The sequence below is a fragment of the Colossoma macropomum genome, unplaced genomic scaffold, assembly GCF_904425465.1.
Source record: "Colossoma macropomum unplaced genomic scaffold, Colossoma_macropomum, whole genome shotgun sequence".
In the NCBI taxonomy this organism is placed as follows: domain Eukaryota; kingdom Metazoa; phylum Chordata; class Actinopteri; order Characiformes; family Serrasalmidae; genus Colossoma; species Colossoma macropomum.
The window spans coordinates 7,129,106-7,182,271 of record NW_023494787.1 but is presented as its reverse complement, the minus strand read 5'-3'; the positions used below and the strand labels follow the sequence as shown (position 1 = coordinate 7,182,271).

At 38.9% G+C, this 53,166-nt stretch overlaps 2 protein-coding genes across 2 annotated transcripts; both read right to left on the bottom strand.

Annotated features, from left to right (window-relative positions):
• Positions 1-24,898: 24,898 nt before the first annotated feature.
• Positions 24,899-27,331, bottom strand: zgc:64022 (uncharacterized protein LOC393336 homolog). The gene is made up of 4 exons (XM_036565618.1): positions 27,182-27,331; positions 26,889-26,942; positions 26,700-26,776; positions 24,899-26,113 (listed from the first exon to the last, which is right to left on the bottom strand). Exons 1-4 carry the CDS (start codon positions 27,294-27,296, stop codon positions 25,703-25,705), a joined length of 657 nt encoding a protein of 218 aa, XP_036421511.1. The 5' UTR covers positions 27,297-27,331; the 3' UTR covers positions 24,899-25,702.
• Positions 27,332-29,326: 1,995 nt separating this feature from the next.
• Positions 29,327-51,767, bottom strand: LOC118805288. The gene is made up of 18 exons (XM_036565990.1): positions 51,708-51,767; positions 48,419-48,596; positions 48,109-48,203; positions 46,806-46,938; positions 44,570-44,684; positions 44,244-44,360; positions 43,333-43,447; positions 42,583-42,729; positions 41,151-41,265; positions 39,575-41,070; positions 38,710-38,758; positions 37,368-37,398; positions 37,032-37,170; positions 35,421-35,593; positions 34,645-34,759; positions 34,399-34,467; positions 31,224-31,367; positions 29,327-29,719 (listed from the first exon to the last, which is right to left on the bottom strand). The coding sequence occupies exons 2-18, from the start codon at positions 48,576-48,578 to the stop codon at positions 29,516-29,518; spliced, it is 3,417 nt and encodes a 1,138-aa protein (XP_036421883.1). The 5' UTR covers positions 48,579-48,596; positions 51,708-51,767; the 3' UTR covers positions 29,327-29,515.
• Between the last annotated feature and the right edge of the window lie 1,399 nt (positions 51,768-53,166).

The following is a 53,166-nucleotide window of genomic DNA, read 5'->3' as shown; positions in this document are numbered from 1 at the left end:
TTAGCTACCATTACTGATGTATAAAAGGTCAAATTAAACTAAAGCGCGATAAACTGAGAGTTAAGAATATTGTGAGAGCGCCCCCTGCTGTTTATCAGAGCGTCACCGCTCCACAGTTTCAGTTTCATTTCCCAAACACTTTAGCCGAGCACGCAAACGTTACTCCTTCTAATAAACAGACACTCGTTCAGCTCTGTCTCCTCATTATTCACCACCATCACTGTAATATTTTATCTGACGAGTTTTCATCAACATTAACACACAAAGGTAATAAGAGGGATGGTGGAGGTCGAGTCTGCAGTGTCTGAGATTTAAAAAACGCTGTTAAAAAAAACAAAGTCAAAGCTCCGTTTTCAGCGTAGACAAATTTTGAAGTATTGCTGTGATTCCCCTTTAAACAAACTCTTTGTTCAGTAGCGTTGTCAGTTTTTTGTTAGCAATATTATCTATTAATTAATTGTTGATAAAACATTGGTCTGCGATTTATTAATCAACAAAATGGCATTGTGTTTGTTATTTTTTTTTAAAAAAAAAATCCATTAAGACAGATCCACCTAGTTTCACTGGATTAATTTTAAAAGGGATCACAAGGCAGGTGGGCAAAACACAGGGGGCTCCATCAGTCATCCAGAACCAGTGAGGCATCTTGGGAACACTGGTAAGAACTACATAAAAACTGGCAAGAACAAAACCAGAGACAACCTAACACAACTAGCAGCGCATGTTGGGGGATAATGACGGGGCAGAGCTGGAATGTTCCAGGATATCCAGGAGAGGGGTCAGCTATCGCATCATAAGATCTACCACTTTATTCTGTCATAAGAAAAGAAGCAGAAATTGGCACTTTATTGTGAGTCAGCTAACAATTTTCATCATTTGCTAATGACACATCACTAATAGGGAGTTCTGGGAAAGCTTTACGCTTGTTGTTGGAACATTGCTGTGAGGATTTGATAGCATTCAGCCACAAGAGCACTAGTGAGATCAGGTATTGCTGTTGCATGAGCCATTCTGGAACTCCAGCTCATCACAAAGGTACTGGAAGGAGCTCCATCACTCCAAAGAACACAGTTCCACTGCTCCAGAGCCCTAGTGCTGGGGGGCCTTTATACCCCTCTAGCCCACACTTGGCATTGGTGATTTCCTGAGCATCCCATTCAATTGGTCAATGCTTTTTTATACAAGTAATACAAGCAGTGAGAGCATCTGTGTCAGCAATGGGTGACCTTGCAGCAGCAGAGCTCTTGGACAAATAAACAAAGAAGATATAAACCTCTATCAAAGGGTATCATGTTACTCATTAGGTCCATTTCTAGTTAGTTAGTGTGGCTTTAATACTGTTTAACAGCTTGCACCCATGACCGTGTGGGTTCTAATGGGGGACGAGGGAGAGAGCTAATCCTCTGTTTACAAGCAAGGCCTTTTTGTGCCTACGTGAGGCCTGAGGCTCGCCACTGCAGAGCAGAAAGAGAGAGACGGAAAGATAAAGGAGGAGAGGAGAGATGGCAGATAAGAGACAGGCTGCTACTGAAATATCTGCTGTTTCCACAGTGCTGCAGTTTCAGAGTATCATTGCACATATTAACTCTATCAAACATAACTACTTGAGAGGTGCTTCAAATCCTGATATTTACACAATTTACAACACATGGTGAGCGTGTGCTGTTGTGAGTTCCCCCGTAAAGCCTGACATAATCATTGAAAAGTCACAGGCATCAGGTCAGGAGTTTTACACATCATATTCTAAGTCGAAATGTATTATCATCTCTCGCACAGACTCAAAAAGAAGGTCCGGCTCGATGTTTAGGTCTCGATTGATCTTAAAATCAACACTATACTGATGAAGATGTGATGACAGTAGTAGATAATTCACTCACATTCTCAGAAGACACGTCTTTCACCAAGTTTTGACTGAGTTCTCCTTGAATCATCAGATTCATCTGCTCGGGGAAGGGGGCCGAAGCACAACCCACCATACAAAATGTTCTTCCACATGTGTGCGGTTACACATTTCCACCAGAGAGGTCTCAAAATCCCCAAAACCTATCTAGTGTAGCTTTAAAAAAATGTAAAGTTATAGTGGTTAATTCTTATAAATCTTATGAATAAATAGTGGCTAATTAATATTAATAATATTAATTTAATAAAGTATTTCCAATGTATTTTTGTGCAACACTAACAGTGTCTTACCCCTGCCATTTTTCTTCATCATCCAGTTACCCCTAAATATGGCCAACAGTTAAGTATCACTCATCAATATATAATATAGTAAATTTAAAATACATACCTTGGCCACTCTAATACTCTCTAGTCGCTCTTCCTTGCTGGTGTACAGTTAGTAGCTTTGGGGGTAACATGGTACAAAGTGAAGCGTTACTGTGATGTAATTCTTTGTGTAGTAAAATGCATTACAGTTTAAACTCTTGTAAACACACTACTGGCATTTTCTTTACTTTTGTTACTTATACATCTCTAACAGAGCAATATTAACTATGTAAAATTAACTTTAAAATGTTTTATATTTTGCTGTTGTTGGAACAAAACCTTCCAAAACGATAACTTTACAGGAGAAGGAAAAAAGCGTTACTTTTAATGTCAGTCAATGGAACCAGAATTTTTTTCCAAGTAATTTTGGGCCTTTTTTTCGGTCCATTCATTGTGAATTTACACACAATGTAACGGCCAACAGGCATTTTCATATTATGTCAAAAATATAATTTGTTATGTGAAAAACGGAAAAAATGGAGATACAAGGTTTTGTTCCGACAGCAGCAATATATAGATCTCTGTCTCTTCTTGTACAGAATTTGTACATGCATGAACTTCCTGGAACAGCTTACTGCATATTGTGAATATGATATACTATAAAATTCACAGGCCATCTGTTGATACTATTTATAATATATTATGTCGTTGCTGTTGGGACAAAACCTCATATCTCCATTTTTTGCTGTAATTTCTTTATGAACAGATCGACAGAAATGGTCAAAAATACTTCTACAAAGAATTTACTTCTATTAAAAGTTAAGAACATTCTTCCTTGTCCTGTAAAGTTACCTTATTGGATGTACGAGGTTTTCGTTCTGAATGGAGAGATTTGGTATTTAGATTTTTATAATATATTCTATATATTGATAATATTGTCTGATTCTGTTTTTATTTTTGCTGTCCCATTTTCACAAGGAGAATTACTGCAATCATAAAAACATTTGTTAATCCATTTTCAAGCTATGTTTTGTAATATTTTACACGTCTAATGTAAAAGAACAGGACCTAGAAATAATGAATCTACCAGCTTGCGTTAGTTTTCTACCATAATAAATTCACTAAAGACCGTAAATTTCATGCCTTGCTTTGTTGATGTGTGATGGCAACCTTAATTTTAATCGGGGTGGATAATTGATGCTGTAGATTGTAGATTTGATACTGAGACTACACTCACTCCCCTCACTCCCCCCCTTTTCTTTCCCTCCTCTCGACCCTGCTGTACATGGCTAAGCTTCACTAACCCTGAGCAAACAGATACGCTGTCATGGCTGAAATAACCCCCCAAAAAGAGACCAACAGCGGAGAGGGCTGCCCTGGATCTGTAACAGTACAGCACAGCCACAGTTCACAGGCCATTTGAGCCTGTAGCTCTTGGCTGCTGGGATAGAAAACAGGCACGTATTGTCTCACAGCAGTCCAAGAACAGCTACTATTGGACACCCAAGATATAAACGATGATAAGCAGGCAGTGTAGTCTCAGATCAGCAGGTTGGTGCTCTAATGAATGTCTGTGGTTTCATTGTACAACAGCTGGTCCAGGGTGGTCCAGTTAAGCGCTAATGGATCATTTAACCCACAAGCGAGGGAAAAAAATCCCTGAGTGTTCCCTATTAATCTGGACTGATGGGTTGAATGCATGAAGGTTGTGGCTTAATTCATCGCAGATGTTTTTCTGAGCACCTGTGTGGTGAAAAGTGTTTCATACTACACAAGAAAAGGCATCCCACCAGGGCCTTGATTCATTCCACGTAAAGCCTTCAGTCAGTGCCAGCCTCCAACCTGCACGTCCACAAGCATTTCTGACCCACTGAGTAAGCAACACTGGTGTAAGGCCTGTAGCGTTCCCAAATCTTAACCTTCGCTGAGGAGATGGTACGGATACCTGTTTGGAAAACCGAACATCCCTCACTTGCTTGAAATAATAGTTTACATACTGTCCCATTCCTAAACTTCACCATTTAGGAGCAACTACCAAACTGATCTCAGACCCTGTAATCTCTACCAAACCCCTTCCAGTTCATTTTCCCATGACCCACCCAGCCTGTGAGGGCACTCTGTCTTTGATTTGGGGGTTTGTATTACAGACTTGGTTCTCTTTTGTCTGCTGTAATACCAGTGTTTCTCAGAAACTGTGTTTGAGGATGAGGATTTGCTCCCTTAATGTTTTTACTGGGTTTCTTTGAAGAGCAGCTGAGCTGACGTGTGGAGTACAGTACATGATGATCACGTGCGAAGAATAAAACAGAGATTTATTTAGAAATCCTCTCAATGTGTTTTGGAACATATGCCTTTGATATAAGATGAGGAGGCTCTGGACTAAAAATAGGGCTACTAACCGGGTCTCTGGGCCCATGCCCTGGTCACTAGGGGGCCCTCAACCAGCATAGATTTATTATAGACTGGCCAGTGCACTAGTACACAACCCACACAACTTATCAAGACTTCTATGAGATCATTTAAGACAACTGGACTTGAGAGTGAGCTTGGACAAGGAGACGGATAAGTTTGGCCAGGTCTTTGGCCGAAAGTTGTGATGAAGTATCTTAGGATATGGCATCATCTAATATCTTGGGTTTACTTACAGCATATATCTGTTTACATACATTATATACAGGGATAAGGCATAGGCTAAAGCCTTTCATTGAAATACAGTATAAATCAGTGTTTATATACTGTATATATTTTAGATTTTGTACAATATATATTAGTTTACATGTCTCAGGTTATAAACAATGTTCATAAGTAGAAGTATGTATATATATATATATATATATATATATATATATATATATATATATATATATATATACAGTATCTGTCAGCTTTTATACAAGTTTATTTACAGTATAAATCAGTTTATATACAATATATATCAGCATACATTATATAAATGCTTATATACAGTTATATTAGGAGTCTGCAGTCTACAGTTTTGGAGACTTTCTCCTTTAAGTCAAATCAAGCGGTTGAAAAGCTGCTGGTAGAAACTTCCCTCAATGCTTTTGAGAATTAGAATTCCCTTCAAGGTGGCAGCAGGGAGTTCCCCGTTTCCCGAGCAAGATATTCACCCAGTTTAACTGTTCTCATTATCCTCTCATGGCTATGTGTCAGATATGTATCTGATCTAGGAGCACATGTGAAAGTGGAACGAATATGATTTCAAAAGACTGGTGTTCACACAGCTCTGATAACATCACATCTCTGTCAAACTTCATCGTGAGACTGACGCTATCTACAAACAAGCCTTCTGCACACCTGCTCTTAGGGCTTTTGGCGTTTTGAGTCCCGTGAAAGAGTGGGAAACGGTTTTCCATTCAGCGCTCAGGAGGAAAGCCAAAAAAGTCACGTTTCACCCTTCAGTGCTCCGAGATTTCTAATGCAACCTAATGTCTGAAACAGTTAAACACTTAAGAGGATTTGAGAAAAAATGCTGCCTTATCCTCTTCTGTGGCTCCTTTACCTCTTCAGAGCTTTACTACTATGGCAGGAATGCCCTTAATCCAGCTGCCAGTGTTGTGATTAAGTTTGCTCTTTATTCCTAAAATAGATAAAGTCAATGTTCATTTAAGCGTCACACCTTTACATTAACGGAGAGAGAGAGAAGGGTCTGAATACATAGATCAACAAATAGGACGGATGGATGAATGTATAGATAGATAGATAGATAGATAGATACATAGGTAGATAGATAGATGGATGAATGTATAGATAGATAGATAGATAGATAGATAGATAGATGGATGAATGTATAGACAGATAGATAGATAGATAGATAGATAGATAGATAGATAGATAGATAGATGGTTGAATAGTTAGATCGATAGATAGATAGATAGATAGATAGATAGATAGATAGATAGATAGACGGATGGACGGATGGATGAATGTATAGATAGATAGATAGATAGATAGATAGATAGACGGATGGACGGATGGATGAATGTATAGATAGATAGATTGATAGACGGATGGACGGATGGATAGATGATAATATATGATATGATTAGCTTTAATGTGCGGTGGCTGTAAGTAGAGTTGGCCTGCTGGACTGCTAGTTTAGGAGCTGTTGTTTTACAGAACCATCAGGCTGAAGTCTAAAATACGCCAGTCTCATTTGGCCTTTGCTGACTGCTGTAAGATAAACAGGCTTTTCTCAAGAAGCTTAGTAATTACCGCTTTAATACAGCTAATCGAGCAAATGGATTATTATTCCGGATCTTGAGAGGAAACAGACTAAATGTACAGTATAATGGACGTCATAGGTCATGTCATCCATGGTAATAGGAGTAATTACGCTGACAGTTTTCTGCTTTCCAACATTTCACAACCCCAAAAGCTCCGACTCGTATCCGTTCTGTTGGATTGTTTCTGTGTTCTGTGTTATTCCAGTAGCTGTGTGTTTATGTGGCTAAAAGTCTGAAAAATGAACTGTATATTAACTCTACAAACAACAGTGTTACACAGAATATTTTGAAAAGCTAATGTGGTACAGGTTTCTAATTAGCCGTTTACATCTTTACTGAGATCCAGCTCCAGCAGTAGAGCAGCCTGAAGGATCACCCACATCAGTAAACATTCTGACTACTTTACATCTTTTTTTAGATTATAGCTTACCTTGGGTACCTCACTCACTGGCCACTTTATTAGAAACAACAACCTTGTACTTCCAATAACTGGCCATTTTATTAGAAATGCCTCCTTTGTGAAGGACTAGAAGATGGAGAACACAAACTGTGCATCAACAGATGAGATGCAGTCTCTATCTGTACACCAACAAGGTGGAGCTACAGGCGAGGGGTTTCCAATAAAGTGGCCAGTCAGTGCACAAATAGTGTACAAAAGGTGTAAAATTGTGCATAAAATTTGCAGTTGCATAGCAACAGATCAGCTACAGTCAGTTGCTGTATATCTAATCTAAACCTGAATGGTATGTGTTTCTGATTAAGGCCTCGTAATTTCTGAAAAAAAGATAAATAACTGGAAATGGTCTAATAACGATGGTGGGGTATTTTGTGGTCATGAGAGCTGAGTGAAGTGTTGCAGCACTGATGTCCTCACTAACTGGACAGTATACAGTGTCTGACAGCATGATTTAAACCTCTGTCCGGCCCACCGCAGTGCTGAGACTGGCCTTTTGTTTGTGTCTCCCACATTATGAGTTTTTATGGAGTGAGCAGTGAGAGGTCGCTGCCTGGCAAATTAAAGCCGGCCGGCTGGAGGACGCTTCACACGTGAGTCTAATTTGTGCGAGAGTGTGCGTGTGGTGATAAGCAGTGCAGGTGCGCTAGTGCTTGTGTCCAGGTGCAGCAGTGAGGCGGGCCGGTGCGGGGGGCCGAGCGGCCGAGTGACGGAGGAATTCAGTACAGCAGGACCGGAGTGACCAGAGGAATGATAGGAATGTGTGGACTGAAACTCGTCACACACACACACACACACACACACACACACACACACACACACACATTTTCCTCTCATATGCCCTCACACACAGACTCACTCACCTTCACTGTCTCTTTCTCACTCTCTCACTCTCACTCACTCTCTTTTATTTTGTTGGGCTGTCTTTCATTCTACCTCTTTCTGCCTCTTTCTCCTCTCTCTGTTTCTCCCACTCTCTTTTCATTCTATCTTGTTCTTGTTCTCTCTCTGTTTCCCTGATTCTCCCTCCTTATTTCTTTTTCTCTCTTTCCCATTTTTCTTTTTTCTGTTTCTTCTCTGTCTCTCTTTCTGTTTTTCTTTTGTTATCTCTTTCTCCTTCTCTCTCTCTCTTTCTATCTCTCTCTTTGTCTTGCTCTCTCTCGCTCTCTATCTCTCTCTCCCTCTGTCTCTCTCTGTCTTGCTCTCTCTCGCTCTCTGTCTATCTTTCTCTCTCCCTCTGTCTCTCTCTCTGTCTTGCTCTCTCTCTCTCTGTCTGTCTCTCTCTGTCTTGCTCTCTCTTTCTCTCTGTCTTGCTTTCTCTCTCTCTCTCTTTCTTTCTCTCTCTCTCTCTCTCTCTCTCTCTCTCTCGCTCTCTCTCTCTGTCTCGCTCTCTCTCTCTCTCTCGCTCTCTCTCTCTCTCTCTGGCTCTCTATGTGTGTCTTGCTCTCTCTCCCCCTCTCTTTCAGTTAAATGACGTGTGGTTTGTGGTGTATTTGAGTGAATCACTCTCGGAGGGTCATTAACGTTAGTGATGTGTTAATGTTTACTCCGCTGGCTCTGCGGGGGTCTCTGTGGAGGTTTTTAGGAGGTTTGTGGTGGACTTTTCTGTGCCGTTTGAAGTTAGTAACATGTACAGCTCACTCTTTCTTTGCTTTCCAGGGTTGGTCATTAATCTTGAGAGTCAAAGTTGCAGCCAAAGCCTGACCCCCTGCATGAGGACAAAGTCTAGAGTGTCTGCTGATGCAAAAGTTAGCTTTGCCTGCTCACAAAGAACAGGCAGCAAGATTTCAGTTTGTCACATGTTCACAAAAGTCATGCGTTATGACCTCATTCACAAAACAATTGAACAAAACAATATTGCCTTGATGATAGCAGTAATAAAATAATACAATAAAATAATAATAAATATTAAAATAAAAATAACAGACAATAAGATCATAAACGCCTCTCCTGTAGCTCCAGCTTGCTGGTGTACAGTTAGAGACTGCAGCTCATCTGTTGATGTTTGTGCTCTTCGTCCTCTAGGCCATCATCAGCGTAGCAACCCCAGCTGAATGATGGTCGACTCGAGAACTGATGATTCATGAAGCTTCATAGCCTTAGGTTTCATGAATTCACAGTAAGAGCTGGATTAAAACAACAAATGAAAAAGGCTCAGGGGGGTGGGGTGGGGGGGGTCATTAGTTCGCACAATCAAACCTAAGGTGACATTTTACAACCGTTTACAACACACAAGCTCAGCTGTCTATTTGTAAAACGCTATAACAAGAAGTTCACAGTGTCTTAAACGCGGTAAACGTAATACTCAGTGCTACTTAAAGCCATGAAGCACAATATCTCAAACAATTTACAAACTAAACAAAGAAACGGAAAGCAACACAACAGTCTGACCCTTGAATAATTAAAAATTAAGATTTTAAGAAGCTGAAAATTTGTGGGACAGTGGGCTTACATTGCGTGGATCACATAAGCACAATATACACAATCACAGAAATGCCTTGCTAGTTCTCGACAAGCTCTATGAAATGAAATTTTAGTTCGTTATCAAATGACCTTGTTCACCTTCCTGCTAGGTGCTAAGTTTGCGGAGTTTTCAGTGACAACATTTCAGTGAGTCTGTCTCCATTAACCATTTCTTGCACATGAGCAGCAACATGAGCCAGTACACAACAGCACACGCAAAATAAAAGTCAGCATATTCTTACGTGTACACCCAAAGAAAAGCTGAGAAATAAACAAACTCTTTTTTAGGGTCATTTACAATCAGCGGTCAGTCTCTGACCACAGAGCTGCTCTTGTCTGGAAAGTTTTAGGTGGCAGTCAATTCTCAACCTGCAACACTGATGTATGTTAAAACTTCAGCAACACCACTGTGTCTGATACACTTGTACCAGCACCACACACACTACCAGTCACTGCTGAGTATGGACCACCACCCAGTAATATCTGGACAACAGCAGTCCTGTGGTCAGAAACTGACCAGTGATGAATGGGGTAGAGGAGCTGATCAGCTGCGCAGAAATAGGCGGACCACAGTCTGTAACTGTACACCTACGTAGTGGAGCTATAAGGTAACCGTTTCTAATAAAGTGGCCAATGAGTGGAAGTAAAAGGTAGGTGTTTCTGATAAAGTGGCCAGTTAGTGGAAGCGCAACATAGGTGTTTCTGATGAAGTGGCTAGTTAGTGCAAGCACAAGGTAGGTGTTTCTAATAAAGTGGCCAGTGAGTGGAAGTACAAGGGAGGCGTTTCTGATAAAGTGGCCAGTGAATGGAAGCACAATGTAGGTGTTTCTGATAAAGTGGCCAGTGAGTGGAAGCACAAGGTAGGTGTTTCTGATAAAGTGGCCAGTTAGTGGAAGCGCAAGGGAGGTGTTTCTGATAAAGTGGCCAGTGAATGGAAGCACAATGTAGGTGTTTCCGATAAAGTGGCCAGTGAGTGGAAGCACAAGGTAGGTGTTTCTAATAAAGTGGCCAGTGAGTGGAAGTACAAGGGAGGCGTTTCTGATAAAGTGGCCAGTGAATGGAAGCACAATGTAGGTGTTTCTGATAAAGTGGCCAGTGAGTGGAAGCACAAGGTAGGTGTTTCTCATGAAGTGGAAAGAGCGTGTAAACATTAGGGAAGTAATTATATTTAGACTCAGTTTCATGATCAAGAAACTCACACGGACATGCATTCCACAGACTACAATACAAACACACAAATAACGTAAGGCAGGAAATAGAAAGTTCCTGTGAATTTCCCCGGCTGAGTTTTGTTTTTTTTTCTCTCACAGGGATTTTATGAGTTTAGCTGTAAGTGATGTAGTGCAGTGGTAGAAAGTTCCATGCATCATGCCTGAATGCCTGAAGTCTGGAACCCACAGACACCACTGGATGCTGGGTTTCTTCCCTGGTGATGTTCTGCCAGGTCTTCACTACAGAAGTTCCTGCTTGTTCCTGGAGCATGTAACCATCAGTTTTGCCTTCAGAGAGTGAAGTTGCTTAATTGCACTGAGGTCAGGTGATTGACTTGACCATTAAAGAACATCTCACTTTCATGTCTTAAAAAGTCTTGGGTTATTTCACATTATGATCAATGAGTATGCTGTCCACTTGCACTGTGAAGCACTGTCCAATGAGTTTTGAAGCATTTGGCTGAATCTAATGAGATAATATAGCCCTATACACTTTAGAATTCATCCTGCTGCTTTTGTCAGTAGTCGCATCATCAATAAATATAGCCAAACCAGTTAACACTACCTCCACCATGCTTGACAGATGAGCTAGTATGCTTTGAATCACGAGCAGCTCCTTTCCTTCTCCATACTCTTCTCTTCCCATCATTCTGAAACAAGTGGATCTTTGCCCTATCTGTCTATAAGACATAAGATAAGGCGTAAGATAAGTGTTACACACACACACACATTTATGTATATATATATATATATATATATATATATAAACTCTCCCATGCGCTATCTGATGGAGGTCTTTCTTGGCAAACGCTGGTCAAGTTCTGAAGGCCACGGCTGTGTACGTGGTCCAAATGTGATTTTCTGTGTCAGAAAACAAGACTGTGTACTGAAAAACCTGTTATATGGTTCATATTAAACTATTTGATGTGGAAGAGAAGCCCAAAACACTGCAAACATAATGAGTAACAGCAAAATGTTAAGACTACAAAACAAATTTATGGGTTAAAATAAAGTATATTAATATGTGTGAGTTTTTATATGTACTATATATGAAGGGTGCTAGATGATGATTTATTTTGTCATTACAGAAAAATAAAAATGTGTTTTTATTACAATTAATGTGTAATTACTAATAACCAAAACTGCTGTGAATGGTCAGAGTATACAGGGTTTTGGAACAAAACTCTTCATTCGTACTTTAGATGTACTCTATGAATATTATATTAGTAAATATGTATGAGTGTTTAAATTTCTTCGTGTTTGTGTGGTTAGTTTGAGCAGTGCGGGCTGCATTCCTCAGAGTTTAATATTGTGTTTAATTATTAAACTCACACTGCTTGGGGTCTCATACACTCACACACTGATCCAACATCAACACCGTGACCTTAGAATTTTTTTTTTTGCCCTAGTGCTGAATATGACACACCAACCTCCCGCAGGCAAAGCCACCGTCACCGGCATCTCAGGCATTTCAACGTCACTCTGACCTGCAATAGTCATAACACTGTGAATAATTCACACAGAACGTTTATCAGACAGGAATTCGGGTAAGAATGATTCATATACCGTGTTATTCCATATTATACTGTATTACATTATTGTTATACATTATTCATATCATTAGCATGCTGGTTTCTTTCAAGGCATGCAGAGCAAACTGTGATTTATAGTTCTCCTATAGGACTGCAGTGGAACTTCTAAGTACATCCGGCTTCTGCCGCCATAGGAACTGATGTTTATACAGCACCATTCTTCACTTTTTTGATTCTTCTGGTCTAAAATAAGAAGCTAAAGCTCCAAAGTGAGAGGAGTGAATTACAGTAAAGCAGAATAAGAGCTGAGCCAACACAGCAGAATGACGTTAAACCACGAAAAGTGAATTAGGAACTAAAAAAAGAGATTCCCTTCCTCACTGATATACTTGAGAAGAAGTAAAAGAGTTTACAAATGATAATAATACAACAATATTAGAATAAATACAAATAAACATAAATATAATATCTAATTTTATGTATGTCAATGTGTTTGTTCAAACCTCTTCTCAAAAAAGCCCAGTTTTATTTGCATTCATCATCCAATACCTGGTTTATCTAATCAGTACTTCATTAAATTATATCAGGAGTGCTGCTGATGGAACTGAACACATCTATGTGGTGACTGGAGGCATCAAGGAGAAATCTGGAACCAGACTTGGCTCTTCAAACCAACTCACAGGAAAAAAAGAATTGAAAAAAAAGACATTTTTTGGTATTTTTTCATGTATGCTTATTTGTACAACCCCTATTCCAAAAAGGTTGTGATGCTGTGTAAAATTAATAAATGTAAATAAAAACAGAATGCAATGATTTGCAAATCCCATAGACCCATATTTTATTCACAATAGAACATAGAACACATATCAGATGTCGAAAGTCAGACATCTTACCATTTCACGCTGGAAAAGTAAGTGGTACCAATAAAAAACAGCTGGAGGAGCAATTTGCAACTAACTCACATGACTGGGGATAAAAAAGAACATTTTAGAGAGGCAGAGTCTCTCAGAAGCAAAGATGGGCAGAGGGTCACCAATCTGGGAAAACTCTGTGTAAAAATTGTGGAATAATTTCAGAAAAATTTTCCTCAACGTAAAATTGTGAAGGCTTTGGGTATCCCACCATCTACAGTACATAACATCATCAAAAGATTCATAGAATCTGGAGAAATTCCTGTACCTAAGGGACAAGGCCGACAGTTAATATTGGATGCCTGTGATCTTCGGGCCCTCAGGAGGCACTGCATTAAAAACAGGCATGATTCTGTACTGGAAATCACTACATGGCTCAGGAACACTTCCAGAAACCATTGTCTGTGAACACAGTTCATCGTGCAATCCACAAATGCAAGTTAAAGCTGTATCATGCAAAGAAGAAGCCATATGTCAACATGATCCAGAAACGCTGCCGTCTTCTCTGGACCAAAGTGCATATAAAATGGATTGAGGCAAAATAGAAAACTGTTCTGTGGTCAGATGAATCAAAATTTGTAATTCTTTTTGGAAACCACGGACGCCGTGTCCAGCGGACTCAAGAAGAGAGGGACCATCCAGCTTGTTATCAGCGCACAGGTCAAAAGCCTGCATCTCTGATGGTCTGGGTTTGCATTAGTGCCTATGGATTGGTCAGCTTACACATCTGGAAAGGCTCTATCAATGCTGAACAGTAAATAGAGGTTTTAGAACAACATATGCTCCCATCCAGACAGCGTCTCTTTCAGGGAAGGTCTTGCGTATTTCAGACAATGTTAAACCACATACTGCATCCATCACAACAGCATGGCTTCACAGAAGAAGAGTCCGGGTGCTGAACTGGCCTGCCTGCAGTCCCGACCAGGTATTTCCTTTATTTGTTTTGATTTGTCTGCATCATTTAAACACAACAATTGCTTTTTACATTGTGTCAAAATTTCATGATGTATGCACCAATAGAAATGCTCCAAAATTACACTGACCTACATAAAAAGTAAAGGATATTATTGCCTTCTCCTATGAGTTCCCATTTTGGAGATTTTTGGACAGCGATGGTACATGGATGCACACATACATGCAAATGTTTTATGACCTACGCAAGCTGTTTAAAACCATTTACTTAGTAGTAAGACTGTAAACAAACAAACATGTGACTAGTAAGTTAACTAGGCAGATAAAAGTAAAGTCAGCAGTGGTGTGTTGTGTTTACATTTTCTGTTTTTTTAAATGTGGAGGCCACAGTGATTTAGGCTAGCTGATTAATTGGTGGTTGTCTACTTTACTTTAGCAATGCCTCTGAGACATAACACTTCCTAGCTGACCCCCTAAACCTTAACCAGATGTCTTCTAAAATGAAATTCTGGCTACACCACTAGGACCATTTAGGCAATTATGTCACCTTTAAATTTCTCACTTTGTTTCCTCAAACCTTGTTTTCTTTGTTTAAAGAGTTCTTGTTGAAATTCATTAAACTTGTTTTTTATTAAACATGTCTTTAAAAAGATAAGTAGTACAAAAGTAATACAAATAATGGTTACATTGATACAGTATAGTAGACCCTTGGATTAACATGTACACAGTATTATGTACTGAAATACATTTTTAAAGCGACTTTCCCAATAAAAAAGCATATTAGAGCAAAAGCTTTTGTGTGAAACTAAACTAAGAACAAAAGATACTGTTTCTGAGTTTTTTCCCATGTAGAATGTGACATTCACTGTGCTGTGTGTGTAAATTATGTTAAACCAAGACTGGACAGATCACAGAATGCTCTTTCTCACAAAATGGAAAAAAAACTTTATTAAATGCTACCTGTTAATTATTAATAGATCGATAAGTGACACCAGCCACTTCTACTTCCAACCTCTAGTCACTGGTCATGTGACATGGCTGACCTTATGCTTATGTCATGCCTACAAATGATGTTTTAAAACAGAACAATAAAATAAAAAGCCTGGAGACGAGACGGGGGGTGTGGAGTACAACTTAGAAAATATCATTTCAGTGGATTATGGTACAGTTATGTTCCCTGACTAAAGGTACTGAGATGAACTCTTGAGGGAACCACCCCAGTGACAAGAGGGGAACTGACCCAGTGACAATTTCATAGCTTTTTTCCTGAGAGTTTAGAGGTGGACGTCTGGTTCCTATCACCACCACTGTGAACAATTCTGACACTTTACACCAAACCACTCTTGATAGCTGGGAGGTGATGGGGAAGGTTAAAGACGATATTATTGGTTAATATTATTTTGCCCTGCCCACTGGTGCACATTGATGTCATCAGCAATCAGAAGGCATTTTAGAGGCGGGGCCAAAGTCATTACATTTTGATAGAAGATAACAGGAAAAGTGTTTTAAATGACATGATGAATTGTGTGTGTATGACCAGACACACAAACTGACAAGGTAAAGAAAAGCTGATTTTAATTTCAGGCTCACTTTAAGTCTTACTGTGTGTTTCCTCGAGGCTATGTACTCGTGTATGAGTGAGTGAGCGATCGAGAGAGAGAGGACATTCCTCCTTTAAAGCACACATTAAACTGCACGTACACCTCCTCTTCATATCCCTCCTCTCTGAGTGACATTTACTCTCTTACTGATTAAACACAGAAGAGTTCTTACTTTCTGATTAAACAGAGAAAATTGTGCCATTAGTTTTGCTTTCTGCAGATGTTCCACCCTGAAAATAATCTGTGGAATCTACATGAATTTATCTAAAACAGAAGATGTCAGAAGTTACCAAACCAAGAATACACTAGACCAGATGTTTCAGTCTGCTTTTCCTGATCTGTGATTAAGACTTTGAGAGGCCACAGCAGTGGCTGTCCAAGATTTTAGACATGGGTACCACAATGAGGTAAGAGCACACTAACGGGTGACCCCCAAATATTCATAGGACAAAGCTGCATTTGCAGAATTTCTGATTTATATTTTGGCAATAGGCTATAGAATGACACTGTATTAGCTCCATATTTACTCTATACTTTAAATAAATATAATATACTGTGTGCACTGAGTGTATTAAACATACCGGATCAGATTGATGAAATGCACCACCAGATTTACCATGACATTAAGAGCAAACAACATGGTGATCACACATTTGCTAATTCAAAAGCAAGAATTACAAGTGTGTTTTATCGCTTGCATGATGTGAGGCGTGGCTGCGTTCTTCCTTCATTCATAAAACAACACAATCAAAAAATAATGCCTTCTAGCCAAATAACCAACATATATATATATTTTTTTTTGGATTTTTAACCCAATTATCTACCCAATTTAGTCGTCTCCAATTCCACCCACTAGTTAGGACTCCCCCAATCACACGATGCTATCAACGCTAGGAGGGTGAAGGCTAACACAGGCTTCCTCCAGGACCTGTGAAGCCAACCACTGCATCTTTTCGAGCTGCCGCTCACGCAACGTCATTGGACAGCTGAACGCGCTCAGAGGAAAGCGCCAACCGCCAGATCTGTTATGTCAGCTAACAGACGCCTGCGCTGACTAGCATCGCGCTGAGTGATGGAGGGAGAAGGAGGGGCCATCCTACCCACTCAGAGAGAGCAAGGCCAATTGTGCTCTCTCGGACTCCCGGCTACGGACGGCTGCAGCATCACCAGAGATCGAACTCGCGATCTCCTGATGATAGGGCCAACGCTTAGACGGTTGCGCCACTTGGGAGCCCCAAATAACCAACATATTTAAAAGATATTGCATGCAGTTACACAATTCCACCAGAGAGGTCTCCAAATTCCCAAAATTTACACAGTGCAGCTTTAAGTAATGTCCAACACATTTGATTCTGTGGTTTCGTACACTGTATAGTACACTGCTGTCTATAAATATGGAATGAAGTACAGACAAAATTCATGCTCCATGATGCTGTTGTTTTAGCCAAGCAACACACTTTTGGCCACTTTTAGGTAAGAATGTGAGTGTGCTTTGATGCAAGTGTGGGATAATTTAGGCAGTAAGGAACCTCAGGGGTTCTAGATCTTCAGAGAAGACCTATAGATGTAATTTTTCATGTTATAGAATCATTATGCATGTTGTATTTAAAGTCTACAACTATGCAATAGTTGCTCTCTTGAAACATCCAGCATAAAATGATCCAATCAGTATTGTTTTCTCTGAGGTATCTAGGTAGATACAGCCAAGCAAGCTCTCCCATTGGTTCAGACGTCAGGAGCTGGACCAAAGGCCTTACCCATTAGATGAACTACCAACATAATTAGGAAGTGACAGAGGAGTCAACCAGTTACACTTTGATTTACAATGAGTGGTGAGAAAAAACTTCACTCTTGTCCTTCTGGAAGGTCAGGATATGTCATTGACTGAATATGAGCTGCAGTCTAAGCAGGTTTGGGTTAGTTGTTAAGAATGAAAAAAAAAAAACAGTGGCAGCAGCTCTAAGTCAGGAATCTTTACTGAAAGAGTCACTGTACAACTGATAAAAACAAGTTCAAATATATGTTAATGTCTGCTACACGCTCCAGTAAAACAGTGTTATTGCAGTGCTGAGAATGACCCACCACCCAAATGGACCCTCTTTGAGGGTCCATGGGGTTCCTGACCACTGAAGAACAGGGTAAATGGGGGCTAACAAAGTATGCAGAGAAACAGATGGACTACAGTCTGTAATTGTAGAACTACAAAGTGCACCTATATAGTAAATGGAGCTGATAAAATGGACAATGAGCATAGAAACAAGGTCATAATGTTATGCCTGATCGGTGTATTTATACTGACATAATAACATTGCTAAAACTAACAACAAATAAATCTCCTAAAACATCCGACATATGATAAACAGTGAAGACTCATGGCACTTGATGCCAAACACACCACAATGCACTTAAAACAATAATATCACCACCTTAACAATAGTCACATTCAGTAATACCATTTAAATACACTGTGCTCAAAATCATTCACAATTACTATAAACATCAATGAAAAGTACTAACCAGCTCTCCTTCCGATGGTAAAATGGCAGGTTGTACAAGTTCTACCCCTCCAAACTATAACTTTTAACAAATTTAACAAATCCTTTGTTTGAAAATCCACTCCAGGCAGCCACCTTCACCTCACATGTTTACAGAGACACAAAGAGTTTACAAAATGTTCAGTTAGGCATGGCTATCCTGCTCAATACAAATTACTTTTGCAACGCCATATTACTGCCGATCCCTGCTGTACATAGTGAAGCAGCATGCCCACCATAAATACCCTAAAAGTAGGACCCATTACACTAACATATTGTGAGAAACCCCATAGGAGTGCTAGCAGAAACTGGCATTATTAGAGAGGTGTGTTCTTTCTCGTTTTCTAAATTTTTGAGTTTTTTTATGGCCTGAACTGGAAGTCTATAACAGCTTTAACAGTCACTACATTTAGGCATGCCTTTAGCACAATGCTAACTGGTGCGATACAAGCTTCCAATACTTGCTTGCTATGTTAGCCTCGAAGCTCCAGTGCAAAACTAAAGAAGAGTTTAAGCATTGTCTTGGTGATGGACTAAATGTGGGTGAATGTGTAAGAAGAAGTGTAAGGTGAATGTGCCCCTCACAGCAAGAAGGGCCTGGGTTCAATTCCCTGGCCAGGTGACCAGTGTTGCTTCCATGAGTTTGTATGTTCTCCCTGTGGGTCCCTTCCCACAGTCCAAGGACATGCAGTCAAGTGAATAGGAGATGTTAAATTGCCCCTAGGTGTGAATGTGTATGTCTGCCCTGCGATGGATTAGCGACCTGTCCACGGCGTTTCCTGCCTTCTGCCCAATGACTGCTGGGATAGGCTCCAGTGACCAAGGAGGGTAAGTGGCTTGGAAGACGAATGAATGTTATTAGCATTTGACATCTGCATTAGCCTTGTTCCTTTCATTAGTAGGACTAGTTCATGGCATGTGGAAAAGAAAGTCACGTGCAGGGCCGTTTCTAGCTATAAGCAGTATGAGCAGTATGGGGCCTCCTGAGTTTTTATTTTTTTATTCATTTATTTATTTATTTATTTATTGTCAAAAATGCAGTGAGTTTAGAGATTGTCTTGCATCTTTCTTTTTTAAATTTAAGTATGTGTGTCTGAAATCTGACATTACAAAAAATATGATTGGGGCAGGTGGGTTGAGGGGTGACCCCCAAAATAAGATGGCGCTTTGGGCCCCAAATGTTCAGAAACGGCCCTGGGCATGTGTGAAGAGTTCATTTGACCGCGAATGATTACTGTTATTGTGTCATCGTTACGGTTACTCAGGCCCGTCTGCACCCTCCCTCGTCTTTCCGTCTGATCGGCTAACGAGAAAGGAGCAGCGTGAGACAGCTGAGAGTCGAATGGCCGATCGCAAAGTGAGAGAGAGAAATAAGTCTTTCTGTTCTCTCTCTGAGCCACTTCCTCAGCCCTAATTAAATGAGCTCCTTTAATCCAATCTTTGTGTTCCCCTCTACACATGCACTCTCATCTGAGCTTGCAATAATGGCCAACATCATTTGTAATATGTGTTGGTTTTCACGTACACATGCCCTGTGTTCTGTCTGCTGGAAGCTTTCTGGATGCTGGATGTTCTCATGCACACCAGTGACACCAGAGCTGACACCAGTGACCCCTGTCTGCCCATCATCAGCTTTTCAAAACAAATCAGATTGTTTTTCTCGATCGGTTTGCAATAATTGACCACATTAAAGCCTAAGCAGGTTTATACAAGGGAAAACAATATCACGTGTCAATGTTAGTGTCCATATTAAATGCTAGCTTGGGAAAAAAGCCAAAGTCCACTCATTTGTCCTTTTGTTTTGATGTCAGCACTTATTAGCACTCAAAGCTTACAGGTGTAACAATAGTTTAAAGGCGCATTATATGATTCTAGAGAACAATTCTTGATATTAAAACTCGACAATGAAACAAATACGCCACTCCCTTCAGTGCTCCTTCACAAGCTCCGCCTCCCATTGTGCATTGTTGACGTGACCTCTGTGGCCATAAAACTCTTCGTAAACGTTGCACAGACTAATACCATGATATAACAATAGAGCGAACAATGACTTAGCAAGTACTGTGGCTAATGTTAGCTAGGTTGTGGGTTAGCAAACTATCGCTACATTTGCTGCTGTGAAGTTAACCAGCTGCTATCACAAACAACAGCAAACAGGACAAAACAATACCAAACTATTGGTTCCACCTTTCCCGTTCCACCTTAAAAGGGGCAGCAGCTAGACTACATTCTGGCATCTCAGCTTCTTGTTCAAATTTTCCCGTTCCACCTTAAAAGGGGCAGCAGCTAGACTATATTCTGGGGCCTCAGCTTCTTGTTCGAATTTTCCCGTTCCACCTTAAAAGGGGCAGCAGCTAGACAACATTCTGGTGCCTCAGCTTCTTGTTCGAATTTTCCTGTTCCACCTTAAAAGGTGCAGCAGCTAGACTGCATTCTGGCGCCTCAGCTACTTGTTCGAATTTTCCCATTCCACCTTAAGTGGTGCATGCACAATGCTGTGTGGGCAGTCACTGTCTAGGGAGGGTAAATCAAAACATAGAGAGTGTCAATGTTTTACAGGGCGGGACTAACATGCACACGTAGCCGGACCAGGTATGAAAATAAAACAGAGATTCTCTGATTACACACACACAGGGGGGGCATGGCTTCATTCACTTCTCATCACGCCGTTTCTCCACTATGTCTTTACTGAGTAAAATCGTTGTTTGCTGCTATATTAATGTTTAAAATGTTGTTTATAGAACCTTCAACAAAGAAAACTGTCGAATCATTATTTAGGCATAAACTTCTCTCCACGGCAAAGATCTGATGAACATAAAACTGAAGGGTGAAACATTAGAACTTTGCATACGTCAGAACCCTTGTGTAGTGTTGATGTGTTTGTTACTCAGTGGTCTGGTGGACCCACCGCATTATTGTTTTATAAATCGATACAGCCATAACAATTTATGTAAAAAGACCAGATGTTTAAAATATCACGTGTCCAGTATAGGGTTCTCCTTTAGCAGCTGTAGCCAGTCAGCAGCCTGTCCATGCTGTCCACCCTCTCACACACACACACACACACACACACACACACACACACACATATACAAACACATACACACACACACACACACACACACACTGACAGCAGGCCATGTAGGAGGAGAACAGAGGGAAGGACACAGCACCTCCACACTTTTATTCACCCAACACCACATGTGTAATATAAATGTGTGGGGGGTGAACAGAGTGAAGACACTGAAAATGTGGTATTTTATATGATCTTCACAGAAAATTAGTAAAGGCCAAGAAATCAGAGGTTGAAATAATAATAAATCACATATTTTTTCTTTTGGTAAACATTGAATACGGGTCCCACAGACACGAACACCACACAAGGGTTGTGAGGGTACAGTGAATAGGAGGAGTAGAAGTGCTGTTGGCTGAATAGGCAGTTATATGAGATATGTGTAAATGTGTTGTTTTTTGTGACATCACAAAAACAGCTATTTCAAAAAGGACTGTCTGATTTACATATAGGCTATAGGACCATATGGACTTAGGAGTGATCAGTATGTTTAGAAACACACTACACCAAACTGTCTTTTACAGGAAAAATATTTTTTCCATGATATGGGCACGCAGGCTTTACCTTCAGGTTCTACATCATCCTGAATGGAAGTGTCTCAGTGTTCCTGGTTTCTGTGCTATCAGATCTCCATGTTGACAGAGATAAGCAGTGATGGTAAAACAGTTACACTAACAAAATGTTTGCAGGGTTTTATTTTCATAATTGAAAAGTAACAGCAAGAAAATGTTAAATTTCTAAACAAGATGAAATGTCCCCAAACCTTTGACATGCAGTTTTATGTGTGAGATCATGAATGTGTTGGGGTGACCAACTGATTTCTCGGCAAAATGTTCCAGCTGGCCAGGGTTCAAAAATGTCAAAGGTTTAGACACTCAGTGAACTTTTTTTCTGTATGTTGAACATTTCAATTTATTTTTCTTTTAACTGATTACTTCTTTAGGTGCTGCCCAAAATGCCAAGGCTAACTCTTGTTTTTATTGTTCTTATTTTGTAAAACGCTTTAGAAAATGTATTATGTTGTTATGTGTAAATATGTTGATACTGAAGAAGAAAAAAAGCCCATTTTTGTTTTTCCCTGCAGTTAGCCATCCATAAACTGCAGCCGTATGTAAAATCTTCGCCCTTGGTCAAATTTCATGTTTTTGATGTAAGTGTAAATAAGTGAACATATTCTCTGCAGAGAACACACATATTTACATTTTAATGCACAATTACTGTTTATTTACTGAATTTTACACATGGGAGAAAAACATAAAATATGGCCTGTGATGGCACATATTATATTTTATGTTTTTCTTCCCAACATGTTAAACCCAGCAATTAAATAGAAACTGTGCATTAAAATGTGCAGAAGTGTGTTCTCTGCTGAGGGTGTGTTAACTTATTTACACTTACATCAAAACAACAACAAATCAACAACAACATATGATTTGACTGGGGGTGTTAAAACATTGTATATCAAAATTAGTCACAAAATTAGTGCACAGTATTCCCATGAAGCTCCCTGTTCATGAGTCATCTCATTGTCAGGGTCCCAGGGTCCTCCTTAACTTTCCAAATTAAGAAAGGTGAGCGAGAGAGGGACACACAGACAGAGAGAGGCAGTGTGCATCAGGGTCCTTGCTGTTCATGAAATAAAGAGAGAAGACACAACAGTTCTGCTCCGTGAGCCGTGAAGACAAATAATGAGCCTGACATTTCTGTTCTTAATGAGGGCCTCCCTCTCACCATGGAAACAGCTTCTCCACTCCGTTCATTTAAGGGGAAAACTGGGCGAGCGTTGTTTCTGCGGTATGTCCCAGGAACAATGATTTAGTGTGAATACTGAACCGCTGGGTCAGGCCAGCTCCTGCTTAGCTAACACACACATGCAAAAAGTCCAGTGCAGTTAATGGAACAAGATGACAGTTGATTGTAGATCCCAGCAGTGACGTCTGTCATTTTGGCCTCGGCAGAGAGCGTTAAGTCATTATGTCCACGTGGAGTGGACGAAGTGCAGGTAGGAGGAATGTGGACAGTATGTGTTTGTATGTATGTGTCACTGTGGCTGCCTTTGGATGGAGGATCCTGTGATGTCACAATGGATGACGAAGGATGCTTAGTTACGCATAGCAACAAGGGTTTCCGCGGACATCGCCGTGGCGACCGCCTCCGCGCCAAACGCCTACTCAGTTGGGGGTATTGCCCAGAGGATTCTGCTCTCTCTCTCTATCTCTCTCGCTCTGTGTGGGAGGTTAATTCTGAGGTCCGGTTCTATCTCGATGAATCACAATAAGGGCACTTAAGCTCTATGTATACACAAAAAGACATGCCGAGCCAGATTCCTCTAGAACATTCCACATGCTGTGGCACTGCATGTGAGGCTGGACTGCGCAAAAATGTCAAGGGCCTTTCAACAATGTCCAGTAACATCCACATAGATGTGCATACTTGACCACGAGTCCCACTGAGAATGGCACTGTGATTGCAGTCTCAGAAGTGAAAGTGTTCTGCTGTCAGAGGCTGAAAAAACAGCTTGGCCTGCATAGTGTATGTTCTCATTTGAGTTTGATGACTTACCTGGTCTACCTGCAGGACCAGCAAAACAATCAAACTCAAAACATAGCATATGCTAGTCAACCAGCTAAACCAGAGGGCTGACAGGCACAGGACGAGTTTTTGCCTAGTCTAGCTGGATGTCCAGCTTGTCAACCACCTCCACTGTTAAGGACCAGCTTAGACTTTGAAACCAGTTATGAGCAAAAGTTGGTCTTAGACCAGCTTAGCTAGATAACCAGCTTATAGTACACTATTTGGACAAAAATATTAGGATACACCTCCTAACCACTGAATTCAGGTGTTTCATTCAGTCTCATTGTCACAGGTGTATGAAATCAAACTGTAAAGTTTGGTGGAGGAGGGATGATGCTATGGGGTTGTTTTTAGGGGTTGGTCTAGAACCCTTAGTTCCAGTGAAGGGGAAGCTTTGTGGAAACAGTTTGTGGAAACAGTTTTGACCCTTTTCTTTTCCAGCATGACTGAACCCCAGTGTACAAAGCAAGGTCCATAAAGGCATGACTTTGGGATGAACTAGAACGGAGATTGTGAGCCAGGCCCTCTCGTCCAACATCAGTGTCTGACCTCACAAGTGCTCTTCTGGATGAATGGGTGAAAATTCCCACAGACACTCTCCAACATCTTGTAGACGCTTCCCAGAAGAGTGGAAGCAGTTATAGCTGCAAAGGGGAACCAACTCCATATTAATGCCTATGGATTTAGAATGGGATGCCAAAAAATAAAAACATGCAACTTAGCCATTTGTTTAAGCCCAAAATGTCACTCATTGCATGTGTGGTTAATGTAACATATTGATTTTTGCTCATTTTAATGAAGGTCAGTAATTATGGAGATGACTATATAACTTTGAGATCTTATGCATTCATATGGCACATTTGTTTTTTTTAGCATGGCATGTGAGTCAAAACACATGTGCACATGCTTGTGGCGTTAAGCAATGGTGGCGTAGTTTTGCTGCATCAAGAAACAGCAGGACCTGTATGGTCTTTGAGACGTGACTATGCTATCCTTAATAGCCTAAAACCAGATGCTGTAGTGCAATATGAAAATTAACAGTAAGGAAATTGGAAGAAACTGAGAAAAAAAAAAAAAGACAGCAAAGTGGTATCCAGCCTTGCTGTGGCATAATACAGTAAATTAAGTGTACAAACTCTAAGAGGTAGGAATGCATGGAAAGAAAGACTCTCAGGTCAAACCTCATTTCACCTTTTATTATAAAAATCATACATAACCTCTCTGTACTATTAACAATATATACAACAAGGCATCTGACAAACATTTATACCAGACCTTCCCATTAAACATAGCTTAGAGATCTGAACGTCCATTAAAACATTCAAAGGCAGTCATGGATCACCAGGATGTTATTGGTTCAAGGTCCATGTAAATGAATGCCAGACTCGAGCTTCCAACAATGAAGCTGAAGTGACTGTATAAGGCAATACATATTTGACTCTGCTTCTTTTTAGGCATAGCTGGCAGGCGTTTTGTTTTGCATAGACAAAAACAGCATGATTTCCTTGTTTTTTCCGCGTGCTCTGTTAATGCCAGTATTAATGACTCAGAAAAGGTGTAGCTTAGCTTCAAAGACATTAGCATACGAGACTCATCCTTCATACAGATTCAAAACCATTATTGACCTTATGAGCTGTCTCTGAATTTGAACCTTCTTAGAACATTCAAATATGATTGTCCACTTCGTGCTAATCAGTGATGCCCCCACATACAAATCCCTGGTCCAATATGGATTTTCTTAAGGTGCACTCTTAAAAATAAAGGTTCCTGAGTGGTTCTTGGTCTTGGATGTACAGTTCTAGGAAAAGCCTTTCATTAGCTTGATTGTCCTTAAACTTTAAAAAGGTTCTCCATGCTCACACTGAAAGGTCCTATAGGGAACCAAAAGTGGTTCTCCAAATGGAATCACTCCAAAGAACCTATCTGGCACCTTTATTTTTAAGAGTGTGGTATCTGATCACTCTTCTCTTAAGAGAAGTCTCAGTCTATTCAGTCCGTTTCCTCCCAAACACGGCGGACATGCTCCTCACGATGCCTCTGAACCCGGCAGCTCCTTTCTTAGGCGTCCTCGCCTCCCGAATGAGGTCGAGCAGTTCGTGAAACACCACCAACACGCCGTGGTACGTCTCTGCAGCAGAGATTTCGAAGAAGCCACAGTCTGCAGAGAGGGCTAGTAAGCGTCCTTCTTCGCTGGACACGGCCCGTCGGTGCTGCAGGTCCCTCTTGTTTCCTACGATGATGACCGGAGCCGAGAGCTTTGACTTGGCCTGCCGGATGCGCTGGACCTGCCTCCGAACCACGTTAAAACTCGCACGGTCACAGATGCTGTAGACCAGGATGAAGCCATCCGTCCACTCCAGCTGTCGGTCACTGATTTGTCCAGCATCTTCGCTGTTCTGCAATACAGGAGATTGAGACGTGACGGTCAATAACGCGCTCTGGTTTTAAGGGAGTAGTTTGAAAAATGACATTTCCTTGGTCTAAATGTAGTGAATCAGCCAAGACATGTTTAGGAGGTCTGAAGGTCATGTAGTGTGACGAACCCTTTAAAGAATAAGAGAACCATTCCCATAGTGTAAGTGTTACCAATTCACAGGTTCTTCTTAGAACATTTCATTATTATGCTACAATATGAGAAGGTTCTTTAAACTTTAAAACAGCTTTGGACATCTCACTTTAAAAATGGCTCTCTAAAGAACCATCCGTTGAAAGGTTTTTAGGGAACCACAAGTGTTGTTATGCAAAGAACCCTTTTGGCACTTTTACTGTTAAGAGTGAGTCACTGAATAATTCATAGTAGATACTGAATAAAGCATAGTAGATCAAAGTTTGTAAAAATAATAATTCTTAAAAAATGTATTCTTAAAAAGAATAACTGAACAATAAACCTGGACTTGTCTTCATAAGCAGAAAAGTTATGTCAACAGAAGGTCTAAATCATTTACATGTGTACAAATACATGCCGACTGGTCTCTTATCTACCTGTGGGCAAAGCGAGTCCCAGATGTTGAAGCAAATTTCACGGCCGTCAATCTTATCAGAGTGGCTGTAGATGGATTCTGTTGAAGTAAAAACAAACTGCTTAGCAAACAGACACAATAAACCTTCTTGCAATTTCCAAAAGAATTAGAAATAGTGCGAGAAAAGCAAGCAGCGGTGTGCTCCACTCACCTATATCACCATATTCTCCAATGAATCTTCTAGTCAGGAATCGCACTGTGAGTGCTAAAGAAAAGCAAGAAAAAGCAGTTCAGTGAGCTACAAAGTTTTCTGTATTACAATTAAAGAAAAATATAGCCCTAAATGTTTATACTCCATATAAACCTCTCACCTGAGCCAGGTAACCAAGCTTCTTTAGCCTTGTTTACTGGCTCAGGTAGGTGAGAAAACATGGAAGGTTCCTAAGGACTAACTAGAATAAAAATTACTGATCTAGTAAACATCCCAATTTTAAAAAAACCTACCAGATTTCCCCACGTTTTCAGCTCCGAGTAGCAAAATATTGGCCTCCACTTTCTGCTCTCTTCCCTCCATTGCCTTGTTGCCGTGGCGAATTCGTGGAGTCACTTGAACGACCATTTGTAGAGAGTCTGCTTCTGTCTGAGATGAAATCTCCCACTGACTGCAGGCTCAGAGCAACAGAGGCTTTTATAGAGGGAGGGGGTGGGGCTTTACTCACTCTGACCAATGAGGAGGAGGAGCACCTACTATCCTGCTTTACTCATGTTCTCACTGCTCCCGAAGAACCTGGGGGGACATTTCACACAACATTTCACACAACATTTCACAGCACTTCTTGGTTCAGCAGGACAGCTTGAGGCCAAAGTGAGGACAGCCCATTAGAAATGCCCCTTAGATACAGGAAAGTAGGCAAATCTTTGTGAAATACAGTGTAGCTCATATTTTCATGTTTTTCCTCATTTTAATTAGCCAATGGATCAAGGTTGACTGAATACATTTATGTGGTGCCACACGTAAAAAGCTAATTTAATAAACATTTAGCTTAATTTCCACCCATTTAGACGGTGTTAGTGTTCAGCGTAGCGTTACAGCTAAAAAAAAGATTAAGAAGTAATCATTTGATAAATGTATTTAAGAAATAAAGGTTCTATGTAGAACCATGAACCATCGATTATAACAATAAAAGAACCCTATTTAGTTCTATATAGAACCTTTTTCCAAATAGATCAGTACAGAACTATATATGACACATTTTCTAATCCAATCTTCAATCAATCTGAAGAACTTTTTTTCCATGCAAAGAACCATTTAAACATGAAAATAGTTCTATATATAACTTATGGGTCTATATAGAACCATTGCCTTTACTAAAGAACCATCCTTGTTAAGTGTGTATGAGCCAAAATGTATTGATAATATTACTGAATAACAGACTTTAAGGGTTGAGCTTCCAAAAATCAGTCCTACAGTGGAAAGCCCCCTCTAGATTATTGATATACATTCAAATTACATACAAACTACATGTTAAGAACTCTCAGCAGCGTTAGAATCAGGGACATATTTGGTGAGTAGTTAAATGCAAGTTACAGACGAGATAAGCATCTACAGTGGGCTACCCAAATAATGCATTCCCCCTAAGTCTTCATTGTGGTGCAATGAATCAGTTTTCCTCTAAAGCGGTGTTCCTATAGTGGAGCCCCTGCCATCAGAGAAAACTGTCAATAATTAACACTGATATTATAATCACAAATCACCAATAATGACAGAAACTATTTAAACTGCTGGATCTGATGAGAAACTAATGATAAATAAAACATCCAGGATGGAATGAAGTGCCATGCAGGCTGAGACACAGCACGGCAGAAACATCACCCACAGTGAACATAGATGCACTCCGAGAACTACAAGACACTTTTACAGGCTCCTTTTGTAAGAAGACTGTATAAGCACTCAAAGAAGCACTCATTTTTGTAAATCATGCTTACTCATGCATACCTACAACAGGCACTGTGTTTGTGAATGAATTGGAAATGAACACTAATGAGATGTAGCCTTTAGCAACTCGTTAACAGCTCAGCTCATTAGCAATGCAGCTCTGAAGGCATGGCTGAACTAGTTGACCACATCAGACCTCCTCAACGCTGCATTGTGTGGAGATGCTTGGACGACTGCGCCCTCCAGTGGTTGTTTTTACACTCTTAGATGGAAGCTCCACTGATTTTGCTAAATATCTGCTTATTTCAGTGGTTAAGATGTAAGCAGATTTAAGCAAATATAGCCAGTTTGTTTAGAATCTAAAACCATCAGTGAACCTATATGTCTTCTGAGGTTTTATATGTAATGTTGGTGATGGTAAAACAGTAGCAAATGTAAAAAAATGTGTATATATACACATTATTTATTTATATTTATATATATATATATATATATATATATATATATATATATTTATATATATATATATATATATATATATATATATATATATATATATATATATATATATATATATATATATATATACATACACACACACACACACACACACACACACATGCACACACACACACACACACAGACATATAAGAAGCTAAAATACAGTAGTCTGTAATATACAGTAACACTGCAACTTTATTGAAACACTGCGACTTTTAGTAAAACATCACTGATCAAGCGTTCAAAACTACAGAATTAACTGCACTAGTGGTTTGTGAACAAAGCTTCCTTCTTAACGTGAAAAAGAACAACACAAAGCACACTTTTCCCACTTTACGTGATTTATAAATTAATCAGGGAGAAAAATAATCTGTGGTCACAATGTGTAACATGACATTTAGCTAAAGGTCAATGTTCTTGATCTTGTCTCTCCACAAGAATCCACTTGGTTTCTTTGCCTTATATGCGTCTGTCTTACTATCCCTGCCTTCCTCTAGGTTTCCAGTAAAAGGGTCATTCAGTAGTGAGGGATGCAGGCTCTGTCCAAAAACCTTCATCAGCTCCTTAGAGAAAAACTGCTGGAGTCGTTTCACGGGCTGCACCTCCTAGAGACCATGGAGGAGGAAGGGAGAGGAGAGAGGAGAAAAAACAGGTAATGCATAAGCAGCCCACAAGAAACAACCAGCTCTGTGACAGCAGGTGATGAAAAACAGTTGTATGCAAAAGTTTCAACACTCTGGTGAAAAACATCTTGTTAATTTTTTAAAAATATGTTAGCACATCCTCTACAGGACACAGTCTTATAAATGGCATTTTTGAGGCCATAAAACATCTGACCGGGGTGTCCAAACATTTGCATATGACTGTATTAAAAAGGGGCCACTTAATGTCTATAAATGAAGCACCATTTGCACCACCGACCTTTTAAATCTAAACTGAATAAAGTGAAGTTAGCAGTCTGGCACTAGTAAAGATATTTTTACTAGTCAGTATTTCTACATGTACGGAACAAGTAATTTGACCAGGTGTGTTCAAACTTTTGCATATGACAGTATGAACATTACCAAGGAGCAATTTAACCAATCAGACTCCTGCTGAACTTAAAATACCTACACCGAAAAAAAAAGACAAATATCTGCCCAATTTTAACTAAACTAAACCTTCCAGTTCTATTATAACAAATCATATAGCAGCACTAGTGCTGATCTCAGGACCTTTAACCCAGGGGTGGGTGATACACTGTCTACACCAGTATACTCATAAAACAGTGCAGTCCCTGTTGCTTAAAGTGGCTTATTTTATAGTTTTTTTTATTGCTTATCTATTCACTTTATTAATTCCAAATTAAAAGTCATGTGATACCGTGATATATTTGGGAAAATATTATGATACTGAATTTTATCACTGCCCAGCCATACTTCAAACACATATGCTCTAAATATCATCACCAACTGAACCAATCCAACACTTGCTTGTCTTGGGAAAAGATATAATACTCTGAATAAATGACTCGCTGTTTGGAAAGTGCCAGACTGAATCTGGGGAGGTAAATGAAGTAAAAAGCTAACTCTCCCAATTTGTTTACTTCTTTTCAGCTTTCCATTTGGAGCTTAAAACTGCAGAGCAGGTGTTTCGAGTGGCCAGCTTCATCAGTTCAGCACAGTGACTGCGGGAGAAAGCTCAGCAGAAGCAGCTGTAAAATGCCTGTAATTGTTTGTTGTTATTTTGATACAGTAGTCATGTTGATGAATAGAAGTGCACGCTACTGCCAGCGGAGAGAGCTCATCATAGCTTATCATAGAGTCTGTTGTCTGTGTAGTGAGATCTACTCACAGTTTTACAGGTATTTCAATTTGAATAGTTGACTCTACATTATGGTGCAGGGAAACAGGCCCATTAAAAACTCTAAGGAGGGGGGTTTGTCACTGAATGACAAGTGTTCATGCACAATTAAACGTCATTGTGGCTGGTCTAATGGTATGTCGCTATCAAGTGCTAAGCAAATGCAACTATTATAGCCTTAACGATCAGTTAAGGTTACTTCAACTAACAGGGTAACGTAGTGAATGTGTTACTAAAGGACTAGACGAGTGTTACACTATGAGGTACCTTTGAGGAATTCAGCAGCGTGTGGAGGAGAAGCCACACATCAGAAACAAACTCTCCAGGCGTAAGATAAGGAGGGGTCAGCTTCTGCAGCAGACGGCCTCGGACCAGAGTCATGTCAATGTAGCGAGAAGTCGGAGAGGAGAGCTGAGGGCAATAAAACGGCATAGTGACTTGATTTTAATCACTTACTGGTTCACTATAAAACGTTTGGAATTACCTGTCGAATTGATACTTTTTGTTGTTTTACATACAATACAACAACAATAACATACATACAATAATAACAAAGGCATTTCAGTTGTTCTACTCAATATCTCAAGCAGTTTGGGAGCAACAAGAATAACACATTAGTAAATAACCAAAAAAAAAAAGGGTTATTCAGTTATTCACACAAAAAAAAACAGTTGGGAAGCTATGATTTGCAAATCTCATAGACCCATATTTTATTCACAATAGAACATCAAAACATATCAGAGGTTTAAAGTGAGACATTTTACCATTTCATGAAAAACATTAACTCATTTAGAACTTGATGGCAGCAACGCATCTCAAAAAAAGCAACAGGGCCGTGTCTACCATTGTGCAGTATCCCCTCTTCTTTTAACAGTCTGTGAACATCTGGGAAGTGAGGAGACCAATTGCTGGAGTTTAGGGAGAGGAATGTTGTCCCATTCTTATCTGATGTTGGATTCTAGCTGCTTAACAGTCCTGGGTCTTTTTGCTGGATTTTTCGTTTCATGATGCGCTATTGGTGAATTTGATTTATCTGACCACAGGGCAGTTTTCCATTTTGCCTCAGTCCATTTTAAATGAGCTTTGGCCCAGAGAAGATGGTGGCGTTTCTGGATCGTGTTGACATATGGCTTCTTCTTTGCATGACACAGCTTTAACTTGCATTTGTGGATTACACGGCGAACTGTGTTCACAGACAATGATTTCTGGAAGTGTTCCTGAGCCCATGCAGTGATTTCCAGTACAGAATCATGCCTGTATGTGACGAATCAGACTCAGAAACTTGAGAAGGATCCATATGCAGATTTAATGACAAAAGGGGCAGTAACAGTGAAATCAGTCCAAAAAGCCAGGCAGACAGAGCAAAAAGGGGCAAAGGCAAAAACAGAATCCAAAATCAAGCAGAGGTTCAAAATACCAGCAAAACAGACCAAACATGCGCTCAGTAGTCAGACACAAGTGAATTGGCAATACTTCGCACTGACTGGCTGCTTGGGAGGAGTATTTAAGGTGTGACTAATTAGGAAATGAGGTACAGGTGGTTAGATTTGAGAACAAGGCAAGTACTCTGGAGAGTGAGACCTCTGGTGGCTAAACAGTGAATTGCTGACAGTATGCAACGCAGATCACAGGCATCCAATATTGACCGCCAGCCTTGTCCCTTGCGTAAAGGGGTTTCTCCAGATTGTCTGAACCTTTTGATGATATTATGTACTGTAGATGGTGGGATATCCAAAGTCTTCACAATTTTATGTTGAGAATGTTTTTCTGAAATTATTCCACAATTTTTAAACGCAGTTTTTCACAGATTGGTGAACCTCTGCCCATCTTTGCTTCTGAGAGACTCTGCCTCTCTAAAATGCTCTTTTTTATACCCAGTCATGTGAGTTAGTTGCAAATTGCTCTTGCATCTGTTTTTTATTAGTACCACTTACTTTTCCAGCCTTTTGTTGCCCCTGTCCCAACTTTTTTGGGATGTGTTGCTGCCATCAAGTTCTAAATGAGTTAAAATTTGTCATTAAATGTAAATGAAATGGTCTGACTTTCAACATCTGACGTGTTCTATGTTCTACTGTGAAAAAAATATGGGTCTATGAGATTTGCAAATCACTGCATTCTGTTTTAATTTACATTTATTGACATTTTACACAGCGTCAAGAGCACTGCTGGCTCCTAAACACAACACTGTTCATTCTCCCATTGACTGTGTGACTCTGAGTCTTTAACAGCACAGAGTTCTTTTAAAGGATATATATATATATATATATAATATTAACAGCGTGTTTAACAGTAGTTCCATTCATTTAGTTGTTTCGTTTGAAGTTTAGTGACAGATTTAGGGTTAGGCTTAGATTAGCGTTAGTAATCTTAAAGCCTGTTATCCACTATACATTAATCTACAGCCAAAATATTAGCAGCTATTAAAGTGAAGAATTAAAGCATGGGTCCGAGATGCTTGGGGTGAGAGATGCAGTACACTGGAATGAAAGTGGTTTCATAAAAGATAATCCTTTATTAGTCCCACAATGGGGAAATTCTCAATTTTCATAAAAGGAAACAACTAATGTTTTCTTCCTAACTATCAGTTTAATTCGGATTAGCTATGGTTCAAAATGATAATTACAGCATATTACTTATCATTTAACTTTTTTTTGTTGTTCCCAAACTACTTCATAACAGACATTTCTAAATGTGTATTTAGAAGAATTTGTAGGTCATGTGACTAGAATAATACAATGATTTTAAGCATTTATTTGCACCCAGCTGGTTTTGAACTATTATATACTTTTGAATGGTAGTGTTAATCATGTTCAAAGGCAATTACACCGATTTCTTTTTAACATTATCAATGTTGAAATGCAAACAAAGTGGTTTGCTGTGAGGTGCCATCATCCACCTCATACTCCAGGTTACTACCCTTTTACCCCTAGATACACCATTCCAAAGGGAAAGTAAGACTTACAAACTCTTTGGTTTTTCTTATACATATAGCCATTTTATTGACTTTACAAAACCACCAGTGAACCAACATGTGTCTGAGTTTATGCTATGCTAGTGCTAGTGTATGCTATGCTGATGATGGGAAAATAGAGATAAATCTAAAGAAATAATTTTCAGGACTATATTGCTTCATAACACCCTGCACAAACCCCTCCACCATGAATGGATTTAAAATTAAGTCAAAATATTCTTAAAACGATCAGAAAACAATGTCACAGACACCAGGCAGGATATTCATAACCATGTAATGTAATAACTTTCTGTGAGGGAGCTTTTAGAAGCATTCAACTCTTCAGATGTCTGCACATCACCATCACTGTGTTTATATCTTAACCATTTAATTATGCTGAAATTCAAAAATATGGATGGAATTCCCCTTTTCCTTCAAGTGTATCTATTAGTGTACATGTCGGATCTTAAAGTATATGTATCTTATGCTTACCTTAACTGGCCTGTAGAGCACTGAGCTTTGCTTATTACAGCTGAGAGACAACAGCAGGTACTCACATTTCTGTCAAAGAGCCATTGTGACAAGAATACAAAGTCATACCAAGGAGAATATAACAGACCATTAAAACTGTTGGATTAGGAGGGTGTTCTTGGACTTTGCATGTAATATAAGACCAGCTAAACTCTTTGAAGGTCTAGCTAATGCTTGTGGACAAAAGTGTAGACAGTAAGTTCTTACTTTCTGATCACGCAGATTGAGACACTGTGATGGCGGGCCATCGGAATCCGGGTAGAGCTCAGCACTTTCAGAGTGGGACAGAACCGTGCACAGCATGCATTGCCACTGCTCCCCACTGCAAAAACAATGAAAAAAAATGGGTTTCTACATCATATGCCCAAACGTGTCCAGACAGCCCCTCTAATTAATGTATTTGGTTACTTTCAGGTGCACCCATTGCTGATACACTCAGCACCATAGACAAGCATTGACCAACAGAATGGGACACTCTGGATTGTGAGTGATCCAAAACTGATCACCCAACATCAGTACGTGTCCTCACTAATGCTCTTGTGGCTGAATGCAATCAAATCCTCACAGCCATGTTTCCAAAATCTAGTGTAAAGCCTTCCCGGTAGAGGCTGTAACTGCAGCAAAGGAGGACAAACTCCATATTAATACCCTTGATTTCATAAGAATGCTGGAGGAGCAGGTGTCTACAAACTTTTGGACATACAGTACAGACAATGGTTACAAAGTCACAAAGCTGTATTTATCAACGTTAAATATTTTAAAGAAGGAGTTGTAGACTGGCCAATCAGAAATGTCTCCTAGCTCTTCTCCTACTGGACATATACTCACTGGCCACTTTATTGGGTTCACCTATCTTGCATCTACATTAAGTGTCTATTTAATCAGGTCCATTTCCAGTGTAATGAAATGGTCAGTGAGTGGCTAGTTGAGAAATCTCGCTAAACTCATGGCTGCATATAAGGCTGATGCTGTGGGTCACTCACTCAGTTGCTAAGACCGGTGGTAGGTGACACTCTCTGTGGAACGCTCGTTGGCACACGTTGCACTGGAAGAGTTTCCCTCTGATCCTGCAGGCAGCGCAGTGCAGCTTACTGACCAGCAGGGGGTGAGAGGAGTTTGAATAATTGGGCGTAGAAATGGGATCTGGTGCAGGACACTGAAAAGAAATTGGCTCCATAAAAGAAAACAACTGATGGTTTTTTCTTAACTATCATTTTGGTTCGGATGCAGATAAATGCATAAAATGATTCCAATATCTCTGCTGTCAGAAAAAAAACTTGTATCTCAATTTTTGTCGTTTTTTAGTTTTTGACCTAATCTGAAAATGCCTGTTGCTCTTTATACTGTGTGTAAATTTCATGATGAATGGACCAAAAGAAACGGTCCAAAATTACTTGTAAAAAAAAGTCTGGTTCCCTTGACTTACATTAAAAGTAAAGTATGTTTTTTTCCTCTCCTGTAAGTTACCATTTTGGACATACAAGGTTTTGTTCTGACAGCAGTGATATACTCATTACGTTAAACATTTCTGATAATTACCAAGACTAAGCTGTAAATAGATATCAATAAATGTTAGATGTGTCTAGAATAATGAACAAGCTGTAGATAATACTAAAATGACAGCGAAAGCTGTGGAACACAGAGAATTAATTTATAATAAAATTCATATCCAAAATTCATCGTATTTAAATATGAAGATCCAGTATCAAGGCAGATAAAAGTAGTGTAATTAGATAATTACAGCAAATTGACTTCTTGTACACAGAATTATTAAAATATTGGATAAAATATCAAATTTCCTTTTTTGGTGAATTGTTTGTAATATTTAAATACACACTGAAGAAGTTATTATTGTATATAAACTAAGAATATTAATACGGCAAGTGCCATTACTAATATGGCAATGACTCTTTGTATTCCTATTTCTATCTCGCTTTTACTAAATTAAATTTTTATGCAGTCTATGTTATTGTCAGGTCTGTTTAGCATGTTACGTCACACACCTCATGTGACCTCTGGCGAAATAAAACTGATTCACAGAAATGACCTAATTCTTAACCTTTTAAACTCCTTGAGACCACTGGTGGTTCCAAAACGCACTTCGTCATATTCTTCATATCCTTCATATTTCATAAGCTACATTCAAAAGGTGGGGGTCGTATGAGAGCTGTAACTGTCCTCTTTCCAGTCAAACAGATGGGTGATGTAATTTTAAACCCTTATAATAAAAGAAGCTGAACTAATTTTTTTTTTTCTACTGAAAGTCGACCCATTTTTCCACAAATCTGGGCTATAAACTATAAACAGATGGCGTCTCTTCAGTGATCTGCTCTGTAAAAATGATTTTAATAAAATAATACAAAGAGCATCTAAGATTTTTGGCTTTCAGCAGTAAATTGTAAGCATATAGCAATATGTGTGATCATAAAACACATTTACAAAAAAAAAAAAAAATGAAATAAAAATGTACATTTAATTCATGCAGTTACTGAATAATTTGCCTTATGATTTGGTCACGTAAATTCAGATGGACAAACCAAAATATACCCTGGTGAATAAGAGGTTAAAGGCCATGCTGAGTCCATGCTGAGTACCTGGTCATCTTCCTTGATCACACTGAGCTGGAAGCTGTTGCTTTCTTTGCTCCATGTGACACGGAAAGCAGGTGCAGGAAAAGAAGATGGAAAATCAGGAATAGGCAAACGGCTGACTGACACATCAGGCAGCCAATCCCTGGTGCAAAATGGCAAAAAAATAAAATAAAAAAATTATACATATATACATATATGTATGTGTGTGTGTGTGTGTGTGTGTGTGTGTATATATATTATAAAGCATACAAACGTGTGCTTTCATGCTATTCTTGCATAGCATACAAACAAACAAACAAACACCGAAAAAATTGGCTATGATTTGACCAACTCTCTCACCTTCCCAGTGACTCCAGATCTACAAGATTGCCTGAATGTGAGAAAATTAAAAGATGAAAATATTAGACTTAGGAAGTTCTTATTAATTAGTAAATCTCCATTAGAAAAACCGAGCTACGTTTTTTGCAGGGGTGGAAAATACTCGAGTAACAACTTTGTTACTATAAAATTATTTTGGAATATTTGTGTTTTTCTTAATTATTATTGAAACTGAACACTTGTATTCTACTCCTTTTTACTCCTTACTCATTTGTTTAGACCTTCAAAGTACTCGTTACAAATCTCAAAGGTTAATTTTTCTGTTTAACATATCGCTGCTGTCGGAACAAAACCTCACAACTTTACAGGACAAGGAAAAAACTTACTTTACTTTTAATGTATGTCAATAGAACCAGACTTCTTTCCAAGCCATTTTGGGCTGTTTCTTTTAGTTCATTCATCATAAAATTTACACACAATGTAAAGGGCAACATACATTTTCAAATTACATCAAAAACTGAAAAATGACAAAAATTGAGGTTTTGTTCCAACAGCAACAATGTAATTATTTATATATAGTTTAAAAACACCCAATCAAATCCATATTGTGTAAAAGGTTTATGTTTGTGCGGTTCCACCCATTAGTCATCAAATCAAACACCACCCAACAATGAAAACTTCTCATAGATTAGATAAAACATTGACTTTTTACTTGCATATATTAAATGTAAATGCTTTTTGACTTTCACTTAAGTATATTTTGGCTCCATGCTCACACTTGAGTAATATTTTGATACAGTAGTCATTCTTTTACTTAAGTACAGACTTGGTTGATTAAGGGCCAATTGTTCGTTACAATGCCCAAAGCCTTCTCTAAGTAACATTGAGACTGTATGTTGAAGGCATCATGAACAACAATTCCACTTCTTTAAAGTAATCACAGATAAATCAGCACAAATAAGTGGAATTTGATGTAGGAGCTGTTATGATGCAAGAATAATTTCAGAGAAATCTGACAGTACAGTGTATCGTATCATGTCGTATCGTACAACCAAACTGAAGCTCTTATGTTGGGCAAATTTTGAGAAGAGCCGATTAGTTGGAAAAGACAATTATGCTTGGAACAACTGAAGGTAAAAGAGGAAGAGGATGACCAGCAACAAGATGGATGAACACAATCAAAGGAACAAGACATTAAGAAGCTTAAAGACTCAAAATAATATATATATATATATATATATATATATATATATATATATATATATATATATATATATATATTCTGGAGAAACACAATCCATATGGTCACCTGAGTCAGAATTAACAATAAATAAAAACTAAATACATTTCCATTGCAGCTCACCTTGACCATCTCTGATTTTTGTAGTTTTGCCACCCTCTTTATCTTCCCCCTAATGAGATGGAAAGATATTAAAGATGAATTCCACCCATTTTTCAAAATTTCCACATAATTCAGTTATTGAGCTGCAAACAGTCATTCAGAGTGGTTTTGGTGGGAAATGGTTCATTGTAGAGAAATGTATGGAATCAGATTTCTTTACAGTGGTGGTGATAGGAACCAGGGGTCCAGACAAATATATACATTTTATTTACTAACCAAAACAACCAGTGAACCTACACGTGTCTGAGTTTTTAGATGTAATAAAGATGGTAAAATAGTGGTAAATCTGAAAGAAAAAAAAATATTTTTGCCTTAGAAGTTCTGCAAGTTTCTCTCAGCTGTAAATGAGCTTTGGAAAGAAAAAAAAACAAAAAAACAAAAAAAAAACAAAAAAAAAACAAAAACAAAAACAAAAAAAACACAACAACTTTAAGCCAAAGAATTATTGCAAAATCATCCCCAAACAATGTCTCAATTGTTAGACCAGGTGATCATAACCACTTCATGTACTAACTTTGTGAGGGAGCTTTTAGAGGTGGACATTTGGTTTCTATCACCACCACAGTGAACAATTCTCCAGAACAGAGCATTTCACACCAAACCACTCTGAACGACATTGTGTACATCTTAACGATTGAATCATACTGATTCTTTTTTAAATTGGTGGAATTCCCCTTTAAGTACTAATTGTCAATGTTCTGTAAAGGAGCAACGTATGGAGCTGACTATGTGTACACATACCTAAACAAGTGTACTCTTAATTTATAGTTACGTCCATCTTTAGCCATTAGAAACACATTAGCTAGAGATCCCACCATGCTGTTACCTTCAGAGTGGAGGAGTAAGTCTTTTTGAGCTCAGTAAATGCCAGGTTTTCCTCTACGGGCTCCAATTTTTCTTTAACAGTGAGCCTCATCTGGGGAAAGTTTTTCATAGTTTTGAGCTGCAAGTCATTTATTTCAGCTTTGATGGTCATTGTGTTATTGTCAGTGTTTTCTTGCTCATGCTTGAACACACACGTCTGTGTGCTCCTTTCGCTGGCTCTGGACTCAACCACTGGCAGGCTAACATTCGCTCCTGAGAGAGAACATAGATCCTCAGTTGCACTTATTAACGGGGAAGTTTCTGGCACTGTAATGTTTAAAGTCCCCTCACATTTCTGTACTGTGGTGGTGTCCTTATGTGAACTGACTGCAGTGCTGTCTTTGCAACTGGGCAAAGGCAACTGAAGAGCAGGTGACCAAACTGTGGGGTTAACAGTTCCTGATAACATATTATTTGGCAGTGAGGGTGCATGACTGTGAACAGAACAGCTGCTCAACACAAGGAATGGTGCAACAGTGGCAGAAACAGGGCTGTGTTTCTGTAGAGCGACTCCAGATCCATTTGGAGGGTCACAGGGATAGAATGGGCTTCCTTTGGCAGTCTGAAAAGATGTCTGTCTGTCTTCTGCTTGATTCGATCCATTGAAGTCTTTGCCCTTACTGACTAACAGGCCTCTAGCATGTATGTCAGGCAAAGTAAATGTGGGCTCCTTTTCCTTTGTGTTCTTCTGGCTGCCACTAAAGGGCACTGCCAGAGCCATAGAAGCATCTGTGGCTTGCACAACAGGCAAAAGACTAACATTAGAAATAATTTCTGTGACTTTTTCAGAGGGAGAAAGTTTAGCAGTCCTCTGCCTTGGAGGTAACTGCTGTCTTCCTAGCAAATCCATATTGAAGAAGCCTTTACTTTGGTGGCCTCCTACAGAAACACCACCGATTTGTTCGCAAGACGTTTGTTTGGTGCTAGAGGCTGTAGAGATGGGTGCAGATGTCTCTTTCACAGATACTGATGTTACAGGTGCTGAAGCATGCAGGAATGAAAAAGCAGGCATGGTAAGCTGGGGTGGAGTGGCTCTGCTCGATGGAACGAGCTCCTTTATTTGATTTTGAGGCGAGATAGATTTGACAGAACTTTGGGCAAACTGGGGAGGGTCCCTAGGATGGTAGGGGTGGTAAGACCATGCTCGCTTCAGGTTGGGAAAATTATAGTACATGTCATTCCATGAAGAAGAAAAGGAGAAGCTAACAGGGGCAGGAACGCTGGTGGTCTTCTTAAAATGAATGCCCTCAGAGTGTTTTTTTGAGGCCTGTGGGTTTTGCTGTGGCAGGCTGACCGAGGGAAGCGAAGAAAGAACAGTGGTGGTAGGGTCCGAGGGTTTTTGAGAGGTCACAGTTGGTGTACTGAGGCTATAGTTAGGAGTGAGATGGTCTGGAGATGGGCTTGGAGCGTTCCCAGTGTTGCAGCAGCTAAATGGAACCTCTCTGGCTATGATGCATCCTAAAAAAAAAAGGCATCACTTTAGCTATAAAACACTGTGGAATATGCGAGACTGTAACCGTCATTTGTAGAATTCCTACCAAAGGTCTTGAGAACTTTCTTAACTTTGTCCTCATTGGTATGAAAGGAGAGTTCCATTACACTGGCTGTGGGAGAAACCACTTGACCCAACAGTTCCTGAAGCTGATGGTGAACCTGAGGGATAAAGGGGTTTATAAATTAGAAAAAATGAGAGATCCAATATGTTTAAGCTGGTAAATTGGCAAGAACCCAAACAGTTGTATAGCATTGAACACTCGCTGTCAGATGTAATATAACAAATATTTTGTTGATTTTCTAAGTGAAAAAGTAACAGATTCACTACAGAGAACACAAATATGACATTATGCACAATCATGCAACACTGAGTTTAAAAAATTAAACATAAAATAAAAAACGCACCTTAACATTTGCACAGGCCACATTTTAACAATAAGTTAAATTCAGCAAATAAACAGTAATTGTGTGTTAAAACGTGCAGAAGTGTGTTGTCTGTAAAGGATGTGTATACTGAGCCACTACCAGGACAGGCTCACTGGGCACCAACTGGACATTACTACACCTCTCCATTCATACTATTATGCCCTGCCACTTTAGTTATACATTTATACATATTCCATATTGCACTGACACTTTATTTGACCACAAATATTGCACATTGCACTGACACTTTGTTTATGCATCCATAAATGTCACATTGCACAACTGTTAACACTGGTTATCGTTTACAGTACATAGTCACTAGTTCATTCCCTAGAGGGGACATGCACCACTGCATTGTCAACCGCATAGTATTTATTCTTGTTTTTGTACTGAACATTATTTTTTTGTTTTATTGTTTTTGTATATTTTATTATTTATCTTTACTTTCTATTTATACATCTGAAAATAGTGCACGGCAACACTTTTCTCCTTGCTCTTTACTATGCTTTGTACAGCTGCAATAGAAGACTTTCCCTCTGGGATTAATAAAGTGAACTATCAACCCATCTACCTACCTACCTACCTATCTATCTATCTTCACTTTAACAAAACATGTCATCTGACCCAAACATTTGCATATGGCACTAATCAAGTAAAAATTACTTCAATAAAATACTGACTCCGGTACAAGTGGCTTAGCCAAAAGAAATGAAAATAAACAACTCCTGGCGGCCATGTTCTCAAAAGTACTGCAGTGGAAGTTCTTCGTACATCTTTCAGCCTAGGAATTGAAGTGTGTTAGACTCTGTTCTTCTCTTTTCGGATCCCCTTCAAAATGAGATGTGTGAGCAACTGTAGAACAGTCAAGCAGCTGAATCAACAACAGAACGAAACAAACCAAAAACCCCAAAACTGTAGATGACATACACTGGTCATGAGGCAGGACAACAGAAAACATTAATGACAGTTATAAAACAAAATCCTTATTTTCACTTTGGTCCTAAGTCACAATTTGCTTTAAAGGCTAAAGGCATGTTTTTTGTTTGCTACCTGTCTTTTGCAGGACAGTAGGACAGTGTGGTGTTGGCAAGCTACAGCTTTATCTGTGAAGGCCAACACATGGTCGAGCTTCTCCTCCAGTCTCTGAAGGAATGACCTTCTCTCTGATAGGTTCTCCCTCTCCTTCCCGCACAGGTCCTGAAACAAAGCCAAGGGGAAAGCAACACTTATAAAACCATTTCTTGTGAGAATATTACACAGTTTTATGAACCTCTGGCCAAAATAATAAAAAAAAATGTTTATTTTTGAATTAAAAAGAAGTAAAAACAACTGTTCATTAAAATACATTTTTAAGATTTATATTTAGATCTCAAACATGCTGTGCGTGCAAAATGCCACAAGGTTATTGCAGAATTAGAAGTGCTCTGAAAGGACAAGTGGGTAAAAAACTCCTAAAATAAGAACAAAAAGACTACTTGTCTTGAAAATTGTGTGCAACCTGTGATATTTGCCAAAGGGGTGTTACTAAATAGTGATTTAGTAGGGCATCCAAACTTTTGCACAGGCCACAATAACCATGTTATTTTTTTTAGTTAACAAAATATGAAGTAACTGTGCATGAACATTAGGTAGCGTTTACTTTTTTCACTTTATAAATCAACAAAGCCTTCCCGACTCTTCATGGTAACCTCTCTATTCACTTTATACCAACAACCTGCATTTGAGGACGCTTTGTTTCATTAGAAAGGCCGATATTATCAAGACTGACTAAAGCAGCTGTTTACACTGCGTATGTTTTACCTTCATCTCTTTGTTGAGTTTGGCTGCTTTCTTGACTATCACATTGCAGAGTCTGACCACCGTCTCCTTCACTTCTAGCCTTACCCGTGCTTGAAGATCCTCCAAATCTGACAGTCTAGGGTAGAAGAGCCAATAAGTGGACCGTATACAAAAATTTCACATAATTAAATGGCTGAGACAAAGTTTGGTGTGAGAGTGGTTTGGTGTGAAATGAAATAGGAACCGGACGTCTGAATGCCTTTAATGAGTTTGATGCCTCTAAAAGCTCTCGCAGGAAATGGTTATGAATACACTGCTTGATGTCTGAGACTCTGTTTTACGACAGCTTTGACAGTTTTGGCATAAAATGTATTTTTAAAATCCATTCATGGTTGAGAGGTACATGCAGGGCGTTGGGAGGCAAATTAGTGCCCAAAGAAATTGACTTACTACTATATTACCATCAACATTCCAAAACTCAAAAGATGTGTAGGTTCACTGATGGTTTTGGATAGTAAATAAAATGGCTGTGTGTGAGTCTCTACAATCATTTCACACCAAACCACTTTGAATGACTTTACAGCTTAAGGTTTGAATTTCACAGAAGCTTGAAAAATCAGTTATTCCCATTTTACACATTACAATTTACTGACGCTGCTAAATTGTTACTCTTAAAATCAATGGTACTTTATAATGCAGTGAATTTACTAGTCTTGGGGGTGCTACACAGTGCACATTTATATGTTTTCCTTCCCACATCTGACAAAGAACTTGATAATAACCTGCTTCATTGATAGAGGATTAAGGATCTCTGAATGAACAAAAGAATTACGCCTGCTAAAACAGTGGGGTTCAGCAGAAAATGATCAGCAGATGATCATTTACGTTCATAGCTTTAGCACTAACAGTAATGAAGAAACTAATTTAACAACCTTTTCTCTAAATCAGATCGATTCTTCTGAACAGTCAGCCTCTTCTGCTGAACTTTCTGGGCCATCCTCTGGATCTGCTTCCTCTGCCTGCCCACTGCCTCCTGGGCATCCTGCAGCCTGAAAATGAGAGGTCTGTGATCTACACTGAAAACATGTGTTGTGCATCACATTCAGGAAACTTTTAAATGGAATGTTCTGTATCCAAGGACCAACAATGACAAAGTGGGTAAAAAAGGACAGAAAATGGAAAATTTCATGAACTAATGTACTTTCCAAGTGATGCAAACATGATGACAAAAAACAAACAAAAGTAATGGCTGTCATACAAATGCCTGAGATGAAAGGGTCGACACAGTTTGCATATCAGCTGATCACATGTCAGACAGTAGCAGTTGACCAGTTCCTTCTTGTGGATGGGACAAGCAACAGGCCTTGGAGACACTACAGAAATGTGACAAATGAAATGACAATAAATAACCTTCAATTTATAAAGTTCTATGTAAAAGTCTGAACACTAGTGGTCAAAAATATGTTTTGTTAATTTTCTTGGTAAAAAAAAAAACAAACATCAAATATAAAGTATATCATAACTTTTGCACAGGACACATTTAATGTTTTATTTATTTCCCAGTATGTTAAATTCAGCAAACAAATAGAAATTGTGCAACAAAATGTGCAGAAGTGTGTTCTCAGTAGAGGATGTGTAACTTATTTACTCTTAGAAAATCAACAAAACATGGAATTTGACCAGGGGCGTTCAAACTTTTGCATACTGTCTGCCTGCTAAACAGTGGCCATATTACAGAATCTTCATCTTTAGTCCTACTTTAATATATGACAAGGTAAAGGTAAGATTTTTCACATTCAACTAATTTTACAGAAGCAAATCGTAATTTAGGAAACATATCTTACAGAATACAGCATCGTATCTTGAGTTAGGACATTCTAAACTACTCGTTTCAGATCAGTAATCATTTTTGTCCGTTAGTGTTAAACTGGGCATTTGAAAAATGTAAGAATATTGTGACTGCGCCCCCTGCTGTTTAACAGGGTTGCCATTCCCCAGTTTCAGTTTCCATTTCAGGTTTTAGCTGGCGCGTGAGCTGCGCTAACATCATTCCTCCTAATAAACAGCCACACATTAAACTCTGTGTCTTCATTACTCACCAACATCACTGTACTATTTTATCTGCCACATTCTCATTGACATTACAGGTAATAAGAAGGAATGGGGGAGAATGTGCCTGCAGTGTCTGGGGCTTTTTAAACAGCGTATTTTGGGTAAAAAAGCATCTCTCTCAAAAATGAAACCACTTTGCAATATGAACTCATGTAACTCTATTATGCTAGTTATGGTGAACTTGTTATGCTGCCTGTCACAGTCAAAAAGGATAACATTCTATTTTCAACAGAACGGCTAACGGTAGAAACGCATGGTTAAAACAGAAGTTAGACCACAGTGGGGTTTATCCAAAAAGTTAGGACAGTGAGTGTGTTTACATGCCCTCAATAATCCAATAACTGCAGAAAATCAGATTGTCATTAATCTGATCAACACGTTTACATGCACTTGAGTAATCAGATGAGGGGAAACTCCATGTCCACTTGAGTCAGGCAGTGATCAGATTTCTGCTTTACAACCAGTCAATAAACTCACAGAAGAAGACGTGATGTAAACGTATTGTAAAACTTCATGCAGCGACTTTTTTTTTTTAAATCATGCGACTTTACTTGAAAATATGAACAAACATCATCTAGAAGATGAAGAATATTTAAATCCTTCATTTCGTGTTTGGTTTCAGCACCGCGCCAAGTGTTTGGCTGTGTCTCGCGGCAACACTGCTAGTGCCACCGTCTGTTTCACACATGCGCAGACTGAGAAATCCAAAAGAAATCAGAGTAAGAGTTTACATGCATAGATCGGAGTATGGTGTTTACATGGCCATTTAAATAATCTGATAACTGCAGAAATCTGGTTATGATTGGATTATTGAGTACATGTAAACCTGCTCAGTATTTAGGAGATTTAATCTAGTGAGGATGTTTCTGTAATACTGTTTTTATCTGGATTTAATGGATAAGTTTATGAATTTAGGAACTGTTCTTCTGTTATAGCTTCTGTCCTAAATTCAGCCCTAACTGAAGTCATAATGGTGACTAAACAGATTTCAAGGTTAGGATGTTCCTGCAATACAGCCCAAAGTCTACGAGGTGCTACATGTCTAAAAATATCAGTAATACCAAGTGAGTGTCGATGCTGGTGTGTGCACATTTTTTTGGAGGCTATGTGACGCAATGCGGCATATCCGGTAGGTGGTGGCCTTTGTGGGGCTTATGCAGCCACAACAATGCCAAACCGGAAGCCATACATGTTTGTAGTATGTACAGAGCTCTTTAAAATCAAGGCATTTTTAAACACACTATCTAAAATCCATTTGAATCTCTATCTCAGAATCTAAAAATATACTGAACCTGAAAACGGATGCATCGTTACACCTCTAGCAAATTTATAAACGAATAGGCAAACTTCACAGAAATGAGCATGGGCATATTCAGACATACCTGGAGTTATCGTATGGACATAATGTTCTTGTGCACTTTTGACTCTTTTGTGAGCTGCCACACATCCAGTGCACAAATTCTCCTGACAATCAACACACCAGCCTGTCACTGAAGGGTCCTCACAGCCCTGACACTACATGAACACAGAGAGACAGAAACTTTGGCTTTACATGTTTGTCTTGAGTTTGAGAGAGAACGAACACCAAAAAATGAAATTTGCCATAATTTTGGTAGCATGTTGATTTGTTAACCTGGAACTGAACTACTAAACTTTGCATAAATTATGTAGATGCTAGCTGCATCATTTTAATTATTAATGCCACTTACACATTTTAACACTCTCCTAGTTTGACCCCCCGCCCTATGCATTGTACAGAAGGCTGAAGCCCAGCTACAGTGCACTGTATCACTCTGATAGAATCTGTAATTGAATCCCTCTCATTCAAATACAGCTATTAAAGGGACGCTTTCAGCACCTTCAGCAGACTACACTGGACTCCGCTCATGGAAGAACTAGGGGTAAATCAACCAGCAGCAAACTAACAAAAGTAGCAGCTTGGTGGAGCTCCAGTGAATGTGAGTGAGAGGCTATAGTCATGGAGTTGAACTACTGACCGTTTATCTGATATATATGACATACACTCATTGACTGTATATATGACATACACACTCAATGGGTGGTACATACAGACACTGTCGCTTTCAGTGAACGTTGGTAATCAAAATGAGAAAATTAGTGTCCACTCTGAAATCATGTGATTTTCATGTTCAGGTCCTGTGTTCCAAGTAATGTTACCAAATTACTGACCATGATAAATAGTTCCTGATGGAGCTTATTTTGTCCCCTCATACAGCTATAATACAGTGCGCTGACTAGTAAATGTAAACAAACAAAAAACTGTCTTAAGTACAACAAAATAACACAATCACAATGATCTCCTTTTAGCATTTGACATCCCTAGAATAAATTTGAACAATGACAAAAAAAAAATAATAATAATAATTTAAGCCAATAGCATTTTAACCTGTAACATTGACATGTATAACTTATCTACATAGGTTATCAACTACTTTTAAATAACCAGATTAATTAGAGCTGCGTATGTTTTCTTAATTTTATTTTATTTCTGCCTGGTTTTATTTGTTTTAAAATTGATCTTAAATAAAGTGTTCTTGTTTTGTATATTTTGTATTTAATTGTAAACGTTATGAGGCCCCACTGTAAACGATGCCTTGGTCTCAGGAGGTTAACCCCTCTGAATGAATAAATGCTTTATTGATTGATTAGGATTGATTGACTCACCTTAATGCTTTCTTTGGGGTTTGTGGAGAGCTCATCAAAGTGAAAGTTACTGATGATCTCTTCGAGTTCGTATTTCTCCTCACAAGAAGGACATTCTGAGCCATGAGTACCAATGAAAAAATATTAAAGCTTGGTCAAGAACAAATTACATACTGAAAAGTAATCAAAACACACAGGTCTGTTTCAGTTGTTTACTACTCGTATGGTAGGACTGTGCTTAAAATACATGTGATGAAGTACTTCTAGGGATATTAAATGCTAACAGATTAATGTTGGTGCAACAACATTTACATCATTAACCAACCTTTACCTTCACTCGACGGGGAAATGCAGTCTTTGCACACTGCATGCAGGCACGGTAAGAGCTGAGGACCTGAGGAAGAACACAATGTCAAGCTGCACGACGCACAGCTGCCAAAGCTCGTCACTGTCCATGAAGGCTTCTTCGGAGGAGGTGACGATCTCTCCATGGCTGATTCATCAGTCCGCTGTCAGCAGACAAACCACATGGAAAATTAGCAACAACAAAAAATCTGCAAAAAACTCAACAGAGGAGAAACAGAATCCTATAACCATGAAATTCACATCATTTAGGCTAAGTCAGGATTATTTATATATTCAGTCATCACAATTTGGCTGAAAGCAAAATATGTTAAATTTCACTTATGGACATTACATACTTATGTCTGTGCATAGAACAGAAGTTTGTTGTGTGGATTTATACAGGCGTAAAATAATCTGTTCCACTCAGCTTAGCCTGTGTATTCACTTCATTTAACTGTTGTTGAGAATTAGTCCTAAAAAGTGAAATCGCAGTAGGACTGATGCCAAAAAAAGGGTTCTTAATGCCAAATAAGTGAAGCAATGAATTCTTCTTTCTCTCTATCTCTCTCCCTCAAACAATTTCCCAAACGGTACTGGAAAAAAGCGGCCCACTCATATTATGGAAAACCAAATTTCACTTGCTGTTATGAAATAAAGGAGTTTTATGTCATATGTATACATTATTAAAGGTACTGTTAACTTCCCCATCCAAACAGTCCACATATGGAAACAAAGCTCCAAAAACATCCCATTTTAAATTCACTGTTTCTGTGATGTCATGGAAACCAATTACATCTACAATTACAATTACATTATATCTGTCGATTCAGCCCACAACAGTTTAGTTCCGCCCACTCACATTGAAGTTAAAAGGAGTGTTTCAGGACAGACACCTTTTTAACTGAGCAGCCAATCAGAACAGAGTCTATTTACATTCATCAGTCTTTAAGACACAGTAAAAACATCCTGTCTAATTCTTAGTGTTGAAGAGAGGTGTGAAAATGGTCTTGTAAAAATGAATGTTATAGTACATAAAAGCACACAAATGTTTACGGACTTCAAGGGAAAAAACAGCTGGAACGTTTGAGATCGTCTCACTCTTTTCTATCATGACTAGCCAAACACTCATAACTTCAGCATGAAAGGGCGGGGCTAAACTGCTGAAGGCTGAATAAGTAAATCTAGGTAAATTCACTGTCTTTAGTGATATCACAGTTCAAAACGAGCTGTTTTTGAAGTTTAGTTCCCATATATGGACCATATGGACTGGGCAGAGAAGAGTACGTGTTGGAACTTTTACTGTATTTACACAGAATATTAAACATACAACTTAATTCTTTAAAAAATGAGGTGACCTTTAAATATTTTTTTTTATTGTCATACAAAATACTATGACTGGGTTGGCATGTTGGGCATACTAATGACATAAGATTCTGTTTTCAGCATTTTATGATGTTTATACTGCCATGACAAACCAGGAGGGAAAGCAGACCTAAAGTTTTCTGTGAAGTCTATTTTTATTGCATATGTGAAGAATTGATCCCTTTAAAAATCAATCTATTACTTACAGGCAGACACAAGGCCCTATCAGGCCCCCAAACTACTTTAATTTTCTATTAATGTTTGTTTCATAGCGTGCTGCACTACAGTCCTCAGCATGCACCGCAATGTAATGTGCTCTGACTCTTCGACCCCAACAACAGTCTACGGGACAGCGGTTACACCTCAATTCTACACAATTCCACACCGGTCATATCACCAAACACACTAACTGCAGTTCAGCCAATATAAACACTGAACATCAGCTCAAGTTTGAATGAATTTACAGCAAAGAAAGGACGCCAGGTGTGTAGTTCATGGAAATAGGTAGGTTTAAAAGACTGAGCTCCTGGGGACATTTACATTTTGAATATTTAAAGTGTCCATGTAATATTTCAAGGTCTACTATAAGTGCTTGTATTTTACTGCTGAAATTTTTGCATATTTGAATGGCCAGTTTGGGTTACAGCAAAATAAAAAAATGAAATAAAACTTTAGATGTTCTCTGGCCCATGTTTTAAATATGGCTGACTTTGACACCCTGCTTTAAGCTGTTATATTCCTCTGAATTTATCTTTGGGGAAACTTTGTTTTAAATTAAATTGATATTAAATTAAATAAATATTAAATTGTGACTGTAATAAAGTTCTAGTAAAGTTCATCACCACTACCAGCACACTGTAAATATTCAAAATCAAACGCTATAACTGTGAATGCCCATCATACCCAACATACACACTTAAAAAGAGATGGTTCCTCAAGGGTTCTTTAGTAAAAGCAACTATTTGGGATTCAGTAATTCAATTCAGTAAAGCAGTTATTCTATTTAGACTATGAGTTCTAAATGGGTTTGGGTTCTTTGCATGGCAAAATGGTGCTTCACATTGACAAAGAACCCTTCAGAAAAAGGACACAGAAACCATTAAGTGTTTCTGTTGGTTCTTGATTATTTTTTAATGTGTTTTGGCTTTTTTAATGGGTTGATATCACCAGGTAAAACATTCTAATGGTTTAACAGGTGACCAGTGGCTGATTCTAAATGCATCCGATGGTTTGGTTTCCTAATGGGATCTAAAGGTGTTCTACAGAAAACTAGTGGTCTCTATGGGAAACCATTAAGCCAAAACCTATTAGAAAGCAAAACCATCAGCTTTTAATCCTAATGGTTTGTAATGGTCCTTTTTCAGCAGGCAATGTATCGTTTATGGTTCTATACAGAACCTTTTTGAAAATTGTTCAGCTGATTGAAAATTGTTCTGTATAGCACCAAAGGGGTTCTTCTATTGTTAAGATGTCAAGCTTGTAACAATTGAAGAACCATTTTGGTGCTACATAGAACCATTTTCAAAAAGGTTCTATATAGAACCATGTACAACACATCCTCCATCAAGCTGAAGAACCATTTAAGCACGAAATGGTCATCAAAATGGTTCTAAGAACTCCTGGTTCTATGTAGAACCACTGCCATTACTAAAGATCCCTTGAAGAACCATCCTTTTAAGTGTGTAGGCTACTATAAGCAAAATCACCAGTGGAAAAGTACTGAAAAATGTTTTAATCTAAAAAAAAATAAGTGCACTGTTTGGAAATTCACATTGAAGGATATGATTCCAACATGAAGTCAGTGATAAACAAACTTAACTGATGTGAAACTACTAAACGTCGGTAGAAAAACGACCTCCAGCAAAAGTTAGCATGGCATCGCCTGATAAAGGTGAGATAAGTGCTTATTTTACCTGAACAACATCAAGAAACTCTCTGCAATCCTCGTGTTGTTCAAGCGCGTCTTCTTTAAACTCGCAGGGGAACCATGATGTTCACTACGCAGATCCAACGCGCCCCCTGATTGGCTGAAAAAGAGGCCACAGGTGTGGGTCAACAGCCAATCCGGGGCCAGACTGCTGTGGCTTTGGAAGCCGCCTTTATATTAAACCACCTATACATAAATTATAATCAGGGCGAGATATCAAGGAGGATGCAAAACAAACACACAAACAAACAAACAAAATATTTTTCATGAATACATTTGTTTGTTAAATAATTAATAAGGCAAAGCACGGCGAGTTTATTTAACACCTTTCATACACTGTAGTCATTCAAAGTGCTTTACAAATGAGAGAATACAAAGAAATTCACGTTAACATGTAAAAAAGATGTGGAACGATACACATTAAAAACATTATTAAAACAATAGATTTAAAAAGATATAATTAAGCATTAAATTAAATATTAAATAAATAAATAAATAAAAGACAAACAAAAAAAAGCCAGTTAGGGAGGGGGGGGGGTCTTCCCAATTAAGTGCGCATTACTAGTTCACGCCATCTATATTTCATTCTCATTCTCAATACACTGTAATAGCAGGGCGCCTATTAGTAGTTCAGCGCTGCCTCAGAGGTTTTTTAACGTACCACGAAAAGTGGAACCCCCGGCTTGTCCAATCAAATCAGACCTCGTAAGTTATAAACCAATCATTTCAGATCTTTTAAGTTGTAAGCCAATCATATTAGACCTGGGGGCGGGTCTCTGGTTTGAACTCGCTTTTCAAATTAACGTCGGTCGGCGACCGCTGAAGCTGTGTAACGGATTTTCGCTAAAAGCTCATTAAAATGATTATTAGACCTTATTCAAAATGTGCAATGTACCGAGTGAAACAGTAAGTAGTTACAAGAGTGAAGATGCCAACCTACAATATGGATGTTTGGCAAATTATGGACAGTATAGCTGGTTATCAGGGTTTTTAGTCGGTTGCTTGTTAGCTAGCTAAGCTAAGCTAACTATGGGTTTAGGTGAGGCAGAGAAAAGACGTTAGGCTAACACTAACATTAGCCAGCTGGCGGTTAGTGGACAAGCCAGCTATTTCACACCTCATTTCTTTGTCAGAGTGTGAGAGTGAACGAGTGAGGGATAGAAATAATGTGTTGGTAGCTCTATATATTGTTTCTTTTTATATTTCTCTTCAGTATTTGCCATATTCTTTGCAGTAAGCTCATGTCTGAAAAAATCATATAGCTCGTGTTCATCATAACAGCTTACACCCTTTAAATCCTCAACATTTAGATAGAAATTAAAAGGCAAAAGCTCAATTGGAGGCTAGTCAAATGGGAGGATTTTTACCAGTTAAAACAAAAAAATAATTCATTGATCTCATTATTTCTTTGAGTTCCTGTAAATCTGCGCTTAATAAAATTAATG

Excerpts from the sequence above, each read along its gene's own strand:
- zgc:64022 (XM_036565618.1), bottom strand. The coding sequence starts at position 27,296 with ATGGTCGTTCAAGTGACTCCACGAATTCGCCACGGCAACAAGGCAATG. Across the intron at positions 26,943-27,181 it reads TGAAAACGTGGGGAAATCTG|CACTCACAGTGCGATTCCTG; the intron begins GTAGGTTTTTTT and ends GCTTTTCTTTAG. Across the intron at positions 26,777-26,888 it reads TGGAGAATATGGTGATATAG|AATCCATCTACAGCCACTCT; the intron begins GTGAGTGGAGCA and ends TTACTTCAACAG.
- LOC118805288 (XM_036565990.1), bottom strand. The coding sequence starts at position 48,578 with ATGGAGAGATCGTCACCTCCTCCGAAGAAGCCTTCATGGACAGTGACG. Across the intron at positions 46,939-48,108 it reads ACCCCAAAGAAAGCATTAAG|TGTCAGGGCTGTGAGGACCC; the intron begins GTGAGTCAATCA and ends GTGTTCATGTAG. Across the intron at positions 31,368-34,398 it reads TGCTCTACAGGCCAGTTAAG|CTCTCCTCTCCGACTTCTCG; the intron begins GTAAGCATAAGA and ends TATTGCCCTCAG.